General features: G+C 33.7%; 6 protein-coding genes across 6 annotated transcripts; 3 read left to right on the top strand and 3 right to left on the bottom strand.

Moving 5' to 3' along the window:
- Positions 1-1,365: 1,365 nt before the first annotated feature.
- On the bottom strand, positions 1,366-2,372 carry LOC111503909 (oligosaccharyltransferase complex subunit ostc-A). Its single transcript, XM_023158342.2, is given in 4 exon segments — positions 1,366-1,875; positions 1,967-2,040; positions 2,091-2,160; positions 2,162-2,372. Coding segments are annotated over 4 exon segments (450 nt in total). The 5' UTR covers positions 2,231-2,372; the 3' UTR covers positions 1,366-1,638.
- A 2,667-nt stretch (positions 2,373-5,039) lies between these two features.
- Positions 5,040-25,703, top strand: LOC111503911 (cGMP-dependent 3',5'-cyclic phosphodiesterase). The gene is made up of 10 exons (XM_023158343.2): positions 5,040-5,568; positions 6,946-7,222; positions 11,854-12,252; positions 16,976-17,298; positions 19,340-19,653; positions 19,965-20,142; positions 20,201-20,332; positions 23,301-23,387; positions 23,441-23,613; positions 25,411-25,703. Exons 1-10 carry the CDS (start codon positions 5,377-5,379, stop codon positions 25,601-25,603), a joined length of 2,268 nt encoding a protein of 755 aa, XP_023014111.1. The 5' UTR covers positions 5,040-5,376; the 3' UTR covers positions 25,604-25,703.
- Positions 25,704-27,131: 1,428 nt separating this feature from the next.
- Positions 27,132-42,957, bottom strand: fws (Conserved oligomeric Golgi complex subunit 5 four way stop). Its single transcript, XM_074174834.1, is given in 12 exon segments — positions 27,132-27,694; positions 28,007-28,193; positions 31,973-32,161; positions 32,223-32,356; positions 39,566-39,709; positions 39,771-39,844; positions 39,847-39,990; positions 40,160-40,396; positions 41,263-41,423; positions 41,641-41,803; positions 42,356-42,606; positions 42,745-42,957. Coding segments are annotated over 12 exon segments (2,241 nt in total). The 5' UTR covers positions 42,788-42,957; the 3' UTR covers positions 27,132-27,180.
- A 1,779-nt stretch (positions 42,958-44,736) lies between these two features.
- jub (LIM domain-containing protein jub) lies at positions 44,737-51,982 on the top strand. Its single transcript, XM_074174835.1, is given in 7 exon segments — positions 44,737-45,405; positions 45,408-46,125; positions 46,774-46,942; positions 48,310-48,336; positions 48,479-48,572; positions 48,630-48,795; positions 51,175-51,982. Coding segments are annotated over 7 exon segments (1,887 nt in total). The 5' UTR covers positions 44,737-44,928; the 3' UTR covers positions 51,411-51,982.
- On the bottom strand, positions 51,973-53,737 carry sicily (NADH dehydrogenase (ubiquinone) complex I, assembly factor 6 homolog sicily). The gene is made up of 4 exons (XM_023158348.2): positions 53,466-53,737; positions 52,919-53,150; positions 52,512-52,744; positions 51,973-52,389 (listed from the first exon to the last, which is right to left on the bottom strand). Exons 1-4 carry the CDS (start codon positions 53,573-53,575, stop codon positions 52,041-52,043), a joined length of 924 nt encoding a protein of 307 aa, XP_023014116.2. The 5' UTR covers positions 53,576-53,737; the 3' UTR covers positions 51,973-52,040.
- A 691-nt stretch (positions 53,738-54,428) lies between these two features.
- On the top strand, positions 54,429-55,789 carry LOC111503914 (angio-associated migratory cell protein). The gene is given in 3 exon segments (XM_023158347.2): positions 54,429-54,612; positions 54,614-55,216; positions 55,219-55,789. Coding segments are annotated over 3 exon segments (1,140 nt in total). The 5' UTR covers positions 54,429-54,525; the 3' UTR covers positions 55,669-55,789.
- The last annotated feature ends 4,210 nt before the right edge of the window (positions 55,790-59,999 follow it).

Below are 59,999 nucleotides of genomic sequence, written 5' to 3'. Positions count from 1 at the left end.
GGAAATTTGGTAGTGATTAGACAAAGAAATATGTCAGAATTGGTTAGATAATGTATCCATTGATTTTTGTGATCGCATGCCTCCATCAACAAACACAAAAGTTGATCATCACTCAATTCTTCAATTTCAACTCATGGTTATTATCATTTCACTAACAGACACTTTGAATTTAATTTATCAAAAAACTAGTATTTATACACAAATTCTCCCACAAAATCAAAAAGACGCAAGTCAATAACAGAACTGTAACTAACAGTGTTGCCAGATTTAGAACTTCTAGTATAAGCAATAGCTAATCGAACTGCCACGGTTACTTATTTAAACAAGTTCCGATGGGTTCATCTGTTGATCCATTCGTAACGTTAGCTTGTTAAAAAAATCTGTTTATACCCTTTAAGTTTTCAACTAATCAACAGGGTTGTATTCAATGACGTCTTTGATGAGATAGTTTTGAAAACTGAAGTATCATGGTATTGAAACTATTAATACTTTCAACTGACGAGAAGGCCATTTTCATCTAATTTTGATCTGAATCTTTTCGTTAGAATAGATATTTGATAAAATATCAAGAATACTTTCGAAAAATAAATATGTACATCTAGATACTTTTTTAGGGAGTTTTCACGTTCCACAAATATCAAAATTGTAATCGAGCATGTATGCGAGTGTACAGATGTCAAACATGTCAGTTTTGAAACTCTTCTGATATCTTTCGAGGACGTTTGAAAATAAACGAACAAAAGAAAAAACTGCAACGGCGGTGGATTTTAACCTTGTATGGATTTGTTAGCTTTTTTTTTGATTAGCAAAATTATTAAATCCATAACAAAATTGCCACACTCTTCACAACGCGTGTTTCACCCACGTTGACCTCTTCAGGTCAGGAGATGAACACCAACCTCTAAACGATATCTATCTAAGAGGGTAAACTTTTGGACACGCAGAAATTAATGAATACGACGAAGTACTGATGAATGACATCAGGGTGAACTACAAAGTTTGCCAATTTTACACCTTTATGAAGTGATAAGAGTTCTTAGTAACAATTTTCATTTTTTTCGAATTGTGTAAGGTGAAGAAAAACAAAACTCTGATTCCCTCCTTTCCTTCAACATCTAATGGCTGATTACTACTTTATTTAAAGTGTCAATCTGTGATGGAATGCTATTTGGAAGGGGTAAAAAATAAATTCTTTGGAATAGCCAAAAAAGTGCATTGAATAAAAATATGTTATACCTTATATCAGATGATGTTCTGAGAATATAAAAAATAAGTCATTTTACATATAGTTTTCTTGAACTGTTTAAGATAAGATGTAGATTGTGTATCTGAAAAAATGACAAAAAGGAAATGAAGGCTCAAAAGTATGTGTTATAAATGTTTAATTTGAGATTATATGTTTTATATATTCATATGATATCAAATTTCTGATTTTACAGTGTTCTACTCAGAGGATAGTTTTGTTGTGGTATGTAAAAATTGTATTTTTTGGGGCATATTTCAGACACCAAGAATATATCTAAAACCAAGTTTTTATCTCATTTGGTGGGACATACTTTTATTGAAAAAAATGTATTCCAAAATTTTGGAAAATCCTTAATATTCAAAAAAATATGAATTTCAAATATTACAGTTCTTTTAAGATTGAAGATACCCTGGCAACTTCATCCTCATGAATATCCAAGTTGTGAAGAAGGAAACTAGAACACAAATGAATCCAACAGCAGTAATGAGTAATCTATTCAGTTTTGGTGTGGAAGTTGTATGTATGTGGTCTAGTACGATGAATCCCAATCCACCCATAGAAAATAAAAAGCTGGAAGCAAGACCTTCCATTATATATTGTCCATTCACCCTATATGGCATGAACGCTACCTAAAATTAAAATAACGAGATTTATAGAATCACAATCACAATATTTCTCATTAAAGAAAGTGAAGATTGTCTTTGAATAAAATAAACTTACAGGCCTGGAATGACCATGTTCATCAGTAGTAGATCCTACGCTTGGTGGCTCCACAATAACATCATATATTATACCTAGAAAAAGATTGTAAGAAAAGAAATAAGATACATTTTGAACAAGAAACCTCCAGTCACTAAGAAATAAGAAATTAAAACCATAGAAAACATCATCATGGCAGAAGGCTGCTTCACCCAAGAAGGTTTTTTTTATTTTCATGTAAGGAACTTCTAAAACGCTAAAAGGTAATGTAAAGAACTGCTCCATTTCGAATTACAAAAGCACTACACAAATTTCTGATAATCGAACCTAAACTTAAATTTCAATCGGCAATTATTAAGTTCAGTAAAATGTATACTATAACCTATATCATTAGTGACGTCTACATAGGAGTAAACAATAGGAAGGAGGCGACACCTATGATCTAAGGAAGGAAACCAATTTGATTGTGTCCGATCCGACTTGATTAAAAATCCTTGTTTTCAGGGAAGAATCTAAAATTTTTTACTTCTTCTGATCTGAATTTTGAAACCCCAATGTGAATTCAGAAAATAGTTTGATTCTGTGATTTCTGATCTGCGGGCCAGAATCATTGCTTGCGTCCAACAGCATCCAATGGTTAAAGCTGCTTTTACCGCTAAATGTGGTAGACAGTATATAATTGCTAAATATAGTCTCTGGATAAAATCAGAGCGTTTTTTTCCTCTGATTGATTTTACTGTATGATCTGGCAGATATGATTATGTTTATATAAATTCATCGGCAATAAAATTTGAAAACTGGTATATTGTTGGAGAAGGATATAATGAAATCAGGAAAATATTGTTCTGTTAAATGGGTAATTAATTTTTGAAATATGACACAACATTTGATATATAATATAATATTCCATCTGGATTTAAAAAGCATTTTTACGCTGCACTCAATGCAGTGCTTTCTACTTTTCAGTCTTGGACGCAACCATTAACCTTATACACAAATAACCAGTGTTTGCTACAGTATCTTTCATTTCATTTACATCCAACACGTCTGATGATTTTTTTTATTCAGTTATAGTTTTCACATGGCGAAACTCCTTTTTCTAACCCTGTAGAAAAAATTAATTAAATTCGAAACATTAGCTAGAAAACAATTGTATTTTCTAAGTTAATTTGATCTTGTTACTCAACAAACCTTTCTGAATACATTTTTTTAATGTTTTCTCTATAGTATTGATATAACAGACATCTTATCATAAACTCAGGTTCCACAACTCATCGATCATCTTCGACCAGAAAATGAAGATTGGAACATTAAATTCTGATGCCATTTTCGTTAATACATGAACAGCATTGCTAATGTTTGCCAAAATGAAATATTCAATTCTTTCTTCTCTTCGTTAGTGAAATATTTCACAATAAACAATTTGGTTTTCCATTTCTCGTAACGTGAATGCTCGATTTCATTAAGAACTTCACCCACCATAAAGGATGGATTTTCAACTGAATAACTGTTTGACCTGTCTTAATCGTCCATATTTTGTAGCTTGCTAAATTTATTGTTAATGATCTCGAGATCGTTACAACTGTCTATTTTAATTCTTAGTGGAGGAATGACACAGGCTATTAAACAATTATCATTTCCACCCAGAGATTATCTATCATACGCCTGGAAGAAATTATTGAGTTTTCCCAAATAAAAAAAGAAACTTCTTTTGCTATTAGTCTTTTTATAGTGAATATGACATGAGCTTCGAACAAGAACATTTCCAGATTTTCATAAACAGTTACATCAAGTCTAAAATATGATTTACTTCCATCATCAGTATCTCTGAATAGTACAAAAGACAATGGTTCAATTATATTAGTCAATGCAATATACTTGAAATGTGTGATTATAACTCCCTTCGTTTTGATTTTTTTTATATTCCTTTAAAAAAATACCTTCATTCGAAATCCTTTCACTTATTTCTCTTTTTTTTTTGGCAGCTGTAGGACGTAGGCAACCTATTGCCAGATTTCATTTTTTAATGAAATCTGGCAAGATTTCATTTTTTAATGAAATCTGGCAAGATTTCATTAAAATTTTTAATGAATTTATTTCCAGCACATGAGCGAGGTTAGTAACATGTAACATGGATTCCTGGAATCTTTTTTTAGATTTTAGGTCAATATTCTCTTTCAAACTACATATATCTTTTTCTGCCCAATTTATTCACAATTATAACCAATTGATGTTCTTTTCGCGATGCATTTTGACAGATCTTTCAGCATTTTATTTGTTTATTTCAACCTGAAATTCAATATGTAAAATGTCAACTCATCAGATCCTGTCAAGAGAAAAAATCCCCAAATGCATACTTCTTACCAGTTGGTTTCCATTGGAATGTTTAAATTTGATATGTAACTCTTTCTGTCTATGTTAGGAGTAGAAGACATTGCCTTCCAAATGTCCTAGTTTATTATCTCTATTTTTTTTGACACTGTTGTATTCCTTTATCTGATCTTTCCATTGAGAAAAACTCATAACATACTATTGAATCGCTCATCTAAGGATTTTCATCTGAATTTTTAGACTTCATTACCTCACAGATAAGGCGTTTATCGAATATCTTCTCCATCTCGAATAATGTTCATAGGTAGTGGATGGGGTATCACCTTTTATTGCAGAATGTGGTCTTCCTTTTCTAGCTGAAGCTGCTGTGTTTTTGGGCTAATGGCCCTAATGGTGGCGTTCTACCTTTTTCAATAGCTATGCTATTTGACTTCTGGTTGGAGTTGGTGTTCTACTTCTTTATTATTCGGGAAACCGTGATTTGAATGCGATCATTTTTCAGAAATATGACAGAGGCGGTTATGTTTGGCCTACATAATCAAGATTTTGGTTATTTTGAAAGAATATAGTCCCGTCACAGTATTTATACAGAAATACTGTGGTCCCGTTCCGAATATTCCACTGACTGATTCTGGGGTTCCGGAACTTAGCCACCCCGATGTCAAAAGTCAAGGTCGAATTTTTAAAGTTATAATTTTCAAATAAAAGCTTCAACTTCCTCATGCCTCACTGACATTTATAATCAATAGTTACCGATTTCCTCGTATAAACAGTGCATTAATTAAGTTGATAGAACCATGGGATAATGTAAACAACACAATTATGTCCAAAGCTGTGAATCACCCCCCTATCCCATACCCAAAGTGGATTGTAAAATGATATTCAATTATGCTTAATGGATTTAATTAATTTAATGGAGTAATAAAACTCCAGATTAAGTAAACTCAGCCATTTGGTAAATGATTTTATGGTATCGCCATGACACTATCAATAACAAAATATTACTTATCTAATCTATACTTGAAGTGAATTGGACTCAGTTCCTATCTAAATTTACCGTAATTAAAATTTTTCCGTAAATATACTAGCAAAAAACAATAATGTCCTCGGAAACAAATGAACTATTTCTTCCACCTCCTTATTGTAAAAAACTGAATCCTGAAGACAATGTTTTCAGAGAAGATATTTCTATGCCGAAGATTGAAGTATCCGATCCTGGAAAAATATTGCAACTTTGTGAAATTCTCACCGATAGGACCACGAAAAAACTGGAAGTTAAAATAAATAGATATGTAAGTACTCTCTTTTAGGATTTATATTTATTTTGTGGAGATTATGGAAACATCTTGCCCTCAAAGAAATTCAAACGATTTAATCGTGTCTTTGACTGCGTGACTACAAAATGCTTTGCTTACTACTTACATTTACTTGGTTTTATGTGAGAAAATATATAAAAACAAATAGGCAACATAAAAATGTTACATATATTATACAGTTAAAAAAAGGTTTTTTATTACTATCACAGGTAGGTAGGTAATCTTCAACTTTTTTTGAATGACAGTAATATCATATCTCTTGAGTTCATTGAGATGTTTAGGATATTCTTCGAAACCTTTTGTAAAATGGAAAATTAGAAGCGTATTTTGTATTCCTTTTCATTATATTAACTTATGATGATTTGATTGAAATATTCAGGGTCATTTTCATATAAAAGGCAAAACAAGGTTTTCAAAAAGAGTTTTTTTATATCACTTTGAAAAAATGATATCGAGTTTCGAAGAAGTGAAACTTACATGGAAACAAAAATCCAAAACTGTCATAATTCCAAAGGATCCTGAAGAAAATAAATAAATGGAACTGATACCAAACTGAGAAACGGTTGGTATTCTTCTTTAGGTAGGTTTTCTGCCGAATTAACCAAATCCGATGAATGTGGAGATCTGTCGACGTTGTTTATTCTCACACAGGAACATGGAAAATATTTGTTTAGTTTTATGAGAAACAATTAAAGCCTCACACTTCAAAACAACTCACTATAAATTTGATTGTTTATAATAAATACATCTCAATAACTGCCACAACGTATCCGAAACTCAAACTGTCTAACTTTCAACTGAGTTTCTCATTAATGCACTTATTTTCAAATTGCTGGAAAACCATTTGCTTTATTTTAAGTTTATAATAATTCATGATTAAGGTGTGCCTGTATGCGTCTAAAAACAGCATTCTAGAAGTTGTTAGTATAAATCTTCATATTATACTGAATGCTCAATTAACAGAATTTGTGCTTTTTTAGTTATATGTAATACAGAAATAATAATACAACCGAAGTTATGATCTCCATAATACATGAATATTTTATAGAGATCACTTTGATATATTACAATTACCATTATTCCTTAATGTAACTAAATGCCGTTTTGCAAACCTATATAATAAATAAGATAACTTTCACAACCTGGAAAAAATTATGAAGTGCATCTATATAAGTATAGAAAGGGCAACCTATTAATTTACTTCAAAACCATTTCTTCAAACAACCACAACTTTCATTTTCCAAATTACATTCAACTCGGGATAAGTATATTTATATCTTTTTCCAACCTACACTCGAAGAAAATATTGACGTTTATTGTTTTAGAACTCCAGGTTTGTTTTTTCTTTTTCAGCTAAAATCGGAAAGCGAATCTACAAGCGTTTTTCTCATAAATTTACTGAATGTATCTGAAGAAGCTGTGGTCCAAGTGGTAGATGAGAAGATATTAGAATCAAGTATTCGTACCTCACTTTCAGAGGATACAATAAGTAACATAGTAGAGTACAAAGACAATAGCCTGAAATGTGCCGAGAACCTCGATCCAAAAATTCAAAAATTGATAAATGACATTGTGGGAAATGATGCTGGAGAACTCATGATTGTTCCGATTCTGGCCAATGAAAGAAGAGGTATGCTGCCAAAATATCTTCAAGAAAAAGTCTTCAATTGATATTATAATTTCGTATCGATTGAGATTTTTTGAATGTTTATTTGGCAAAATTTCGTTATCCTGACTTGTGTTGGTTTCAGGAAAGAATGTAATTATTCAAAACTTGGCTTTCCAGTATACTTTCGTAGATAAGGCCACTTTAATCAAGCTTCACCTGTAACCCAAGAGGTTAACGAATTTTACACTTTGTGTGATGACCTCTTGTACAATGAAGTAAAGGCTCTTTCTTAGAAGGATGTCCATGTGACCAAGTGAATCCCATGCTTACTACTTCATTAATCTTGGTGTTTTCTGTCTTTTTTAAATTACCTCAAACTGAGTACTGAAATCAAAATAAGCCATAGTAAAAATGTTTTATTCTTTATCTTGTATATTTTTTGAAAAGAGCATGAAAATAGGGGGGTTGATCGAAAGTAAGGTTATGTAATTTCCCATTTCATCAAAAATACACCTTGAAAGTTTTAGGAATATATCTCTCAATAGAGAGACGGATTAGGTGAATAAATATCGTAAGTGTTTCATAAATTACTTCAATCCTGTTCTTTATTGAAAGGATTACTTTGATTAACATATTATCTGTATGTCATAAATTATTGATTCAGAGCTTGTTTACCTTTCAGATAATCTCGAGATATAGTTGGTTTTTTCTAGTGAGAACTTGGATAACTTTTTTTCACTAGAACCTTTATAAAAGCAACAGTTGTTGTCCGCGGCTTCGTCCACGTAGAATTTGGTTTGTCACATTAAGTTTTGTGAGAGACCATTTTAAACAAACAGTTACAGTATTTTTTTATTAACCCAAAACTTCAGGTTTACAACTTCAAAACTGACGAAATTCAAAACAATCTTTGAACCTCTATTTTCCCCCTTGGAGGTGGAAATTCCTGATTTCCTTTCTTGATGTTTATTTACGTTATACAAAGAACTTACCTGCATATTTTAAGATTCTAGGTTCAGTAGCTTCGGCTGTACGTTAATATAAAAGGGGGCAACAGCTAGTAGTTTATGTTTTCACTTTGAAATACAGTAACTAAAAAAAAAATGCCAACTGCACTAAATAATGAATAGTTTCGATAATCGAATTGTGTTACCAATAAAGAAATTCGCAAAACTAACACAACAACAGCCAACGACATCTGCCCTCACGCGTCTGCCCGCGTTCTTGGCGATGGCGCTTCATTGCTTAGATCCCCCTCTACCCCAGTGCATCGTCTCCCCTCGTCTTACTGTAGACGCGACGCGTAATGACTTACTGCGTTGCGTAAAGTTAATCTTATCGTATATTACTGGAGTTTTTTCCCAACACCAAATCGTTATTTTTAACACCTCGACACGTGTTTTGATCACCAAGAGATCATCTTCAAAGAGGAAGATTAAAGATCAGTTTTAATCCCTAGTTTTTGAGAGCATCATTTTTGATTACCTTACTTATGACTGCTCCCCAATTATAGGGACCGAACAATTCGGATTCACACCCAAAAAGTCAGCTGAACTGGGTCTAATTACCTGCGTTGATTTTCTGTCTGACGCTCTGTCTAAGGGTTTGCAAGTTGACTCTGTATACACTAATTTCTCCAAAGCTTTTGACAAAGTTAATCATGAGCTATTAATCCATAAACTTTGTTTATATGGTTTTGATGGGCAAATATTGCAGTGGCTCAAGAGCTATCTTATGGAAAGAACACAAATTGTTAGAGTTAATCATTATTATTCTCATACCATCGCAGTTACATCGGGTGTTCCACAAGGTTCACATTTGGGACCACTGTTGTTTAACCTTTTTATCAACGATCTAATCAACTGTTTCCATGAAAGCGAAACTTTGCTATTTGGCGACGATTTAAAATGTTTCGAAATAATCAAAAGTGAAGCTGATACATTGTGTCTACAAAACGATATAGATTGCCTTTATTTTTCCCTGGTTAGATCTCATCTCGATTATTGTTCCACAGTTTGGTCCCCTCACTACGTTATACAAAAAAAGAAAGTCGAGGCTGTACAGCACAATTTCCTGCGATATATTGCTTTCAAGATGCGTGTATACTATGACTATACTGCATTGGAATGCATTTTGAACATACCTTCTCTTGAGGCTCGCAGAGAACCTAGAGATTTAATACTTCTATTCAAAATTATCAACGGACTGAGTATCAGTCCCGAGCTTCTCTCCAAAATATATTTACATGTCCCCAGTCGTTCAACTAGGCAGGTGCAAACGTTTTTCGTTTCTTTTCACAGATTCAATTATTCATATAACGGCTTTATTCCCAGAACTCTTAGATTGGCTAACTCTTTAAACAACCTTCAAATCTTTAATATATCAGTATCCCGCTTTGAAAACCATATTCTTCACTTAGTCATCTAATACTCTCTGCTTGTGTTGTTGTATTGTGTCTAGTGTTACTTGCCTGTAAGAATTATATTAGTTCATTTTGTTATATATTTCAATTTTTTCTTAATAATTTATTTGCTATCTTACTTCAGAATTGTATTATTGTTATTATTTACTTTTAATCCACTGTATTGTATCAAGTACTACATAGCACTGTACTACTTATATCTGAATTGGTCTTGCCCGTGTATATATAAATAAATAAATGAATAAATTCGATTTAGTGGCATTGAGTAGTAGGTAGACAGTGATCTCTTGCCAACTCAACAAATGACTCGAGATCATTGTTAATAAGCGTACATGCGTTTTCTACACCTTGAGGGAGAAAGCTGTGATAAAGTTGAGTGTCATCAGCATAAAGATGAAATTTACAGTGTTCTAGACTACGCAACATGTTTGATGAATACATTGTAAACAATAGTGGACTCAATATTGAACCCTGTGGCACACCTGACTTAAGTTTTAGATAGTTTGATTTGATTAGAGATAATTTGAGACATAAAGCGTGTAATAAAAAAAAGTATTCAATTCAATTGTATTTATGGCTCAGTATTTTGCATGTAGTGGCTACCACGTAAGAGGTAGATATATGCTATCCAGGACTTTTATTTAGAACTATTCAAGATAAACAATCTTACGGTAACTGCATGTAACTCCAACGGTATAGGCAGCGTATGCCAAGATAGCTCTTAGGGAGCAAGAATTTTTCCGACTTACTTATTACTTATCGTTATATTATGACCAAAAGTGCACAAAACCTTTGTAGATTGTAGCCTATATGTTATCCTGATGTATAAGCTGTATTTATGTGAAGTTTCATCTAAATCCGTTCAGTCGTTTAGGCGTGAAAGAGCCACAAAAATACATACATACATCCATCGCCACAAACTTTAACATTTATAATAATAGTATAGATATAGATTTTGTGAAAGTTGAAATGTTACTTCTGGTGTGCCTCAAGGGTCAATCTTAGCACCTTTACTCTTCATAATCTACACCAGTGACATCTTGAATTCTATGAAGCACTCAAAAGTTCAGGCCTATGCAGATGATACGCAATTGTATACCAACTTAAACATCTACAACTATGGAACTATTCAAAACCTCATCAATTCCGACCTACAAACCATTTCTAATTTAGCTGCCCAACATAATCTAAAATTGAATAGGAATAAATGCCATTTGATGCTTTTCGGTAATAAAAAGAATAGGGCTATAGTCGCACAACATCTCACAATTAGAATTGAGAACATCATACTTCCCGTTGTGAATTTCATTAAAAACCTAGGTATTATTTTTGATTCTGACCTAAAATTTGATTTGCTTAGAAAATCGTTTGGGACTCTCAAACTTATTTATTCAAATAGATACTTTTTCAGTCGACCAATCAGGAAACTTCTCACTGAGTTGTTGGTCTTATCACGGTTCAACTATGGTGACATTGTGTACAGCAATCTTTTAAGTAGATTTGATTTGAATCGGAAACAGAAAGTACAGAGCTTCTGTTGTAGACTTGTCTATTCTTTAAGAAAATTGGATCATGTCTCGAGTAAAATCGAAGAATTAAATTGGCTGACAATGATCAATCGTACTAATTATAATCTTTGCAATTTTGTGTACAAAGTATTGAGTTACAAAATTCCCTCATCACTTTACAATAAACTCATTCCTAGGTCTATGCTATATTCATTGGATGTAAGATCAAAAAATAAACTGCATGTCCCTGGTCATAAGACGTCATTGTTTCAGAGGTCGTTCACTTATCTCTCCATCAAATTCTACAACTCACTGTTATACAATTGTATGCAACTTTCGAAAGGAGAGTTAAGAATCATTCTGAAAAAACACTTTCTGGAAAACACTTCCTGAATACCAACAGGAACTTGAGTGCCGTGTCCTGAATTTACCTTTAACCTTTACTTACCTCGTCACAATATGTCAGCTAGATACCTATGATATAAATTATTATTATGTGATGCGTTTTTTCATCGTGTCTTTCTGTCTATTTATCATTTTAGTTGATTAGAATTGTACATTTTAGGTTAAGTGTAAGAGTAGCCTTTGGCTAAACTGCGCCTATTTTGTACCTTCACCAATAAAGACGATTTATTATTATTATTATTATATTTCAATTCCTGTAGTTAAAAATGCTTCAAAAAGTGAAATGTGAAATCTTCTGAAGGCATAATTTGTTTCAGCCAACGTTCCAAAGAAAAAGATTATCACACCCGTGTACCTGATTTGTTTTGCACACTCTTCGAAAGACAATTCGTACATCACGCGTCTAGTTCACGAAACTTTCAAGTACTGCTTAACCTTATTGCTCAACACAAGAGAGTGCGAGGAAGAGAGAAGGTTGAAGCAGCAATGTCAGACCCTACTCACAGTGGCAAGGAAACTGTTTTCTCATTTAGGCGATCTTAGCGATCTTCTCAAAGAGATCATGTCAGAAGCAAGGCGCTTGACGAATGCTGAAAGGTGTTCATTATTCTTGCTAGATCCGGACCATATGCATTTGGTAGCCAAAGTTTTCGATGGAGTCAGTCCAGCAGAAAAGAGGGCTGAAGTACGCATCGCCAAAGATCAGGGCATTGCAGGTAAGGTAGGGTATCTTTATTATATTTTATTTCAAAGTGGAACTTTTTGCTCATACTAGATATAAGGAAAGTACTTTTCACACAGACCTCCACTGGAAAGGAACGATTCTTGCTGTGTGTTTCATTTTATTTCATTTCAATTATTCATCAACCACTAGCGACCCGCTACGGCTCCGCACGGGTGCAATGCTGATTAAATTAAATTCTCATGTCACAGTGTTAGTTGCCCAAGTCCTCAGAAACGGTTTGACCGATTTTTATGAAATTTCATATGTATATTCGGTAGGCCTGAGAATAGGTTTCAATCTATTTTTAATATCCCTAAGTGATAAGGGTGCACCTCACCAAACATTAAAAAAAAATATTTCAGCAAGACTTTTTGTTGTTGTTTTTTCATGATGTGGCATTGAAAGTACATATTACCCTTAATTTTAACCCATCTATCACAACCCCTATTTTTTTTTAAACCATTTTAGTAATTAAGTCATTGTTTCGTTGTTATTCTTGCCAGACGTTTACCGTGTCACTTCTCAGTGAATAGCACGAAGTAGGGATGATAACGAAGCTGGTCTCTCCTGTCTATTGGCCTTCTCTCACTCCTTACACAGTTTTCGGCCACTATTAATGTTTATTCATCGAGCGTAGATACAGTTTGCGATGCCACCAAAGCTGTGAATTATACAACATAGTTTTTGAACTCATTGGATTTGCCCGGGCATGCCACCGCATAATTCACAAACTAAAGGTTGGATCGCTCCGTAATTTGAATCCACTACGGCTGTGCAACGGCACACGATTAGTCATTAAAACATTCATGAAAAACGATGTCGAAGCCAGCATTTCAAATGGCAAGTTCCGAGGTGAAAATATATTAATACCACAAATCCCTATCATACCTACAGACGTGATAATTCATTTTAAACGTGTGCAATATCCAATCAGATTGGCATTTGCAGTGACTATTAATAAGTCCCAAGGCCAATCACATTAGAAACCTCTAAAATAATCAGTGTTTATCTACTGTATTATGCATGTAATATACATATAAAGTTTTCTTTTGAATCACTCGATGTATTGAAAAAAACCTGTATCAAAACCAGTTGCGAAGTTTTAAAGATCTAAACCTTCATAGGGACAGACAGTGGGAAGCGACTTTGTTTTATACTATGTAGAAGGTAATAGAAGCAATTTTCTATCGAGCAGGTTTTTAGCTTGAGTTTTTAGCTTGAATTATCCCCTTAAAAAAAACGCTGGCCGCCGCTGGTCTTCAATCGACTGTAACTTGGCCAGGGTCGTGCTCAACTCCACTTGGGCTTCTTGGTCGTTCTAGATGTCGCGTCGCTTCGAGAGACTTCCCTATCAGCTTCCAGAGACTTCCATTACCATATATAAACACTACCAACAGGCAGATGGGATAAGTCTAGTTGGAGGTGGGGTACAAAGTGATCTGATAAGGCGATAGACATTTAAGTATCAGTCTGAAGTTTCAGTTGAAGTTTTTGTTTTATATTGTCAATGTGGCAGTGAAATAAAGTCAATTATTGTCGAACCCACGGGAAAAACGTTACAATAGTTTGGTGGATGCGCTAGATATATCAGAAAGTGGTATATTGTATGAGATGAGGTGGTTTGCGACATGTATGTTTGCTTCTACGTTTTTTTTTTAATGATGAGAGTTAAAGTCCATTCAACAAGATATCATTTTCACTTCCGTCTTAATACACACCATCAATTTTGAAAATGACATATTTCAAAAATTGTAATAGCAGGCATATATTTCGAAACAATGTTCATTTTCAGTAACCGCGGTTCGTTACAGCTTTATAAATAAAACTTATCTGTATAATCTTGTTTGCATAATAATTTGCACTCTACATCAATATTAGTTGGTGTCATCTGTTCTCAGTTCCGGTTGTTTGTTACAAAACATCTAAACGAACTCGTATCAGTTGTTTTAGCGATGTGATAGACTCGTTAATAACGAAATATTGAATAGTTTCTGCAATAGATGTCTACTAAGTCTATCAACGTTATATTTGTTGTTTAACAGACTGTTGAATCGGGTTTTAATATATAATAGGATAATAATTGGACTTGAAGGATTTTCAAGGTACATTTTATTTATACAGAGGGCACACAAAATTTTGTACTTCCCCCAGTGGTTGGGATTATATATGATGTGTAATATCCATTGAAAATTCGGTAAGTATTGGCTAGTTTTGAAGCAAGGAGTTTAAAAAAGATGATATTTAACAACATATCTGTTGCAACAAAAATATTTCTTCACAAGTAGAAAAGGAAATTGAAAAGGTTGATAAACGATAATGAAATAATGTAGTTGTTGGTCTGAAACAGAGACAATCCCTAAAAAATGACGTTGAAAAGTTTTTGAAAAACTGGACTCAGAATCGAGAGAGAAAGATAATATTCTACCAATATCCAGGAATCTCATATTAGCCCTGTTATCAAACTTAGTCATGAAGAATTAGTGGAATCAAGGAAAATGTATATCTCAATGAGGATCTACCAAAATATGTTGGGGGTTTTATAAGAATGCTAGAAAAACCTAAAAATTTTAGATTTTCGTGTGAAAAAGTTCAAGTTTTTGTGAGGGAAGGTGCAGGTGAGAAAGTAATTAAAATGGATAACTCAAGATTGAAAATTGAACACGTCAGCGTTCCTTCACAAGGTCCTAGTATTAACGAGATAAAAAGTTTACTCATGGCATACAGCTTTGATATATTGGGCATCACGGAAACATGGCTTCAAGAAAATATAGATATGAAAGCTTTCAATATCAAAAACTATACTATAATCAAATTATAAAATTAGATAGGCCTATTAAAGAGGTTGTATTCTAGTATATATCAGATCTTCAATTGTGGTAAATCTGAATGATGAATTATCTTGCATTGAATCTGAATCGAAACAGTTATGGTTGAAAGTGAACATTTTTAGCAAGAAATATTCACTTGGCATTATTTATAGACCTCCTAAAGAGAATATTGAAAATGGATGTCTCAAACTTGAAAACGCAACGCCTCCACTTTGCCTTCAAAAGATGAACTATTTGATCTTCTGAGTAGTTTCAATTTGCAGCAAATTGTTTGCACACCAACAAGTGTTACAACAAAACCTGAATATGTACTAGATATTATGAATGTTAGTCAGGTAAATCTTGTTGATTTTAATGTGAATCATGTAGATATGGATCATGACAAACAGACCCCATTTCTTGAAAAAAAAAAAATCACTAAACCCCATACTCAGTACAAGGCTCCATACTAAGACGATACTAATGCCCTGAAAAAACTTGTTGATAATTGAACTATCGACCAATTTGGCAAATGACACTCAGGTGTATACTAATTTTACAGATAGTTGAGCCAAAGCCAGCATTGATGATGTGAAAGATATGCTAGAAAAAGTATATGAATATTCCAAAAGTCATGGCTTAAATTTAAATCCCTCCGAGTCTCAGTTGATCTATTTTGGAAATAGAAATTTAGAAATGAGCAACACCTATAATATTGTTACGTTTTCCTTGTTAGTTCGATAATAATTGACCTTCTACGTCTCCAATAACTTTAATTGGACTTCAGACTAATACTCAAATGTCTATCATCTGATCAGTTCAATTCGTACCGCACTGTCAACTAGACTTCACTTCTCTGCCTGTTGGTAGTGATTACATATTTCATTGAAAGTCTTCACAAGCCGACAGGAATATTCTCGAAGCGACGCGACATCTAAAACGATCGAGAAGCACAGGTAGAGTTGAACGCGACCCTGGACAAGTCAACGAAGATCAGCGGCGGGCGGCGTAATTTTTGTCGGCAGATAATTTACAATAATATCAAGATTGATGGTGTTACAATTAAACCTAGTGTTACAGTTGAGAGTTTGGCTTTTACATTGGCAATAATGTATTCACTGTTGAATATTATTTGTAACTGGTTGTCGGTTAAGCAGAGCAGTATTAATAGTGGGCTTCGACGAGTTTGACGGATTCAAACTAGAAAATTCATCAAGCTACAATGGATTGCTGAAATTTGGAATTTTGGAGTATGTAGAGGAAAGAATATGAAACATTCGTGGACCACATGACACCGAAGTACACTTTAGAAACAAACTGCACAAGCTGTGAAAAGTTATCCTGAGTACTTGCTCAAACAAGTTCAAAATCTGATTTTCCGTTAACCAGCTGTCGCACCTCTACGAACGACAACCCTCAGAAGTCGAAACTTGTTCGAGCTAAGGATTAACGAGGTCTTACCTTTTAACGTGTGTTTCCTAACACAATTGTTGAAAATAGACGCCTGTATATGAGACGTCTGTGTCTAAATTAGCTCAGTTCGCATTTCATTTTTCGAACTAGACTAGACTCTCCTACGTCGCGATAATGCGACGGATGGAACCCTTTGGAAGATGGTAGAACAACTCTCGAAAAGACTGTTTCGAGAGAGACTCAAGTACCAAGCTCATCCTCAGTTCAGTCAGGTTGTAGCCTAGATCCCTTACCCTTTCAGCTGATTTTCGTCAGAAAGACAAATGGGTTCATGGCTAAGGAGAAGACTCAAGTATGGTCGGGCTGTGACCTTGAGTCGCAGTCGATCGGAGGAGACCAGCGTCGGCCGCCGTTATTTTTTTCAGGGGATACTTTACAACAATATGTACATACGATTTCTTAATCTACATTGAAGGGAAACTTTATTGATTTTAGGCCACGTAGCTGCGAGTGGACAGATCCTGAATATCAAAAATGCTTACAAGCACCCGCTTTTCTACAAGGGAGTAGATGAGGCTACAGGTTTCAAAACGAGGAATATACTGTGTTTTCCTATTCGGGATGAAGATACCATTGTTGGCGTAGCCCAACTATGTAATAAGATTGATGGACACTTTGACTATTTCGATGAACAAGTAGCCAATGCTTTCAGTATATATTGTGGCATATCGATAATGCATAGTTTAGTTTATAAGAAAATACAGGATGCCCAAGCAAGAAGTCAACTGTCAAACGAGTTGATGATATATCACATGCAGGTGAGTATAATAATTGCTTTATTTTGTACAGAGGTCCCTGCATAAATTATTTTTGTAAAAATTGATAGCATTCAGCATTAAAACTCTGTCAGATAATTTAATACTTGTGATGCACTGTTTGGAACCTTTGGTGTAATAATGAATATTACTGGAGTTTTATTCCAACACCAAACCGTTATTTTCAACACCTCGACACGTGTCTCGATCACCAAGTGATCATCTTCAAGAGGAAGATTAATAATTCTTTCTCGGTTAAAAAAAATAGTTAGATAACTTAATGTTAAATGCTATAAAATGTAGTTAAAGCATCGAAAATTCTCACCGGTCCAGCTGACAATTTTAAATGCAACATTGGAAAATTCATAACTAGAAAACTATAAAAAAAATGCATAATATACATGGTGATGTATGTTATCAGAATCAATAGCTCTTAGCTATCTTGATAATAATAATAATATGCTTTACTGCCCAAAGAACATTAGGTCTCATTGACAAAGCTGCAAATTTTCATTAGTCATCATAAAAAAAAAGTGAAGTATTTTACATCATGGCCAATTTCAGTTTGTCTCTGAAATAAGCAAACTTAGACTTAAAACGAATACTGTGCTATAAGTGAGACAAACAAAGACGAGCTATTATGAATATCATTAAATCGGACTTCTATTGTCTAATCTAATATATAAAAATGGATGTTTGTTGGTTGGTTGGTAAGTGATAAACTTCTACATCGCTCAACCGATCGTGATGAAACTTGACATGTATGGGTAATTTTTCATATGGAAGGTTTTTAGGCTATCAATTTTTCTGTAACTCGCCACTAGATGGCGCTGTAGGACAATTTTTTGAAAGCATTGTTCTATAACGCTAACAGCAACATGGTACTAATTAGTACTACAACTACCAAATTCTACGCAGGCGAAGTCGCGTAGAATTCAACTAGTATGATATAAAATGACTTGAAGTCCCTGAAAAAACCCAATACAATTGAAAATTAAAATGAATAGCTGAAAATAACAATCATAATGAGAAAAAAAAGAGAAATTAAATTACAATAAAATGAAATACAAGCAAAAAATTGAAAAAAATTGAACAATCAAACAAATAAATATAGTTTAAAAAACAAAAAACACGCTTTTAAAGAACGTCGAACTGAAAAGTTGAAAAAAAAATTTTTAAATAAGCTTAAAACAATAACGAACGAAAAATACTAGTATTATTGTGCGACGGGCGCTTGATATACAATAATACTAGTATTTTTCATTCGTTAATGTTTTAAGCTTATTAAAAAAATATATTTTTTAACTTTTTAGTTCGATGTTCTTTAAAAGCGTGTTTTTTAATTTTTTAACTATATTTATTTTTCATTTTTTAGTTTCGTATGCTATAAAAGCGTGTTTTTTTAGTCTTTTTGAACTATATTTATTTTATCTAAACTTTGGGATCAATCAGCCGTATATTGTTTAGAAAAACAACCATTGATATTTTCCGATTTCGGAAAGGGAGCCTGAAAATCAGCTACCAAGCCCAAGGCAACAGGCGCTCAAAGGAGGGTTACAAATAAGGCAGCGGGCGCGCGTGTTAATAAAAAAAATACCTTTTTCAAATGAAGAAATACATGCAAAGTGAATTCGAATTATATCAAGGAGGTTATGTACAGCGCCATCTGCCCGCGAATAGATCAAGCAATACTGTCAATATATCAAGGAGGTTATGTACGGCGCCATCTGCCAGCGAATAGAACAAGCAAGGATAGTTACAAACATACATACATACATACAGGTGAAGCTAATAAAAGCGTGTTAAAAAAAATTAAACAAAGGAAATAAAAATTAAAATATATGAAGCCAAGTTACTTCACGACGTTTCGATTTGTTAGTATCCACAATCGTCTCAGGGTGTGACAGAAAGATTAATTTCATATATGAAGTATATATTGTACTTAAACACTTTTCAATTTGAAGCAACCTTGGAGTGTTGCAAGAAATAGGGTAATCAAGTTATAGAAATTTGTCAAGTTGATTTCTGTGGTAATCTTTTACAGGTTATGGATCAAGATGTCGCAGACGTAGCCACTTGTTCCAGCTTGCACGATTTCTCCAACTTTGAAAGCTTCAGTTTCATACCGAGGAAAGTTTTTCCCAAAGAAATCCCTTGTTGTATACTGAAGATGTTCGAAAATCTGGATTTCGTCAACCACTTCAGAATTCGAAAGGAGGCATTGATTAGATTCATTTTGTTCGTAAAAAAAGGATACAGAGCATTGCCGTACCACAACTGGCTGCATGCGTTTTCAGTTGCTCACTTTGCTTATTTGTGTATAAGGAATTTTCAGCTGGTAGAGATGGGGTATTTAACGTAAGTATGAATATAATATTGTTGAAAAAAATTTTTTGGCTTTCTACTACTCCATCTTCTGGTGAACTTCTGGAGAAAAAGTTAAGTTTCACGTAAACTAACAAAAATGTGTAGATTATGTACAGGAAATTCTTTTATATACTTAGCTCGCACAAATTTCAACTTCTGAGGGTTGTCGTTCGTAGGGGTGTGACAGCTGGTTACCGGAAAAACATATTTTAGACATATTTTTTAAACATATATATTTTTAATTATTTCTTATTAACAGATTACGAGTTCTTTCAAAAATCTCAACATCTTCGTGTTTTCAGAAAACTAGAAGCCCTTTCTTATATAGTATCATGCCTGTGTCATGATGTTGACCATCGAGGAACAACGAATTCATTTCAGCAACAATCGAATAGCGTATTAGCAAGTTTATACTCTAGCGAAGGATCTGTTATGGAAAGACATCATTTGTCGCAGACTATTTGCATATTAAATACCGAAGTAAATTTGAAGAAATAGTCAATTTCGAATATGTTGTCCTTAACAGGTATCGTTTCAGGGATGTAACTTCTTGGAATCTCTCAATCGAGACGATTACATCAAATGTCTCGATCTCATCAAGAATATGATTCTTGCCACAGACCTCGCTACTCATTATAGGATCCATTCGAGGCAGTTGGCTATGGCTCAGGTGAGAAACACTATTCAAGAAATTTATTATTTCCCCTGTATAACGTGATACAGCTTTTATGAAATTATATCAACTACTTTCTTTCATACTGTGGTTTAATGAGTTGAACTGTTAATTATGTTTTGTACATTATTATTTGTTTAATATTAGGAAGAGGATGTGCAGCTCCTAGATGGAAGAATCATGAGACATCTGGATGTCCGAGAGATTTATACTTACCTCAGGGTGGACCGACTCCACTCACAAGTGCAGAAACTCTGACAGATCATGTCATTGGAACTGTCAAAATTGCTGCTATAAATATGCTTGTCATTCCTATCTTCCTCTACTACTCTACTCCTTTAGTGCAGTAAAGTGGACTATATCAACTCCGGGTAAATCCCCTAAAAATGATCCGTCCCCATAGGACTTCGTATCCCAGATCATCCTTCTCGTGGTTATTACATTCTCCAGTAAAGGAACTTTTGAATTTGATGTGTCTGTTCAACATAATGTTCCCGAACGAAGCCTGTAAAGTCATCAGGCGTTTGGATCCGCGACTATGAATTGGAACATTTCTTTTTGAGGCAACTGCTCAAGAGTCGGATGAACTTAATTAAATGAGCTGACTTTATTAATAATAAAAATAATAATAAGAGTGAAAAACGACCCAATGTCGTACTTGAAGAATATTACAGTACCTTCTACTTTCTTCTTCACACCTACGGATATCTATGAAATAAAAAAAATTTTTGGTGAAATCAAAAATAAAAATTCGGTGGGGTGGGATGCCATTTCCTTAAAAATTCTGATAACTCTTTCTGGCAGGGCTTTGAGTGAGTTGGCGGAGGCAATAAATTTCTCATTCTCTAAAGGTATGTTCCCAGCGTGTCTGAAAATTGCCACAATCATTCCTCTACATAAAGGAGGCGATCTTGACAACCCAGCTAATTTTAGACCAATTGCTTTGCTACCCGTCTTGTCTAAAGTTATAGAAAAACTGGTAAAAAAATTAGTATTATCCTTCCTCGAGAAAAACAATGTGATAAATTTATTCCAATTTGGCTTTCAGTCTTCAAAAGGTACACAAGACGCTATATTCTCACTCCTGGAAAACCTATACACCAATCTTAATAACAGAGAATCTGCGGCGGCCATGTTTTGTGACCTCACCAATCGGCATTACTTTGGTTTGAGACGTACTTTTCTCATCGGCGGCAGAATGTTCTATTAGATGGAATTTCATCAGAGGAACATTTCATTGGCAGTGGGGTTCCACAAGGTTCCGTTTTGGGACCGGTGTTGTTTCTCATTTATGTCAATGACTTGGTCCATGTTGACATAAGTTGTAAATTTACATGTTTTGCTGCCGACACCACTATCCTCTGGCATAGCAATACCGCCTCCAATTTACTTGATCAAATCATCGTCGACATAAGAAGGGTTAAAGAATGGTGTGATTCCAATCTTTTATCATTCAACATCGACAAAACAAATGTGGTCACGTTTAGATGTAACATAGGGGAAAATGTAAAAATTGAAAATTTGGAGAAAAACAAATTTTTAGGGCTCTTCATTGATGAAAATCTAAAATTTGATTCCCATGTCGACTACTTATGTAAAATACTAGCAGCAGGATGTCATGTAGTGAGAGTTGTTGCAAGAGAGTTAGACACTACTATTACAAGATCAGTTGAAGATCAGAAGAAGAAGTTATTTAACCACCTTCCCATTAATTTAAGGCGAATATATAATGAAAAGAAATTCAGAAAGTGAAAGAATTCCTTGTTGGGAGGCCCTATTATAGTGTGGACGAATTCTACCACTCTATTGAGTAATTGGCATGTAGCTTTGTGTAAACAAGTTATTGAAACCAACACGAAATGGCTATCAATGTTCATTATGTAGCATTATATATTTACATTTACCTAATATTCATAAATTCATGTACTTATATTTGTATCTGTTCAGCTGGACTTAATATTGTTCTGTACATATACTCTGCTCTTGTCTCTAAGCATTATTTTATAGTTTATATTTGTTAATTGTCCCATATACATGTTTTACTTTACTAGACTTTGCCAATAAGATGTTCATATCTTGGGTAATGAAGCATATTTTGATTTGATTGATTTGGGCTTTTCTTCAACAGTAAAGACTGTGTTAGGAATCACACGTTAAAAGGTAAGACCTCGTTAATCCTTAGCTCGCACAAGTTTCGACTTCTGAGGGTTATCGTTCGTAGGAGTGCGACAGCTGGTTAACGTAAAAAACAAAACAGATTTAAACAGCTTATGAAGTACCTGACCTTCGCTTTATTCTAGTCGAGTGGGCTGAAGCTGGGAAATTGAGGGGTTCATATTGGTTTACCTGCGTCATTACTTGAGGTTTTGACGAGACACTGGTGTTGACTTTTGCTTCGGAGGATATTGAATTTGTTGTGAGAAATGAAAAGTTCCGGATTCGATGGAACTGCTCATTCCTCCAGGCTGATAACCTTGGAGGTTTTCAATCATGGGTAAGACAAATATCCGCCAAAAAGACCACTCTGTTAGAATTGTTATTCTGATTATTGGAGTCCTTGGTGGAATGATGGCCTCCCTACTCTCGAACTTCAAGATCATAAAGGCTTGCAGCAGTATGACAGAAATTTTGGTCGTTACTGGCTCATTGTATACACTCAGAGGACATTTCTCTCGGACCCAATGATCATTTATCTACTGGTGCGTAAAGGAGTGGTCATTGGTTGTTACTACTGTCGCAACCTCTGTATCTATCAGCAGGAATTCGGAAAAAAGATCTGTCTAGCATAATCTTCTAAGTTATAATGATACAAAAAAATTCATTATTGGAAAAATAATTTGAAATGATACAAGACAGAGGGTGATCCTATCAAAGGCATGATTCAATGTCTGACCATAACACTGGCATATACCCTTTCATCCAACCAATTATCTAATTATCTACATAATAAATGTTTTAATTTCAGGAGGGTTACAATAAAACGAATCCAGAGCACAGGTATTATTTATGTAGTCTTTTGATGACCTGCGCAGATCTGTCTGACCAAACAAAGGTATTTCTTTGATTGAATTTTTTTCCAATTTTCTCAATTTCATTACTCTACAGGATTGGCCAGAAACAAAGAAAGTTGCCCAACTTATTTACACAGAGTTCTTCATGCAAGGAGATTTGGAGAAGAAAATGGGCAAACAACCAGAGCACATGATGGACAGAGAGAAGGCATCGATTCCAGATCATCAGCTGGAATTTTTGAATGAATGTTGTATATGCATATTTAGGTAATGAATTTGTGACTCATTAGTATGAATCAAAGTTGAGAAAATTATTTATGTATATAAGATTCTGAAATCACCCACGTTTAAGCTCAGTTTTGGTTTTTACACTGTCTCTCGAAGCGGGTTTTGCTAACCAAGTTAGCATCATCAGGAGGTATTATTATCAGTTATTGAGTTGAATCTGTTTTATATGTTAATGATTAATCAAATCTGTATTTCTCTGGTTTCTTCTTGTAATCATCACATAAGGGAGTATACAAGAGGCTGTTAGTAATATAGCTGCAAAAGATCTAAGCCATTCCTTATGGAAAAACACGTGCAAATTTGAGCAGGTCCATTCTGGCGTTTTTTGGACCTCAGGCCCACCTCCACTTTTACCGTCATTCAGTCAACCAATCAGCTATCGCGCATACAGCGGGAAATTCAAATCAATAGATGAACAAAATTGTTCCGAGCGCAAAATCCCATGTATTTTCTTATGGAGCTAAACTTTTTGTAATTTTTGGTTCAAACAGGAGTGGGGGAAACGCGTGACGTCATCGACGCAGGATGGAATGAGTATCTTAGCGATTCAAGAGTGGAACTCCGCTCCTCGGCCCCCTTGGTACTCCGCCAAACCTATCAGCCCCCTTAATACTCCGCCCCCAACCCCCTTGGGACTCCTCTAGAATCACGTGACAGGACCCCTTGTCATGTGATTCTAATTAAAAAAAGTTTATAGTTATGAGATTCGAACCTGGATCGTCCTCGCGGTAGACACTGTCCTTAGCCTCTACACCAACGTAAGATATTGAAAGTAACTGCGAATGTTGGTGTAGAGCCTAAGGACAATGTATACCGCGCGGACGATCCAGGTTCGAATCTCATAACTATAAACTTTTTTTAATTAGAATCACGTGACAAGGGGGCCTAAGAGGTGATGCGGAGTCCCAATGGGGCCGAGGGCGGAGTACTAAGGGGGCTGATAGGTTAAGCGGAGTACCAAGGGGACCGAGTTCCACGCTTGAATCGCTACGATACTCATTCCATCCTGTGTCGATGACGTCACACGTTTCCCCCACTCCTGTTTGTACCAAAAATTGCAAAAAGTTTAGCTCCATAAGAAAATACATGGGATTTTACGCTCGGAACAAGTTTGTTCATCTACTGATTTGAATTTCCCGCTGTATGCCCGATAGCTGATTGGTTGATTGAATGGCGGTAAAAGTGGAGGTAGTCTGAAGTGGGCTTTGAATGCTAAGGCTAAGTTTACACAATGGACGTCTGGCAGAAACAAGGCGCTGACCTTTGCCCCTTCCGTGTGAAGTGGGCCTGAGGCCCAAAAAACGCCAGAATGGACCTGCTCAAATTTGCACGTGTTTTTCTATAAGGAATGGCTTAGAACTCTTGCAGCTATATTACTGCTGTTCGTGGATCTCTTAACAAATTTCAAAGGCATCTGAAAGCCTAGTGGCTTGTACTAGTCTCAATAATTTCCAGCATTTCTCATTTATTCTCTTAGTCGTGTCGAGAGACTTCTCTGAAACCAAATATGTGTAACATACTCTTTAAAAGTTATTATTAGAGTCCGCTTATTTTGTAAATTCCAGACTTCCATCATTCTGTTTACGAAGATAGTCTTTATATTTATACATTTTTAGAGTATCGTTCATATGCTAACTTGGTTGGTGGACCATGCATCAAGATATGTTTTTGTTCTGGCGTAGATTTTTTTTTTGTAGATTCACTTCATGTCGAAAGTTTTATTTCCACCTCAAAACTGAGGAACTATAAATGAATAGTTGTTTCTGTTTGTTTCAGAATATTAGCAACGATGTTTCCTGTAGCTAAAGTATTAGTAGACTCTATCAAGAAAAATATTATTGCCTGGGAGTCCTCGAAAACTATATTCGAAAAACTGTGTGTTGAAGGTAGAACATCTTATGAAGTTTTAACAAGTGATGAACTAGAGCAACAAGTTCAAGCTACCCTGAGTTGTATCACAGGTTTATAAGCAGCATTGTGCAATAGCATAGAAAGACAAGCCTGCAATAAGTGTAAAATTATTTGTTTTGTTATTATTTATGTTGGCAATAAAGACATGTAAAAATTGACTTTTTTTGTTTCTCTTAGAATAGAATACAAAAAACCATCCATGAAAATTAACCATTTATTCGAATAGTTTTCTAGACTTCCATGATTTGAAAATTCAATAATTGCAGAAATTGAAGTGGGGTTTGATTCAGTTATGCCTTGAAAATTCGTGTATGATATGCAAATAGTTATTGTTTGAAATTCAGATAGCTACAATTTTGTCAATATAATGACTTGGTAACTTAATTTAGTCGAGACTCCCTTTCTCATTCTGTGTGATAGTTCGTATCCAAGAAACATGGTGTAGAACGGCGAAACCTTAACTTGCAATATTTGTTAAAATTATCTGACATTCTTGATTTGCGCAAATTTTATCTGTAATACACACCTGAAACACTAATAATTCAATGTTTGTGCTCATCTATCCCCGTCAATAAGAACTGAGTAGGGTCTTGTATACATGTACATTTTTTTTAAACAGCAATGTTCACAGACAAAATTGCCGTTATTCGAGTGACACTAACCCTCACATTTTCTGAGAAACACATACCCAATATCCAAAGAAATTAACGTTTGGGCAGGAATATTAGAAAACCATATTATAGAACCTTCATTTATTGATCAAAATTCAACAGTGGAACTGTATTTGAATATGCCGGAAATTACTGTTGACCCTCTCATAACTGAAATCGTCGAAGCGAATCCTAATGAATTCGATATGGATATTGTATTCCAACAAGATGGAGCACCACTACATTACTCCAGACAAGTAAGAAACTATTTGGATACTACTTTTCCCGGTCGTTGGATTGGCCGTCGAGGTCCGGCAGAATGGCTAGCTTGCTTGCCAGATTTGACACCTTTGGACTTTTTTATGGGGCTATTTTAAGCAAAAGGTGTACGAAACTGAACCTGCTTCAATATTGGATATACGGCAGAGAATAATAAATATTTGTAGAGATCTTGACGTTACCGTGTTCGAAAATGTTCGACGTGAAATATCGAATAGGCTGTTCATATGTCAAGAAGTTCAAGGTAACCATTTCGAGCATCTTCTGAACTGACCTCAAGCTTATTACCTCATATTATGTAGTTAAATGTCAATGTATTCAGGTAATTATTAAAATTTCCGCCATTTTGTAGTAGTTAAAGATATTGACATTATATTCTAGGGTTGTGAAGCATTTGTCAGGAGCTTCAAAATGATGTATCACAAGACCCCCTTTCCAGTCGCTATCTTGAAAGTTTCATCTGTCAATTTCACTTCAAAATAAAGTATTCATGCTTTATTTTCATTATCCCAAATTTCAATTTTTTTTTTCTATTACATCCTTAGCCGCAATGCAACATAACAAAAAAACTCTCTATTGATTATCTTGTAGGTTTTTGATGAAACAGTCAATTATAAATCTTTCTCAATTACATTACATTACAAAGAAACAGTCGGAATAATTTAAAAATATAATTTGGGTTATAACAATCATTCCTACTTTATTTTTAAACAGTTTCCTGTTCTTTCAGTGCTCTTTCTAAAAACTGCGACATCACAGGGTAAACTGGGTCATAATTGACAGAATTCTTCTGCCTCACTATACTCTCATATTTCTGTAGAGCTCCGGCAACCAAATTTAATCTGTCTATCTCACTCGTATGTTCATCCAACCAGGCAGACAGTTTGGGCAAGGACCAACTGGTGTTTTGATGGGGACTGCTCAGTTCCGGTTCGGCATAAGCAAACAGCATCAAAAGTGTGGTACTGTAAGGTACTGAACTACCCAAAGCTTGTCCGGCAACTATTTCTTCTGGAGTGAGCACTATCAGGGATGCAATGGATTTCAACAGGCGATATGGTCGTCCCAGGTCTGACAGTTGGGGACAAATGCTCTTCAAGGAACTTTCCAAGTGTTGGTAATCGGCTTGGAGACGGAACCGGCCACCTTGCGATAATGGGCGTAACAATGAGGTGTGTCGTACAAACAATTCAATTGTTCTCTCCGCAATTTCACTGCATCTGAAAGTACGAATTACTTAATCAATAGTTCAACAACATTTTTGGTAGATTCATGAACAATTTTCAGAAGAAGATACTGTCTCTGTTAGCCATTCATAGATGGCTATCTAGATCAAAAGATGAGATGAGCAAAAAGCAATCATATTTAATGGTCCAAGTAAAAAAAATGGAAGAATAAAAATATTAAAGGAGTAAATCATGAATCATAAGTGAGAACATGGTTATCAAGTAGAATCATTCACTCCAGACTAAATCATTTGGTGTTTGTTCATTGAGAGGCTATCACCGCAATGAAAATCGTGAAATACTCACTTCGTAGACAATACCTCCTTATTCTTGAAAGTTTCGAAGTACGTTCGGTAAACTCTGCTGATAAATTCATTCAATTCTCTCATGTAGGGAGAACATGAAAAACTTTTACTGGAAACTTGTTGTCTAGTCCAGCCCGACTCCAAATGCAGGGTCACAATAATGGTTTCAACAACAGAGATGACCGAAACTGAAATGAATTGAGCCGTTTATTATTTTTTTCAGATCATTCATCCGTTTGCCTAAATTAATTACAGTTGAACAAAATGACTACGAGGTCTGCTGAAAAAATAAGGTGAATTTTAATCTTTCTCAAAAAAATAATTATTTATTCATCAATTTCCGTTTTGTCCCCTTCAAAGTATTCCCCTTCAGATATAATACACTTGTCCCAGCGTTTTTCCAATCCTATAAGCATTTCTGATTTGCACTTTCTGGTGTCCTTGAGCTCTCTCAGTGATTCGGTTTTTATCTCGTCGGAAAACGCCGTCTTCTCACGGGTCTCTTCAGGGAACACGGAAAAAGTCGCAGGGGGTCAAATCTGGTGAATACGGTGGCCAAGGCATGATTGCGGTGTTGTTTTTGGGAAAAAAAATAACGAATAAGCACTGACGAGTGAGCAGGTTTATTATAGTGATGCAAAAGCCATGAATTGTTTTTCCACGATACCGGACGTTTTCTTCGTATTGCTTATCGCAAGTGGCGCATAAGATAATACTCTTTTTTGACTGTATGACCATGCGGCAAGAACTTCTGATGACGACGATTGGACTTTGGTTTCGATGTCATAACCATATCAAATCAAATTTATTCAATTCAGATTAATATAAAATATATATCATTACAGCTCATTTTACAGAACTATAAATTACATCTATGTAGGATCGTGACTATCTAAGCCGAGGTTGTGTTACAGCCACGAATCCATGACATTTGCAAACTGAGATAAACCTACTAATTGGTTCTGGGAAGTCCTAGAAGGACGACCAAAATGATAAGCAGTCTTTTAGCATAATAAGAGCATCAAATACGAAAGAAGATACAGAAACAACAGCTTGTGACATTGTATTAAGTGATTGCAGTATGGTGAATTAGTCAACTATCCAGTATTGTTTCCAATCTGTGGTAGTTGTGATTGATAAATGTTTCCAATTATATTTTCAATTAAGTATAACTTCTGATACATTTTAATGACGGCGGTAAAGAATTGTAGAGTTTTAGTCCAATGTATGTATTTTTGATTGTGAGAGAGTCGGCATTGTGGAACCTTTGCAATCTGAGAAGTGTGTAAACGAGTATTATATATATTCTGAACAGATGTACTCGTAACACTGGCTGTCCATAGTATACAACGAAAAGTATACAGTTTTCTTACACTATATATTTCACTCTCTTCATATAATGCTTGAGTATTATAGCATTTATTCTTTCTAAACATGATTTTATGAGTGACTTTTGGATCATTTCTAAATTACGCAAGGAAGATTTAAATATTCCTCCCATATACCTAATAGGTGTGCTAAAACTACAGGGTGTAACTAAATAAGTGTAAAACATTCAAGGAGGTGACTCCTCATCGGGAAAAAAAAGGATCTTTCATATAAAGGGGGTACATAAAATTTGTATAACAATTTTTTACAAGCACTAAAAAAGTTACAATATTAAAATTAACCTGACGTTTTGTACTACCAAAAAGACACTTGGCCAGAAATTTATTTGGTTTACCCCATGGTTGCAAGGGGTGGAAAACGCAACCCCTAAAATTTATTTCCAATGTAACTTTTTGTCTTATTATTTGTTCACCATTTGAAAATTCATTTCCGATAGCCTGTTTCATTCTAAACAAGAAATGTCTCTTGGATTTTTTGCCCAAAATAAACCAGTTGGCTTACACAAATGAGGAAATGGCTGATATGCATTACGTTTACGATCTGTCGCAGGGGAATGGGTTAGAAGCTTCTAGAAGATATGCTGAAATGTAATCTCAACGGCAGCATCCTTCAAATAGAATATTTGCTCGTCTTCATCAACGATTACGAGAATATGGTTCATTCGACAAAAGAACGCAGGATTGTGGTCACCATCGAGAAGTACGAACACCACAGCTTGAGGAAGCAGTACTTAATTTGATTGAAGAACAACCTACTACCAGTACTAGAAATATTGCTTTCCAGCTAAATGTCGATCATATGACGGTATTTCGAATTTTAAAGGAAGAATTCTTATACCCTTACCATCTGCAACGAGTACAGGCACTGTTACCGCGAGACTTTCCGAACCGTCTTGAATTTTGTAATTGGATGCTGGAAATGATTAGAAGAAATTGTGACTTTCTGAAGACGATAGAATTCACAGACGAATGTAGTTTTTCTCGGGACAACATTATTAATTTTCATAATTACCACAAATGGGCTGATGAAAACCCTCACGCTATTGTCGAAACTAACCATCAAGAACAGTTTTCTCTTAACGTGTGGCTCGGAGTTATTGGGGATGATTCAATTGGCCCTCATTTTCTACCTCCTCGATTAAATGATGAGGCATCGATTAAATGGTGAGTGCATCCAGTACTGCTGGAGGAAGTTCCTTTGGGCGTCAGAAGGGATGTTTTTTATGCATGATGGGGCTCTCGCCCATTTTAGTCAAGTAGCACGTCAGAATTTAACTGAAACATATGCAAATCAGTGGATAGGTCGAGGAGGACCAATAAACTGGCCCGCTCGATCTCCGGATCTCAATTTCACTATTTGGGGCCATTTACAGCATTTGGTTTATCGTACTCCTGTTCGCGATGTAGAGGACTTAGGAAACCGCATCATCGATGCGTGCAGGGTAATCAGGGAGACTCCAGCAATATTTGAGCGAATACGTGGCTCAATGCGCCGACGTCTAGACGCATGCGTAATGTCTGAAGGTAGACATATTGAACATTTACTATGATTTCTACATGTTGTTATTAATAAATTAGTTTTGTTTATTACCCTTTAATCGTTTAATGCTGGTACTAACTACAAAATAACAATAAATCCAGTTCGCATTTATGACAATGTATCTCTGTAGTTGTTCACCTCCTTAAATGTTTTACAATTATTCAGTTACACCCTGTATTTCATAACCAAACAGTAGGCTGCCAACAGTTCCACAATTTTTATACAATTATTACCATTTTTGACTTTCCATCATCAGTTGCAGAAAATTTCAAAACTCATATGCTTATTTTTTGAACAGACCTTATACAATCATGTTGGTTACCTACTTGATAGAACTATTTTACCATACATTATAGTTTTTCAAACTACAAAAAATTTGTTAAAATCGAAGTGCATCACACACCAGGGCAGATCAGACAGTAGCAGGTTGACTATTATGAGTGCTAAGGTTCATTCAATGAATCAACCGCTATTGTGAATGGAATTGATCCCCAATCTGGGACGATGGTATTCACTGCTCAGCATCTGATCCTTTATACGATTCGCACGTTGAACGGTGTGATCTCGTTAATCTTGAACTCTTACCAGTTTAGACTTTTGAGGGTTACATCAGGGGGAAACATCTATTTAACGGAAAACCTAAATTTATCGGTTTTCAACAACTTTCGTCGTTATAAATTTCAGGGAGCTATTTTGGAATTTATTATCTTTTTGAGATATGCCAATTATTATCTATACACATACAACATCTTAATTTTTATTAATTATATAAATTTGCCCAAAATACATTAATTGCGCCTAAAATAAATTATTTATGTCATCTTATTCATCAGTATCATGAAAGAAAACTAGAAAATAATACGGAAATCCAAATCAGACACCAAAAAAAATTCACATAATTGCTGATAATTAAATGGCGGTACTTTCAAAGTTTCCCTCTCAAGTCTCAAAATATAGATGAAGACATATTTTTTTTGAGAGGTTAGAAATTCTGCAGACTTTCAGAACGTAGCGAGTAACATTCAGCATTGATATTTACCTACTAATGGTTGAATTATAGCTGTGACCAAGTTGTCAAGATTTTGCAAACTCTCATTGATAATTGTTTGACATGATTCAGCTAAACTTTCTTTCATATTTGATAACATCCTTTGTATCTGTGTCTTGAGATAATATAACGCATTTGCGAGATTGACATTCTTTTGTTGACCTGCGTTTGGAGTTCCGCCTGAAAATCGACAAAATTAAAATTAAAGAACACCACTAATATTTTTTTAATATTATTATACCTATTACTTGTGCTGCTTCTGGTCCAGTTTCTAATTGTTGCTCCGTCTTAACTGCAAACATTTTTATACTCTTTGAGACGTTTTTGGATATTTGTTCACTCAAATTTTCCTCAATCAAGGCTACACTCAATTCACTGCAATATTTCAAAATTTCAATCTATATACAAAGCCTGTTCAAAAAATGAGGTGAATATTTAAATTTCGCGGGCTACGTATATTCGATTAGCATTTTTTTCATGTTGGTAAACTCGTCTCTCGAACATATGTTCCCAGTTTCAGCTGTGTGTGTTTAGTTTGTTGGTGAGAGGCATAAAAGTTAGAAGTGTTTTTCGTTGATCAAAGAATTTGCATCAAATTTTGTTTGTATAAAAAATGAAATTAAGTGCTCAGAAGCACTTGTAATGTTGACAGTGGCATACGATGATTGTACTGTGAGTCTGAAAAATGATTACAAGTGGTACAGCTTTTCACAGATGGCCGAGAAGATGTGAATGACGACACTCGCTCAGCACATCAACAACTGACAAAAATGTACAGAAAGTGAAGAAAATTGTTATGGAGAATCGTCGAATCACTATTAGAGAAGTTTCCGAAGATGTCGACAAAAAAAGACGCCAAGTTGTTGCCATATGGTCGTACAGTCAATAAGGAATATCATCTTACGGAAAGAACCCAAATTGTTAGGAGTAAATCATTACTATTTCCATACCATCGCAGTTTCATCGGGTGTTCTACAAGGTTCACGTTTGGGACCACTGTTGTTTAACCTGTTGTTTAGCAAAGCGAAGATTTGCTATTTGCCGACAATTTAAAATGTTTTAAAATAATTAAAAGTGAAGCTGATACACCGAGTCTACGAAACGATATAGACTGACTATCTAACTGGTGTTCGCAAAATGGTATGTGTTTGAATGCATTCAAATGCCAAATTCTTCGCTTTAATCAAATACATCATCCACTTTCGATTATAGTATAAATAATCTGACCTTACATTCTGCTATTGAAACCAAAGATCTAGGTGTGATCCTAGACTCCACACACTTAGCTATAAATCACACATTTCCGCTGTAATTCAAAAATCTATGAAAATGCTTGGCTTTATAAAGAAAACCACCCGTGAATTTACCAACATCACTGCTATCAAATCTCTTTATTTTTCCCTGGTTAGATCTCATCTCGACTATTGTTCCTCAGTTTGGTCCCCTCATTACGGTACACAAAAAAAGAAAGTCGAGGCCGTACAGCACAATCTCTTGCGATATATTCCCTTCAAGATGCGTGTATATTTATTTATTTATTTGACACTTTGGTACATTGAGTACATGTGCTAAGTCATAATTAAAAAACAAAAATAAAACTACAGAAGTTGAACAATACAAAAACAATAAATATGGTTCACGTCCACAAACTTTCACAACATAGAAGTATTATATAAATAATCAGAGAAGCTCTAGCAAATACTCTCAAAATGTCATGAAAAAGTGTCGTGCAAGAATTCCTCAAGACTGTAGTAACACTTCTGTAAGAGAAGTTTCTTCACCTCAATTTTAAAAAGTTTATCTGACTCGATTTTCCTAATAGATGCCGGCAAGTTATTATAACAGTTTGTTGTATTAAATAGTGGGGAGCATCTAAAGTGAGCCGTTTTGTGTGAGGGGGTTCTTAACAGTTTCCCATGACGGGTGTCTCTACCATGTATATCCGCATTTGTGACAAATTCAGTTATATTGTTACGGGCAAAAGTGACACACTTCAAGATAAATAAAGAAGGTGCCGTCAATAGGCCCTCTCTTAAGAAAATCGGTCTACAACTATCTTGAAAATCTATATATCTTTATTTGAAATAGGAATTCCTAATATACATACAAATCTTAAAAATTATGATAAATGTGAAAAAATTGTCAATATCGCGAAATATATGAATACATCAATTATAATAGCTACTAGTAATAAAATACAAATAGATAAAAACAATTTTTATATCAATCTGTTAAAAAAATATTCTTCAAAATAAGTGTAAAACAGTGAAACATATGAATGTGTGTGTATAAAGTTAAAAGTATTTTAAAAGCTAAAAAGAAAGAAAAGAAAGTTAAAAGAACGAAAAAAATTAATAAATATCCAGTGACCTTATATGTTTTTTTAGCTGATATTTGAAACTATCGATAGTGACCGAGCATTTAATGTCTTGAGGGAGTTCGTTGAAATCATTCAGTCCCCTGAAAAATAATGATATCATAGAATTTTTAGTTTTGGTTCTAGCTATATGAAATTCATTATTAGTCCTTGTATCATAACGGTGAATTTGATTGTTATAAGTAATAAAAGACTTGAAGTAACTTGGTAATAAATTCTTTGTGATTTTATAAATGAACATCATTGACATATAAAATAGTCTTTGCGTTACACTATACCAATTTAGAGTATTTAGCATAATTTGAATGGGAGTATATCTATTACACATCAAGATTATTCGCATTCCTCGATTTTGTAATTTTTCTAATTTTTGTTTGTTGTTTTTGTCCAAGAGATATAGAAGACTAGAACAGTAATCAAAATGTGGCTGTATAATGCTTCTATATATAGTTATCTTTGAACATAAAGACACTTGAGATGATATCCTAGAAAAAAAAGAAGAGTTTTTTCGAAATTTTTTTGCAAATGTAATCGCTATGAGCGTTCAGTGTTAGTGAGTCATCTATTATGAAACCTAAGTATTTAAACTCGGTTACCCATTCAATCTTGTCATGATCAATGGTAAGTTGTAGAGACTCATAGTCCACATACTTTAATTTATGTTTATTACTGAGAATCATGGCTTTGGTTTTTTTTGTATTTAATTTTAGTTTATTAGTTCCCAGATAGGTTTCATATTTTTTTAATACTTGGTTCATTCGAGTTATTGTTTCGTTAAGATTGTGACCATAACATGCAACCAATGTGTCATCCGCGAATAAATTCAGAAAATCATGACCTTGCACATAATTGAGATCATTCAAATATATTATAAAAAGCAGTGGTCCCAGCACACTGCCTTGAGGTACACCAAAATTATTAATAATTTCGTTTGAATAAGAGTTGCCTATTTTGGTTCTTTGAGATCTATTACTGAGATATTCTTTGAACCAATTCAATACTTTACTCTGAATGCCATAATATTTCAATTTTAGAAGTAAAATTTCTCTGTCGATGGTCTCAAACGCTCTTTTGAAGTCAAGAAATACTGCCACTACATATTTACCATCATCAAGTACCTGCTTCCATTTCGATATTGTTAACTGAAGGGCAGTTTCACATGAATGATGTTCTCTAAAACCAGATTGGTTACCCATAAACAGATCATTCTTACTGAAGTACTGAGTTATTTGTTCGTGCACTATTATTTCTAAGAGTTTCTCTATAGTTGGTAAAGTATTTATGGCCCTATAGTCAGACATTTCTATTGCGTTATTAATTTTAGGAATGGGCATTATAGTACTGAGTTTCAATTGGTTGGGAAAACTACCATTTGCAAGTGAAGTATTTATCAAGTTCAGGAAGACAATTCCACCAGTATAAAACGTTTCTCTCAAAAACCTGACACTAATTACTTCCTCAATACTGCCTTTTTTTTTGAGAGAAAATATAGTAGATCTCAACTTACTTAGGTTTACACTTTCAAATTCAGGAAAACTAGCTACCACTGGTTTAAGATTTTTCTGAGACCACTTTTCTTCAGAGATGATAGAACTAGAGATCCGCTCAATGCTATCAACATAGAACGAATTAAACTTATTGGCAGCATCTTGCTCAGTTTTTACCCTTGATATAGTGCCATCAGTGCTAAAGTTAATGCACTTGAAGTTCATATGCTGCTTCTCACCTTTTGTTAATTTTTTAATAGTTTTCCACATTTCTTTAGGGTCATTTTTATTTGAATCAATTTTATTTTCAAAGTATTGCAATTTTTTTATTTTCAGTAAATTAACAACCTCATTTCGTTTTGATTTATATTTATTCCACAACTCCTCTTTATTGGCATTGGAAGTTTTTCTGAAATCTTTATACAATTTGTCTCTTTGTTTTGAAAATGATTTTATCTCATCATCGTACCAAGGTACCTGATTTTGTTTGTTTTTGATTTCGATAATGGGTGCTATCTCATTTAAAATTAATCTACACTCCGATTCAATATTATGGTAAATCTCATTCACATCAGTGGAGGTTTTCAACCATTCACATTCAATCAGCCTCAGGTTGATACTATGAAAAACCTCATCATTTAATCTCCGTGTGAAAAAAGGTGTAGATATTGCAAAGTCACTATTTTGTATAATAACGGAAATTATTGAATGATCAGTAATCTTAGGCTCATGGTGAACACAAACTTTTAGACCACTCTGATTTGATATCGCATAATCAATCAATGAAGAACTATTAGAGGTTATTCTTGTCGAATCACAAACAAGTTGTTCGATACCAAAAGTCATCATTATATTTTTAACTTTTTTGCCGTGAGTAGTATTACTAAGATAATCTATATTTACGTCACCAATCAAAAGACACTTTTTATTTCTCATGAAGTAGTCCTCACACCATTCTTCAAATTTGTCCAGGAACACATCATGACTTGAATTTGGAGAATGGTAGAGTCCACCTACTAACCATTTAGTGTTATTCAATTCAATTTTGATAAATTGGCACCAGTAATTGGTATCCAGTATATATTTTCCTTTTAACGAATAACTTATATCCCCTCTTACATATATAAGTACTCCTCCAGTATGTCTGCTGTTAGAATCACATCTAACGATAGAATACCCTGAAATGACAATTTCGCTATCAAGAACACTATCTGTACATCTGGCTTCACTTAATATTACCATTGATGGATAATAACAAAATATTTCTCTAATTATTTGATCTTTGTGGGCTAGAAAACTCTCAGCATTCATGTAAATGATGTCAGCCTTGTATACTATATTAGGACTTTCAGTCAGTTTTTTTGTTTATTTATAGCATCAACAATTGTGGGAATATTATTTATATACCTAATAATTTTATTTTGACCACTATTCTTGTATTCTTCTAATTTTCTTTTAACATTGAGAAAATAGTCCCTTTGTATTTTAGTTTGATCAGCAAATATTTTGACACTTTGTACTTTTAAAAACTTCTTATTTCTTAGGACTACTAACGCTTCTTCCGGGGATGAGAAACACACCTTGATGGGCCTATTCTTGCTTTGATCAAATTTACCTAGTCTATATGTGCTAATATTTGTAGTATCTACAGGAACATCTGCAAGCAGGTCCCTTATAGTGTTTTTGTCGTCAGCAGTTCTATTTGAATGTGAATTTTGTTTAGATTCATTAATATTGAGAACGATTACATTCGAAGCTCTTTTCTGTCTTTCGCAGACTTCAGCCATAATTTGTTCGGTGGAACCTAATGGAAGGATATCAGATTTGTCAGCTGGGACTGGATTATTTTTCAACTGTACCAAGTAATCCTTCACTTCTTTCAACTCCCTCATCATTTCAGGAACTTTCCAAAAACCAGTTTCACAGTTTTCACAGAGAAAAATTAGCTTTCTTTTCTTGAGTGCAAGACACTTAATTTCTGAAGCAGTCAAGCTACCACAGGGTCCACATAACAATGTTCTACAAGAGTCACAGGGAAAGAGTACTTGACTATATTAAAAATTAGTCCCAGCAATCTTTTCTGAGCAACAAAAACTCGTGGAAATTCCCTTGCACATCCCCAAGAAATGATATTAAAGCTGATGTGAGAATAAGCCATAGAAAAATAGACATTCATCAATCCAAAATTATCTAGAATGTTTTTCAATTGTTTGATTGAGTAATATGCGGAATTGAGTTTGTTGCAGACCTTCTGAATATGACCGCTCCAGGTCAAATTTTCGTCTAAAGACGTTCCTAAAAACAAGACTTCGCTGGAAGATCGAATACCATTTATTGTGAAAGAGTCACTGCTGAAATTTTTCCTAATAAATGATTTCATTGAAACAGATTTAGATTTATTCAGAATAAGTTTGTTACGTTGACACCAAGCACTGAATTTATCTATTATTTCATTTATTTTGTCTGACAACTCAAATTCGTTTTTGTCGGCCACAGTAATTGCAGTGTCATCCGCAAACATGGTTATGTGACACTCAGAAAAGAATTCAGACAGGTCATTTATGAAATTGAGGAACAGCAATGGTCCCAGGACAGAACCTTGAGGCACTCCTAGTTTTACATCTTTGGGACTTGACAAAATTCCATTGCAGCTAACTATTAGACTACGGTTTTCCATATATGATATCACCCTATACTGCATTGGAATGTATTTTGAACATACCTTCTCTTGAGGCTCGCAGAAAACATGGAGATTTAATATTTCTATTCAAAATTATCATCGGACTGAGTATCAGCCCCGAGTTTCTCTAAAACATCTTTACATGTCCCCAGTCGTTCAACTAGACAGGTGCAAACGTTTTACGTTTCATTTCACAGATTCAATTATTCATACAACAGATTTATTCCCAGAACTCTTTGATTGGCTAACTCTTTGAATAACCTTCAAATCTTTAATATATCAGTTTCCCGCTTTAAAAACCATATTCTTCAACTCGCCATCTAATATTCTCTGCTTGTTGTATTGTGTCTATAGTGTTGCTTGCCTATAAGAATTATATTACATAGTTCATATTGTTATACATTTCAATTTTTCCTAAATAACCTACTTGTTATCTTACTTTGAAATTGTATTATGCTTATAATTTACTTTTAATCCACTGTATTGCATGAAGTACTACATAGCACTGTACTACTTATATCTGAATTGGGCTTGCCCGTGTATATAAATAAATCATCTTGAAGTTAAGCGCTGGTTGAGAAAAGCAATACGAAGAAAACGTCCGGTAGTGTGGAAACACAATACACACCTGCTCATTCGTAATTTTTTGTCCAAAAACAACACCGTAATCATGCCTCAGCCATCATATTCGCCAGATTTATGCCCTGCCACTTTTTCCTGTTTCCAAGATTGAATAAACCCATGAAAGGCGGCGTTTTGCGACGATTGAGGAGACAAAACCAAATCACTGAGAGAGTTCAAGGACATACCAAAAAGTGCATATCAGAACAGCTTTGAGGATTGAAAAAAACGCTGGCACACGTGTATTATATCTGAGGGGGGGCTACTTTGGAGAGGGCAAAATCTAAATTCATTGAATAAATAAATATTTAATGGGAAAAATTAAAATTCACCCTATTTTTTTTAAACAGACTTTGTATAACAACTTTTCCCGAACCGTAAGCAATAAACTAACGAAAAAATCAACAAATATCATTTACCTTGTGATCACACGAATCAAAGAATCAATCTGATCATGTGAAGGTGAACCATTCTCACCTACAAACATTGCCTGAGTTGGATCCAGCATCCTTGTTAATGAAGTAGATAAATAGGAGTTTTCAAGCCTTCTCAAAACATTTCGACTACAACATAAACAACCCACGCATTAGAACTACAATAAAAACTGAGCATCGCCCAACTTACTCAAAGGAAAATGAAGTATAATTGATTTTCTTAGTTAACTCGAAAAAACTTTTCAACAACTTTGGATAGTCGTCTCTTCTAGCATCTGTTGAACAGCTGATGAAGACTTTTGAATTTCTTCTTGTAATAATTTTCCGAACTCGTTCCAAAATTTCGAAGCAATACCGAATTCTCCGTTGGAAAAATGTACGTTATTCATTGTAATCTGAAGGAATTTTACCTGAAAAAACATATTTCTCAAGTTCACAAGCTAGGAGTAGGATTTATTTTCTTATGCACAATAAACACACTTCTAAAAGAAGTATGTATCCATTCACACTCTGTTCGTTCAGTCTAATTTCGCAGCTCCGAAGGTTGAGATAGTTAGGTAAGTTTCAACACAATCTTACTTGTTTACAAATTTGAAAGAAATCTTCCGAGAATACTTTCTCCACTTCAATCCATATTTTGTTCCTGAATCCTTGAGATGAAGGTATATTCACGTGGCCTGGTACATTTTTTGCCTTTGTAGAAAAACTTCCAGCAGTGGCTCCAAGTGCCGATTGCAAACTTTCTCGGCATTCATATAAGTTTTGTTCTACGAAACTGTCGAGGACTGATTCGACTGTACCCAAATTGATAAAAATCTGAAAATCAAACTCTACTTTATGAAGCCCCTCTTTTTTGTCAATTCAAAAAAACACTCTTGGTAACTATATGGGATGACAATGAAATTGATGTTTACGGAGGACCATGCGCCATGTATAACGAAAATGATTGGCCAGGATTCGGTGTTAATACACAGGGCATTTCATAAAACTCCCACTCCAGAACTGGACAGCACATTTCAATATTGCAAATGCTAGTGAATTAACAAGAATGATTATTTCAACTCAACATAAGAGTCAAATTCAATTTTTCAATATTGAAATTGGCAGTGCTGCTCAAAAATTGTTTTCAAAAGAAACAACTTTGGTAAGCAGATTTATTTTTGAAATATATCCTGTCAATACAATTTTTTTTTTTGTGTAAGCACTGTCGATTGCTATATTAGCCTCGTTTTCTGGGTAGGTTATATTGATAACTTTTTGAGCCACCTAGGGAAGTATCATGTTTATTCACAGTCCTATTAGACATTATACAAGAAAAATATTTGGTCGATGGTGAAATTGAACCTTGGGACATGTACTATATGAACTGATTCAGTAATCCCACCTATTGGATTAAGTATTTGAAGTCAACACAAAAATGTGTAAGCTCCTAATATTGCTAACTTGACGGGCTTCATGTAAATATTTTGAAACAAAATAGTAATTGTGATATAATATTCTAATATTGTGAAAAATGAAGAATAAAATAAAGAATAAATGGAGTTTCAATAATATTTCTGGAGGTCACTTGTAAAGTATTTGACCAAATACAAAATTCACAAATATTACTGAGATATTTGATAATAAGTATAGATGGGATTAAAATTATTGCTCATTACGAACTTGATTTCTTGATTCAATACCTGAAGTGCTGTGGTAGTCTGGGTTGTGTTTTCGTTAATAACCCCTTGATTTAGGGAACCAGTTGCCAATTGTATAACTTTCTGTTGATGTATCCTTATATTCCTCAGTTCAGAAGTAACAGCATCTATGTCTTTTAGTTCTGGATCAGAGGCAAGATGCTCTAAAAATTGAAAGCGATGAGAAAGATTTAGGTATAGCAGGTCATAAAAAATACAGATATGATAAAGATAATTGCAATTACTTTAAAATTCATTGATCCAAAACAGTTACAAAAATCTGGATATTTTTTGTAATACGTTTATTCTAACTCTAATTATTTTTGTAGAACTTTATAAACTTCATAACTTGGACAGAGTCGAAAGTAAATATTTTCTCACCCAGTTCTTGCAACAATGTTGCTTTATGAACAGGATCATTTGTATTAGATAATCTTTTACTCAATTGTTGTAGTCTGTTTACTTGTCGGAGAATATGACTAGCCAAATGTAGTCGACTTAATACTTTTGTGTGCATTTCTAGCTCATTATAAGGAAGTGTAATCTGAAAAATACATAGTACAATATATTATATTTGCAACTACTTTCATATGAACATTGAGTTACATGAAAATCAAAATGTGTTTTCCCTGTAATTCAAAATCATATGAATGAAATTATTTCGAAGACTTTCTCCTTTTATGTAATTCAATCTTCATATGAAAGTGTTGTTTATGTATGATCTACATATCTTTGTTATGAGTTTTTATTGTAGTAATTTTCTTTTTTATCTTCAGAAGATTCCCTCATTTTTTCATGACTAAGACGTAGAAAACCATAAAGATTTCTTCCCAAAAAGTAACGTCTACCTGAATATATCCTTTTCATTTTACTTTATGAACATTTCTGCAAACTGTTTAGTTAAAAATTGCATAATAAAGGTACTATTAAGATCATTGGCTTACGAAAATGTGCACAAAAACATTCTATATTGAACTATAAAGGTTATTGATTAGTACTAATTACCAATAACTTTCAAGAACATTCCCTAGTTTTACTGTTGTTATTTTCATATTCATTGAATCATTAAAACCCTCAGAACATATTTAATGTTTACCTGTGCCTTTAGACGTTCAGCATTTGCAAATAAATTTCGGACATGTGTATTCATTGTATTCAAAACATTTTCCAATTTTGTTGCATGACTAGCTTGTTGTAAAAGATCTTCATGTTTGTCCAATACCTGTTTATGAAGTTGCTGGCTTAGCAAATCAATCCCCTCTGCAAGTTTTTTGACTTGATCTTTAATTGCTAAGGAAGTGTTCAGTGTGCTTTTGGAATCCGAATTCAAAAATCCACTGTAGAATTCTAGAAAAGAACCATAGTAAGTAAAACACTTTTCAAAAATATGGGAAACTTGTAAATTACTGAAAACACAAATTGATAAATTCAGAAGACAATTACAAAGCTTTTTTTTATTCAGTACATATTCTAATCAAAACATACCATCATTTTTTAATCTATCTACATTTTCCTCCCAATTTTCCATTTTTGTGTAAATTAAAATGAATTTTCAGAAAATTAAATTTATATGAAATGATAAAAATAAACATATATCAAAGACTAGTTATATCTACTTAGTACCACAGAAAATCTTTTTTCCTCTGTGCCTTTAAAAAATGTTAACCCTTGATTTTTACTTATGTAAACATAACCACATTTTGAAAAGCTTTTCTCCGTCAGTGTTGCCAGAAAAAAATATTTTCAAAATGTAATATATCCAATGAAAACGTACAATTTACCTAGTAGATAATGTATTTATTACAAACATTTTAATAATAATAATAAAAATGTCTATTCACTGTGAATACATTGAATATATACATATATAACATCGCTATAAATTACACTCATTCCTGAAAAGTGAAATGGAAGGGAATAAGCGAAAACAATACAATAGTTGTGTATGTGATATGAATAATAATAATAAATTTGTAACTAAATAAATAAGTAAATGAGGACACATATCTCTTGATAAAAACATGAGGACATTATAGACAAGATAAATGCCATAGGTAGAGTAACAGCATCAATATATCACAATTAATATTCAACAACAATTTCGGTAGTTAGAGGTAGCTAAAGGTAGAAATCATCTCTCCATTAGGGTGTATATATATATATATAATATATATATATATATATATATATATATATATATATATATATATATATCACACTTGGGTTCATTCTACATGATCAAGGTAACATCGGCATCGGCACGTGATAAACATTGTGGAATAATCAATTTTTATTCATTTGTGTTTTCTTTGATTTATGGATCCATTACAATTTACTCTATTTGATTTTGAAGATATCACCCAGAAATAACAAAGAAATGGGAATGCCATTTATTTCATGTTTTTTTGAGTATCGTAGGTTGACGCTTCCCCTATACAGTCTTCTCTGATCGTATTTTCCTTGAGGGAAATCTTCAAAATTCCGTAGTTCTTCTGTTGATTATAGTTTTTCGTCAGCATCAAGCCACTTATTCTTGCGTCCAGGTGGTGCGAATGTGTGTGTTTCTGGTGGAATCTCAAGACTTCTATCTCTCTCGATTCTCTATCGATTGATAATAATAAATAAATAATAATTATTTTTTTATCTTTCTTTTCACATCAACACCTTTTTGTTTCAGAATTTTTCACTGTTTCTGTTACTTCACAAGTTATTTTTTGAAATTATTCAATGATTGGTTCCGTTGAAGAAATACTCCAATCACTAACATTAGAACCACGGAGTTGTCGGCATCTGGATTTATAATTAGAACTTGAAACTCACGGAAAATATTGATTCCAAAAAATGAAAATCTCAGATATTCAATTTATTTTCTATAATTTTCGTTAATACAAATATAAAAGCTCTTTATAATAAAGAACAAATTTAAAACATATTGTTCATTGAGTCAGTAATGTGTCGAAAAAGGCATAGCTTTCAAGACGAATACAAAAATGGAAAACAATGTAAAATAAAATTCACAACGTACAATTCAACTGAGATGATTTTAATCGTATATACCTGAAATGTTCCTACTTATGCGTGAGTAGATGATAACACTACACATAATAAATGTGTAGCAAAAACGGTTCAACCAATTTTGGTGCGGTTTTCACTGATATATTGTTGTAAAATCTACTTTCAACATTCAATTTCTGAACTATTTCAATCTGTACATATGTGCATAGATATTATGACTGCGTGTGAGATCACAAACTACTTACTCTAGAGTAAGTGGTTTGTGTGTGAGATGTGATAATATGCCAAGGTGATAATGCGAAATACGTAACTGCTTGTGACTGATGTTTCTCAGCAGACTCAGTACTGCGTCAAAACGTCTTTGACTTTGTGGCTACGTTCGAATGGAGCTAGGTTACTACCAGTTACCGGTTATAAATCAATTACTCGCAAAAAAACTCCCTCTGTTATTTTTTAAGTTGTTTTTTATGTTTTGTTCTCTGTTCTCGTACTTCTTTTTTATTATGTGGTTGGTGCTGATTTGAGGTGTAGGGTGTAGTTTCTTGTTCATGAAAATCGTCACTAAAAAAATTCATTATCATAGATATTTGTAAATCATAAAATATTCAGTAGGAAGTAGCTTTGAAATACATTTTTGCGAAGCATCCCGAAAAAATGGAACACAATTATCAAAAAAAATCTTCAGACCCACAGTATATAAAAAAAATGCAGGATATGTCCTTAAGCGACCATGAGACAAGATACACACGTGACATGAACATGGGAAAAGCTGAACCTGCAGTTCCTACCTATCATCAAAAACAGAGATCCATTGGAACCACAGATAATTTCAATAAAGATCCCCCAAAGTCAAATGACTATAGGATGTATGAAAGATCTAATGTAATTGCTAGCTCTAAATATGCGACGCCAAAACATGTAGAAACATTAGGAAGCCCAAGACTTTATGAAGAAAGTGATGTTTATGTTCAATGCGCTAAACCGCAAGTTCCAATGAGTCCTACACACTCCATTGGAGGATCGTCCCATGCTGGCAGCCCTAGGACAAGTATAGCTAGCAACTCAAATGTTTATGAGAATATTGATTATAACTCGGATAAAGCTGCTGCTCAGGCTCCTTATTATGGGGGATGAGTAATGTTGAATCAAAGACTTATACAAAAGCACAGCCACAGGTGCCTTTTGGCAGAAACATATCTGATATGGAAGGTCCACCAGTGTATGAAAATGTACAGAATTTTCCGCATAAAAGCTCAGGTGCTATGCCTGGACCTCAGGTACCTCCAAATGCACCTCCGCCATATAGTAATTGTTTGCCAAGTTCTCAGTACTCTGATCAGCCTGTTTATTCTTCTATGCAAGCTTCCAGTAGTTCAAATGCCCAACCTCAGTCACCTTACCGTAATTACAGCAGTTCACCTCTGAAAAGTATGACTCAGCAACAGCTTGATGAACTGAACAGCGGTGATTATGTTTGTATGACTGGCAACATTATTCAATCTAAATTGGGTTCTAATATTCCTTTTCAAACCACTTCTGCCAAGAACTATGATAGATCCATTCCCACTGGAATTGCTCAAACGCCTGTGAAGGTTTCACCTCTCAAGGAAGTGAAGAAACCTCCAGTACCGCAAAAAGTTGATGTTCGGCCTTCCCCAGTACCCAGTCCTACACCTAGCACTTTAAGTAACAGTAGTGGGAAGTTAAAATTATCAGGAAAAAGTTTGTTGCCGTACAGCATAACACCTCCCAAACCGACAGGTCCTACTGAAGCTGAAAAAAAAATTGAAGAAATGACCAGGCAGATAGAGGAAGAAATGGAGAAGCACGAAGAAGAGGGGGAATATTTTGGTGAGATTTATAGAATAATTCAGATATAAGGTTCTGAAAAATATCAGTCAAGTTCGAGCCAACTGATGTGGTTCAGAAAAAAGTCAAAATTAGAGAAAAATCTTGCTTTCCTACCTGTTTTGCTTATGTTGTCCTTATATATTTAAAAAATGTATTTTTTGAAGTGGATTCAATTGAGATAATTTAACTTTTCCTTGAACACCTTCTTGCTAAATAAAACAATGATTTTTATAACTCTTGTCTTTATGTGCTAATCTCAAAAACAGCTCAACCAATGCAGTTTTCACCAATGAATTGTAAGAGGCTTCACTTAATATTTAGCATCTGATTTATGTCAATTAGCCCATGAATTAAAAAAAAATAAATCACTTTAGAGAATCACATCACACATTTTTTGGAAAAAGTGCTCTAATTAATACTTCTTTGATTTGTATGAAACTTTGGTTAACAAATGAAGTCGTCGGCAACAACAAGTATATAAATAACTTGATTATATATATATTTTTTTTCATCAAATATGTCGTCTTATTTGCACCACTTACCTCTCTGCTAGATTGAGCTTGTAACGAGAAACGTATTCAATTATAAGATCGAAGTATAGTGATATTGTTAAACCCATATAAATACTGTAATATTCCTAAATTTCAGGAATATGCCATACATGCGGTGACAAAGTCACAGGTGCAGGACAGGCTTGCCAAGCCATGGGGAACTTGTACCATACCAATTGTTTTATATGTTGCTCCTTGCGGAAGGGCTCTAAGAGGAAAGGCCTTTTACAAGTTCACCGCAGGGTCTACTGTGAAGAAATTACTTAGTAAGCCCTAGCCCAAATGTATTTATGACTTTTATTTTTTTATTTAATATATTTACTACCTAATTTTACTTGCATGCCTGGAATTAACATTTATTTAATTTGGTTACTGATGATCTAGTAAGAGAAACAAGAATCAGACTGAAGGAATTTGTGAAATCTTATTTCAACTGGACTGTATGCAATACAATTGAGAATAAACAATGTTCTGGATCAAGCTGCATATGTTTTAAATTGGTAAAGTGGAATTTTCAGTATTTACAGTGATGTCTGAACTCAGCAACTTTGTTAAGATGTAGTGAAGGGAATTGAATAAAACCATTTCTTTAATGAACATTGAAGGGAAACAAATATTTATTGAAATGATAAAATAAGCACTCATTGAAACAGAGGTTTTTAAAAAACAAATAAAACTTCCTCAAATTGAATCAAAAATTTATAGAAAAGCACTGTCACGGGGGCCTTTTGGCAACAGACACATATCTGATATGGAAATGTACTGGATCTTTCCATAAAAGCTCAGGTGCTATGTCTGGACCACAAGTACTTCCAAATGCACCTCCGCCGTACAGTCAAAAAATCTATTCTCACTTGGAAATTAAAATCAAGATGTACGTACGAGTATCTATTTCTGATAGTGAAAAAAATAAATGTCTATATTTGTAGAACCTAGAGAAAACAGTGTCTACACAGGAAAAACTTGATACTTTTGGATCTGGATTCCTGGCGAAACTGGTCTGGAAGGTAATGAATCTTGCAAAGGAGGTTTCATTGAACCAGAACCTGTCGTTGGCGTCACTTGAGACTTTGTCAAACATATACCTGGTCTGCGAGAGGAGTTTCAGACTCCTAGCAAAATCTACCAGAAATGGCCCATTCCTTCAAAGTATTGTGACAAAACAATTGTTAGATGACACCAGAAAGTCCTACATTATCTAACAGGCTTACAAGTCACTGTCCCTAAATCATCAAATGAAGACACATGAAATTTCAGAAATTAGTACATGCCATACCCTTTCTGTTTGGAAATTAATGAAACAGCAGAGCGTATTGAAAGATACCAATAGAAAAACAGACTGTAGTATCAACAATGATTATATGTCGATATAAAAAATGCTCCATTTTAACTTCAACTTGTTTTAAAAATTCTAACAACTTTAGGTAAAACATACCCTAAATCCAGTTTATTCCAGAGTTAATGTTTATGAGAAAACTTATGAGATTTCATAGTTATCTGCCTTCATAAATTTATTTTCATTCTCTTATAAGATCATCTTATAGCATGTACATAGAAATATAAGTATGGTATATAATATTTTAGATTTGTTAAAAAAAAAATCATACATTCATTTCAGAGATAAAAATCATAGGACTCTTATTTGTAAGGGTTCAATGCCGTTTTTTTTTCATCTTCCAATTCAACTTTTGACCACAAGCTTTAAGTGGTTTTCAATTGGTCCATTTCATGTGTGCTTAATCGATTACATTTTCTTTCAAATAGTCTGTGAGGTCAATTTTTTACCAAAACTAGATCCAGAGTGAGGAATATAAATTTGCATTTTTGTTTCAGTATTCAGGTTTCCAGCAAACTGCTGAGAAATGTGCTATTTGTGGACACCTCATCATGGAAATGGTATGGCGTGAAAGAAGGGATCAAATAAAACAACTGAATTTTTTATTTTTTTTACAGATACTCCAGGCAATGGGAAAATCTTATCATCCAGGTTGCTTTAGATGTTGTATTTGTAACGATTGTTTAGATGGAGTCCCTTTCACAGTAGATGTCGATAATAAAATTTATTGCGTTAATGACTACCACAGGATGTTTGCCCCCAAATGTGCAGCTTGTGGCAAAGGTATCAAGTGAACATTACTAAGTTTCATACAAGCCTACCTTTTTTTTTTTGTTTATTCTTTTGACGTTGATTTCATTTAATTTGAGGCTTCGCCATCATCACATATTGTATACTATCATGTATTACAGTTGTCCTGAAGAAGACAGTCAACATTGTCGAAAGTTTAACAGATATCAAATAATTTTTTTTGCATTGAGCCCAAACGTAACTAACTGCAACCTCACGAGCATAATCTCTTATAAACAAGCATGTGATTCAAGCATGGGCAACACTTGGTTGCCAAAAGAAGTACAAGTACACAGAGCCATGAAGTGTTGCCCATCCTTACACTTGGTTGCACTATACTGATGATGGACCAAAGGCCCCAAACATGTGTCTATGATTTATTCTTTTTTTGAGTGCTATATCTGATGAAATTATCTCTTGGTTTATGTCAACCAAATATTGCTCGTCCTTGCACTTGACTGCACCATACTGATGATGTACCAAAATCCCGAAACACGAGTCTGTAGTTTTCCTTATTTTGAGACCTCTGTCCGATACGATTATCTCCTGGATTTATATACATATATATTATTCATTGATTTTTGTATGATTATTTTCTTAAGATAAATTGAATTGGAATAATGAATATAATTGAATATATTTTATTGTTCTCTAGCTAAACAACCTGAATCAATATTAAAAAAAAATTAGCATGATATTCAGACATAATTGATAATAACTTTGGGGAGTACTTCTCTATTAGTGTAATCTGGACATTAGCAATGAATTCAAAGAAAATTGAGAGATGAAAAAACGAGTATCGGAGAAAGAAAGATACAGATATGGTATGATATGGAAGTCAGGATTGGGAATTTCAATTTCACAATCATGCTCTGCCATCAGTTCTATCAAATAATGCTACATCGAACATATATGAGGGTAATCTCTGTACTAAAAATTATTTTTCAAGACTTCATTCATTCCCAAGCAAATTGTTTTTCGTACGTCTTATTTTGACTTACAGTTTTCACAGTTACGTCTCGCAAATTTCTTTTTTGTAACTTCGAAGAATCATTTATTCAAGAGAATAAATGACTTTCAAGCATTCAAGTTATGTAAGCAAAATTATGAATGTTGACACGAAATTTTCCTGAACACACAAAAATTAATTGAATCAAATGTTGAAAATCTCCCCTTCCCGCACTATGCATGCATCTTCTCTTTTCAAAAACTTGCAGGACGTGAAACTATGATGCGAATTCTCAACCACTCTTCAGTATGAATTGGTACACTGCAAACTTATAAATTTTTGAGGTTTGGAGACCTAGACCATGAATCGCTGTCAGTTTCTTACTAAAATATAAATAGGTATATTTTATCAAAGCTGACAATTATTTTTAGTGAAACTGTCTGTAATTATGTCCAGTCAATCTCTAGCCAGATGTAATAAAAAGACATGGAGAATTTTCCAAACAGAACATTTGGTATTTAAATTGTTCCGGGATCTTCCTCAACTGAATTAAAAACCGTTACTTCAATTTTAACGTTCATATAGTCCAACCTTCTATGAATGTTTGAAAATATTTATGTATACCGAAGTTATCATAAAAAAAAGATTTTGTTTCTTAAAACTTTGGGACTCGGTAGGACTTATTGTTCACATGACGTTTTTTTTCTCAAAATGGATATAAAAATAACCTCAAATATTAGCATGTTTTTGAGAAACGCCCTGTAGATGATAGTAGTCCAAAGAAACTTATTGTAGTGAAGGAAAGTATTTTAGTAGAAAGTACCAATCTTGTCAACTCATAAACGCTCTCTTTTGTTTGAATTTTAACAATTCACTTGGAGGAATCTAAAAAAATAGTATAGTATTATTTATAGTAAGATATTGTTTTCAATTAAAATTTTTGATAATGTAAGATGATGTTAATAAGTGAAAATTTGGATAATTGCTAGTGTTATTAACTATGGTAATGATTTTACCCAGTGTGTGGGTCAGTATTCGCTCTCAGTTAACTTATTAATTGCCTTTTACTGCTTTACTCGTAATTTATAATTTTTCACTTTGATTCTTAGATCTTTCTCCAATACTCCAAAAGAACTCGTTTTGAAAATATCTGTATAGGAATGTTCATAAATTCTGGAAACACCCATAATGTGTAAATGAGAAAGGTCAGAGAGTTATATGAGGTCTATTAAAAAAAATAATGTGATTGTTCAATTTTCGCAGGCTACATACATTCAATTAGCGATTTTTTTGTTGGTACACTCGTCTCGAACAATGTTCACAGTTTAGCAGTGTTAAATAAAAAGATCTATTTTTCTGCAGTTAGTTTTTTTTGTACTTTTAATATCCTGATTTCAAAGACTTTCACCAAATCTATCTTGTAGGCATAACCCCTGTTGAAGGTACCGAGGAAACTGTTCGAGTAGTATCAATGGATAAAGATTTCCACGTGGACTGTTATGTTTGTGAAGAATGTGGAATGCAACTGACAGATGAACCAGATAAGCGTTGCTATCCATTGGAGGAGAGGCTGATGTGCCGCAATTGCCATATACAGACATTGAAACATATGCCCAACCAGATGCATCCTGTGGCAGCCTCTTTTCAATACACGGGATAAGTTGCCAGAATGTTCACTTTCTACACATTCCTTCACATCATTTCCACCGCAAAGGTGCTCTTTTTGTTGTGCTTTGAAAGACTGCTAGGTATGGTTGTAACGTTCAGTACAGTTTGAACTGCGTGGAGTGCCCGTCGACTCTCTAGTATAGTTTATGATATTCTACATTGGAAATTACCTCAGATATTATTTGATACAAATACCGGAGCTGAGACCCTCAACTGAAAATTATTAAAATAAATTAGGTCATGTTCAATTCGCCCTTGTAATGTAAATTTGGAATATGAGAAAACTTTACTGTGTATTTTCAAGTTTTTTTTAATCATGCCAAAAGTGTTTTGAAGTTTTTATAATCAATGCTAGTCTAGGTGTTGGTGACAACGAATAATTTAGAAACATTTTTTAGTGAAATAACTTTTTCATACTCTACGTAAAAGATCAGCTCTGGTATCGTTTTATGCTTAAATTGAATTTTTATAAAACGTCATATATTTTTTTTTACAATTATATATTTTAACTTTAGTTCATTGCCATTTTTGAAAGTTGGTAATAAAGATACTACTTATATTGAACTTTGTTTATTCAATAGTCCTTTTCCAGCAGTGATTAGGTACACTATTTTGAAACTAATCAGTATTTATTTCTAAAAAATGTAATCCACAGTCGTGGTAGCAATTTCCAAGATCTTTGCTGCAAGTAAGGATGAAATACATCATGGTTTACTTTTTGCAACCTATCCAGGTACACGTGAACTGAAACTGCAGGTAACAAAGCACTTCGTGCTTCTTTTGGCACCTTCTCTAAAAGACTCCTTGCCTTTACTAAGTGTTGATGAGCCCTACTGGCAAGTTCAAAGGTACATTCCGATAGCTGTTCACTACTTTTAGATCTCAATATCTCTTCCTGGCTAACCCTATTTTTAGTAAGAATATCTTGGGGTACAGGAAGAAAGTTTATTCTTCGAGCATGAGGGATTCCCCTGAAACATAATGCCATAATGAGCTTCCACCAGAACATGAAACATATGTTCTACAATGTGAAAAAATTTAAACTCGCACAATTTAAAATTGTATATTGTTCATAACTGGGCTACCTTACTACCTGATTTGTTGAACTATTCCTTGTGCTTTTCCTAAATGTGAAGCAGCATGATCTGCGTTAACATTCCTTACACCGCAACCTTCCAAAACTAGGTAGAACACGTTTGAAACACTTTGTTCTGCATATTTTTCCAGTTCTTCTAGAGTTTTAAAGCTGGTCAATTTCAGGGAATTTCTTCTAGATGATATCAGGTTATTAAAATATCTTTTGCTCAGTTTGCATTCCATGTTTGCCTAAAAATAGTAATATATTTTTTTAGCCAATTCGATGAAATATGTAAACACAGTTGTGGAAAATAAATATTGATTTTTCCAATTCAGACATGAATAAGGTATAAAACGACTTGGGAGTTTATTTTTCTTTGTTTCCTCTTTCCTTTTTGTCATTACTAATTCACATATTCTCACCTTAAACAGTTGCTGAGCAACAGGATGCTTAGGAACCAGTTTATAGTCCTTTGAAAAACACTTATCCACAGTTTCTTCCCAAAATTTTAATCTCATTTGTCCTATAGTCTCTTGAGTAACTTGCTCTGCTACTTGTGAAACTTCAATATTGAAACTTCTAATTGCAAAAGCACATGATCTAGATGTGTTCTGAAGTAAGAGAGTACAAATGAAATTCTCGTAGTCATACTTTCTACAACGAAGTACAGAAATTATGGTCAACTTTTTCAGATAAACCTGATCCATATTGAAATGTTTCAAAAATATCATTTTATCAACTGATTCTGTTTTAAAATGCAAGATTTTTACAGATAAAATTTCAACTGATATGGATTAGGCCCTTTCATGTGTTGAACATGGGGTATAAATAAATCAGACAAATTCCAAGATTTGATTGTGTGATGGAAAAAAGCAGGAATCATGTCTTCAATGAAACATTCAATTAATTTTTAAATTTAGGTCGAACTAAGAAATATATTCTATATCTTCAAAGATTTTCTTGATTTACCTAACGGCTTCAGCACAGTATTCTGCTGATGATCTGCTCATATTTCTTGTAACATTCATAGAATGGATTTTCCTACTTAACATCATTGACATTTTTTTAATTTGGTTCATTGTAACTTTTGATAAAAAGTAAGAACTTGAAGGAAAAGAATACGTATTATCACAGAACTCCCTATAACATCTTTAAAAAATTAAAAAGTATATCTTTTAATTTTTGTTAAATGGTGTAGTATTCTGTGACCATAACATAACCAAATTATTTGTAGAGATGGGTTTATGGATACGATATGTCGATACTGGTATCGATAAACATTTTGAAAATCGAATATCGATACAAAAAATAATATCAATACCGTTAAACCTATCGACATTTTATGAACCTGATTCATTACTTTTTGTATCTTAATCTTCCGTAATATGTCATTCTATTATGATACATTACTTCCTCCACGTAACTTCAAAGTGAGAATTGGCTAGTTGGCAACATAATTTCAATTGATAGAGATCACTCCGTAAATAAATAATCCTGTACGATTTTATTTGTCAATGGAACAAAAACTTCTTATTTTCAAATAAAAGTGTTAGAATGTGTCACAAATCCCGCACTTTCAACCACTGCTCAGTCTTTTACCCCGCGGCAATAAACATCATCGCAAATTTCATCAGTTTTACCCCTATTGGCTTCTCTACCATCAATATATTTTTTTTCAGATGAAAGCATGAGTAATACTATAAAATGCAATTTGCTAACCGAGTATAAACCATTATGATGGTAACTTGATTAGCGAAACGCGCGTCGAGAGACAGTTTTTTATTCTGGTTTATGAAAAGTGTTTTCAAAAGATTCATTTTACGCAGTTGATTCGAGATTCTTCCTAAAAAAAATAACTTCATAGGAAAAGGCCAGGAAGTATTTCTAAATTTGGCATGGATGAGCTATTGATGGCCCTCTACTGGCTCTCTGATAGTACTAATTCAAATCGTGGTTATGATTTTGAAGGTTAAGTAGAAGTTCATGGTGTGGTTACTAAACGGAGTAGAATAATTTTTTTCAACAGAAAATGGATGATGATTTCGAGCCTGAAGATCACCAAGAAGAAGTTATCTACCTCGACGAAGTGCAAGAAGTATCAGTTGAGGAATATATTAGAAGATCTCGATATTAGTGTTGATGATGAGCCAGAATGCCAACCTGAAATAATCGACTTATCTGTTCTTACATTCCAAAATCATAAAAAATCATCTGTATTTTGCTCAGATTTGACTAACGACGGACAGCTTGCAATAACGGGGGGCGAGGATGACACAGCTTTTTTGTGGAAAACTGAGAATGGCGAGGTTGTATTTGAATGTACTGGGCATAAAGATTCTGTCGTAGAAGTTTGTTTCAATTTTGACAATCAATATGTTGCTACAGGAGATATGAAGGGTATGATTCAAGTTTGGAACGTACAGGAAAAGACATTGGTGTGGTGTCATGAGTGCGATGACGATTTGGAATGGTTGTTTTGGCATCCACTGACCAATGTCCTGTTTTGTGGTAGTCGCAATGGTGATGTCTCTGTGTGGCAAATTCCTCAAGGCAACTGTAAAATGCTATATGCTCATAATAATTCCCCTGCTCTTTGCAGCAAACTTTTACCTGATTTAAAACACATTTTGGTTGGTTATGAAAATGGTCAATTGAAACTATGGATTATTAGGGAGTGCAAAACCTGTGGACCATCAATCTGCCTGGACCTGCCTACAATGTAGATATTGATAAAGAAGGAACGCTAGCCATAGTAGCACCTGGTTCTATATTAGTCAAATTAGCAGATGGAAAAATAATAACAACGTTACTAGCTGGAGGCGAAACAGACGTTGAGGAAGTCTTGTTCAATAAGGAGTTAGGGAATGTAGCGACAGGATCAATATCAGGAAAATTATGTGTATGGGAACTGGGTCACCACGTTCTTAGACATGAGGCAAATATTCAATGTGCGGTGACTGTGATGAAGTGGGGATCAAATTGCAAAATATTCATTGGAGCCTCTGATGCAGCAGTTTATGTTTGTGATGTAAAAACTGGTACATTATTACACAAACTTACAGGACATAAATCTGAGATTTTGAGTATTTCTGTATTCAAAAATTGTAGTAACCAGATATTAACAACTTCTGACGATGGGACTGCTAAAATATTCAATATAAAAATTGATTAATTATTGTTGTATACTGTTTTTTATATTGTTATATATTCTATATTTTTGAGAACCATTCTTCAAACATTTCTTATATATTTATGTTATAAAAATTTTTCTATTACAAAGATTTGAAGCATTATTTGATTGAATTTTTCTTGCTGAAACATAATACTGAGTTCTTTACAAAAATGTTTTTTTTTGCAGCTCCTTCATTCAGATTGATGATATACAATTAAACTTTTAGTAAAACCGTTTCAACTGTATGTTTCAGAAAAACGATTACTTGAAACTTCCTTTTTTTTGGGCTTCCACAACGCTAAGAAAATGATAAAAAAATTGGGATAAAAAATTTCTAAAACGCACCATTTTTTCTCAAAAAAACAGTGAAACTTAGAATGAGCCTTTTTCCTGAGAATAGTACAGCAAACGTGTCACGAGAGGCAGCACTGGTAGTAGTGACAAGCAGTAAACTATTTACATGTAAAACAGTGTTATTTACGTAATATTAATTTATTATTTGAAAATATAAACCTGATATAAAAAATTATTTTGTGCTAATATAATGCCAACAAAGCATTGCTGTTTTGAGAATTGTACGTCGGATAATCGATATCCGGAAGAAATCGTGTTTTTTATATACCATTTATAAAACCTCATAATAATGAGGTTAGATGTAAGAAGTGGATACATGCTTTGAGAAGAGTGGATTTAACAGTCCAAAAATAAATAAATATTCATATGTATGCTCTAAACATAAAATGAATAGTAAATTTTTCATAGTTAATTACCATTGATTAGAATGAGATATAACCTCAATCGTTCATTAAATTATATTCATTTATTTCATTTGATTAAATTTATTTCATTACCATCTATATTTGATTCATATTTCACTCGAAAATAAATCTGAAATTCATAATTATTTTAAATTTCTTTTATTACAGTTTGAATCTACCGCTACTCTTTTACTAGAGTCTGTATACTAACCTGTCGATTTAACTTTTTCCAGTTACTTTTAAATTACGGCATGCAAGCCAACGTTTTAATGGTACAACATTGTTATCCTTTACAGTTGCAAATTTTAGTTTTGCTCCAGGAACATCTTCTGTTAAAAAAAAAACATTCTTTTTTAATTGTACTCTACCATATGTTCATATAAGGATTAGGCAGTGTTTGTCCCTACCGAACTGCTAGCGCTGCTAGTGAGTGACTTTTTGTACTTCAAGAAAAAGGTTCATTGGAAATACAGATAGCAACTTGCAATCTGTGATGTTCCATGTTCCTGGGATGAAACTCTTTTTCGTACCAGATTCAGATATAAGGTACTAGACTACTAAATTTTTTAGGTTGTAGCCTCAGAGGATGTAGCATTTGCGACGTCAGTAAGCCAATAACGTCATACGAAAAGTAACCTCAAGAGGAAGGTAATTCAAACGACCTAATTTGGAATGAAAAACATTTATTTAAAATTTATTTGGAACATTCCTAAAAAATAAAACATAGAAAACAAAACTACATTCTTCAACAGAAACATACATTTTTTACAAACAAAAAAGTACTTTAAAAAGAATTGAAAAATCAAGTTACTTGTCATTACTGTCATTAGTTCTAGTCTAGCGTTAAAATCGATTCTTCTTAAATTGTTATAATTTGCCGTTTACGGTGTTCTTCTTCTTGAATATATGTAAGCATCGATGAAACGTCATAGAGCAGAAGCAAAAATTTGAAAATAGTATTAGAATCCTCGAAGTTTCAACCGTCGTACTACGTGTGTATTTTTGTCGATGTTATAATAATCATTCTTCAAGTGAATTGCTAAAGATTTGTCGATTATCACTTTTTTCTCGATTTAAAGGAATATAAGTCATTCATAATCAGTTTAAACGATCAGTGTCCCTCAATGTGAGTCGTGGGCAAAATATCTCGATGCAGTGTCATCGATTTTCATAATTTTCCACGACAAAATCAAGGTAAAGTTGATGTGTGTAAACTATTTTAGGATTTGAAAGATTATGTTTATGAACGAAAATTCTAAATAAATATGTTGAAATATGAAAAGTTGTCCTCTCTATTTCAACCATTTTATGTGACTGAAAACCTTGCAACAAATGGGGGTCACTTCAGACAAATCTGCATTATTCTAACCCACATAAAACTCGATGAATTCATTGCCAATGGAAAAATTAATTTCGATATGATGAGACCAAATTCAGAAATCATAAGCAAAGTATGGAAATATCAATACAAATCAACGTAAAACAAGTCCCAGAAATTCAAACTAGTCTAAAAAAATCGGGAGCTGAAAGTAAGTAAATAAGTGCTAAAAAGTAAAAGCACCTTTGATATTTACATAATTCGAAAAAAATATTCACTCAACACCAAACTGGAGAATTTGGTGAACAACATAATATGGAAGAAGTATTTGCGCGAACTACATAAACAAACATCACTTCTCCAAAATCCTTGACAAACCTACTGTGCTAGCGAAACATGTGATATATTTTTCAAATAAAGTTTGTGGAGATCAAATCGTGAGGTGTAGTTTATGAAATTACTATGGATCTTCATCAAGTAACGGCCGAATCAATCAGAAAATCAAAAGGTGATCTTGGCTGAATTTGTACATTGGAAAATATTTTAATAAATTAGCATCTATGAGGTCTTTGCGTTCTGAGAATTTACTCTATCTTATTCTTGAAATAGACTATAAAATTTAAATCTACGGTATTTCAGTGTTTTGATATGTACGTAAACTAACATTAACATATACTATTATACTTGTTTTGATTTCTGATACCAACCCAAATTTGTGTCATATTGTTTATCTATTTCACTTTATTCATGTGTTAATGGCTATCCCTTACATTTTCTAATTTCACCTTCTTCTTCTCTATTTTTTTTGGTCTTTGCTTCCCGGTGCAGTGGACCATTTCTAATTCTACCTGGTTTCTATCTGTGATTACTACGTATAAGATCAAACAAAAGACTGTTCATAGAACTGCGGTAGGTAAAGGTTGGTCCACATACATATAAAAACACTAACATACCGTAGATTTGAGTTTTAGTAATCTCCCGATGAAGCTAACTTGGTTATCAAATCGCGATACCGTATTTTTGTTCTGGTGTGAAAAAAGTGTTTTCACCAGAGGTTTCAATTCTATCTATCCAGATTTTTGTTTTTGTATTTTGAATATTGGCAACAGATATCAAATATATAAGCCTATATCCTATATCGAAAAACATATGAAATTTCATGGAAACTCTAGTTCCATGTGAAATATATTTTTGACAAAAAAGTAGGCTTCCATAGAATGTTTGTTGATTCAAATACTAAATTGATTATTATAGTAATTCATTCTGCGCATTTGTAAATCATTTGATAAAATTTTAAAATCAATTGCAAAATAATGAGATCCATACTGTTTTGTAACTTTTCATGGCCTCGAATGTTAACATACGAATATTTTATTAACTTACCTATGAAATGTCACTTTGAAACGTTTTATTTTTGTTAGCACCATTGTTAAAACACATTGAATGAGAACACTAAACCCTTTCGTTTTCGAAAATCGAACGGTAAACTGCCTTTTCAAAAGAATTGAACTCTATGAATACATTACACCAATCTCATGTTATTCGTTTTTTTTTTAGGCTTTCCCTGCAATTGCAAAGATTGAATCAACTATCACTATCAATTAGCATCTCAATGAGTCCGTTCTTCGCAGGAACAAATCTGTTAAATTGTCTTGATGCATGTTTGCTGATGTTTAGAAATATTACCTACAGATACTAGATACCTGCTTGTATAAGAAAATTTTCGCAAACCTTTCAACACTTGGAAATACTAACTTATTCGAATAGGTACCTATTTATATCAATTTGCTTTCAAGTTCATGAACAAAGTATATGTCGCCCAGTCATGTTTTAAAATTTATCTCATCAAAGTTTGCACGTGTTGAAATAGTGACAACTATAAAAAGCATATTTCCATATTGAGTCATCCTGGTTACAGCTAACAAGTCATGGTCTATAGCTGATATTTTATACTCACAAAATTGCTCGTTTTTACATTTTTCGCAGATAATGTAAACACAGTCACCGCTATAATTGGGTTCCACATAAAGGATCGTGAAACTTACAGAGTCATTTAGGAACTGTTTTAGGAGTGTCTTCAAAATAATCAATCTCCTCAAAATATCGACTTTTGAATATCGTTTCCCACAAATGATGTGTTTCAATTTTCATTATGAATTTTTGGTGAACAAAATGAGGAAGAAAAAGTAATTTTTGTGAAACTCAATGTATGTAGAACATTTCAGAAATTTCTCGTTCTTTATAAATAACAAGAT

Source organism: Leptinotarsa decemlineata, unplaced genomic scaffold (genome assembly GCF_025532065.1).
Source record: "Leptinotarsa decemlineata unplaced genomic scaffold, Ldec_3_MD MMD2_tig00000882_RagTag_RagTag, whole genome shotgun sequence".
NCBI lineage: Eukaryota > Metazoa > Arthropoda > Insecta > Coleoptera > Chrysomelidae > Leptinotarsa > Leptinotarsa decemlineata.
The sequence above is the reverse complement of the archived record's forward strand: the minus strand, read 5'-3'. Positions and strand labels throughout refer to the sequence as shown.

What these genes read in the sequence shown, in the direction of transcription:
- LOC111503911 (XM_023158343.2), top strand. Translation starts at nt 5,377, where the DNA reads ATGTCCTCGGAAACAAATGAACTATTTCTTCCACCTCCTTATTGTAAA. An exon ending in TGATGATATATCACATGCAG is followed by an intron (nt 17,299 to 19,339) that starts GTGAGTATAATA and finishes AATCTTTTACAG; the next exon opens with GTTATGGATCAAGATGTCGC. An exon ending in GTAGAGATGGGGTATTTAAC is followed by an intron (nt 19,654 to 19,964) that starts GTAAGTATGAAT and finishes TCGTGTTTTCAG; the next exon opens with AAAACTAGAAGCCCTTTCTT.
- sicily (XM_023158348.2), bottom strand. Translation starts at nt 53,575, where the DNA reads ATGAACCAAATTAAAAAAATGTCAATGATGTTAAGTAGGAAAATCCAT. An exon ending in TACTGTGCTGAAGCCGTTAG is followed by an intron (nt 53,151 to 53,465) that starts GTAAATCAAGAA and finishes ACTTCGTTGTAG; the next exon opens with AAAGTATGACTACGAGAATT. An exon ending in TTGCTCAGCAACTGTTTAAG is followed by an intron (nt 52,745 to 52,918) that starts GTGAGAATATGT and finishes TACTATTTTTAG; the next exon opens with GCAAACATGGAATGCAAACT.